The sequence below is a fragment of the Lygodium microphyllum genome, chromosome 24, assembly GCF_053477565.2.
Source record: "Lygodium microphyllum isolate KBCC chromosome 24, Lygodium_microphyllum_v1.1.10, whole genome shotgun sequence".
Classification (NCBI taxonomy): Eukaryota; Viridiplantae; Streptophyta; class Polypodiopsida; order Schizaeales; family Lygodiaceae; genus Lygodium; species Lygodium microphyllum.
Window position 1 is genome coordinate 27,153,272 of NC_141158.1, and position 72,089 is coordinate 27,225,360.

Genomic DNA, 72,089 nt, shown 5'->3' on the forward strand with positions numbered 1-72,089 from the left:
TGACATAAATGCACAACGGTCACCCTGGCGTATCACGAGTGGAGCTCGATATCTCAACATGAGCATCCTTCAGCCTCTGAAACCCTAACAGGTGCAGGCCATGGATAGCCATGGATTCTTCTTTAGCATTCACTTTGATTCTTGAGGGGTTTTTCCTTCCTTGGTCCCAGGAACTTGTACCTTCAGGAATCATTGAAGAAGCAAGCATTTAGAGGTCTATATTTGAAGATGGAAGCAAGATTGCAAGCTGGACATTTGGGGCAACCATAGCCATGGACCATGACCTTCATCTTCTTTAAGTTCCCTTCAAGATTGAGTCATGTGGCTTCAAGATTGGATTCTTTACCGTCAATGTAGCTTGCTTATTCAATGGGAAGAGCTATGGAGTACGGGAAGGCATTATCGGGTGAGATTTTGGGCATTCTTCTTCTATGATCTTCAAGGCATGCTGAGAACTATTGGAGTTCAACCTTTCATTGAAGAATCAAGCTTGAAGAACTTAATTCTTGGCTGAAGTTGCATCATGGAGCTAATGGGAGTATTGGAGACTGACCATGAGGACATTGGCTTCTTAGCCGGCTTCACCAATTTAAGAGGTAATTGACTCTTGAGCTCTCTTCTAATTCCATCCTCTTGCTGAGCCTAATAAGCCTATTGTTGGAAGAGATTCAAGTAGTCAATCATGCATTTCCTTTCAGAATTCAATGCCTACATGCTGTCAATTTAATTTTAGTCATTCTCTTAGGCTTCCTTGCATTTAAGATGATCCATTTCATGCTGGAAATTCTTATTACTGTTCACTGATTGCCTCATCCTAACCTTTTGACTTGTGATGATTGCTTGAGAAAATATTAATCCCTGAAAATCCATTGTAAATGAGGCAAGTTAGCAGTGAGTCACTACTGGGTAAGCCCTCTCCTTATTCCCAATTCAATTCCATGCACCTCATGAAAAGAATTATTTCCAAGCCACCCTGCATAGCATGCTGATTGCTTAAATAATAAATGTCTGCCATGTATACTCCAGGTGAGGAAAGAGCCCGATGCCAGGTGGGGTGGCAAGACAAAAGAGGGGTGACCCCCCCCTTGCCACTAAAGACCTTGAAGGGGTGCACAACCCGGCCGGGGGGAACTTTGCCCACCTCCCGGTGATCAGGAGCCAAAGTTGCTTGCAGGTGTGCAGGTACTAACTTGAAGAACTAAGATATTGACTTGGCACTGATGTATGGAAGTATTACTGGCTACAAATGTATGGAAATTCTATTGAGGATGTAATTGCAGACATGGGATTATATATGCAGTCAATGGCAGTGAGTGCAATGCTTTGGATGTATGAGAGATGCCTATGCTTGGGAAAATGGTGCTAAGAGATACTTATGACATGCTCAGTTCTGGAATAAGGCTACAAACAGTGAAACTGGATGATTGAGTAGTGCATTATGCCACGTGGGATGACCCTTCAGTCATGCATTGACAAGATAATCCATTGTAACCCGTTTCTTAACCCTTAGAGGGTGCTGTAAGCAATTTGCTTGCATCTACAAAGGTATGCCTACTCTCAAGAACTAAGGTGCAGGTCTTGCAGAGTGCCCACAGGTCCTACCAAGGGCTTGGATTAGTTTTGGAACTCTATTTGGACTCCACAAAATACTTACAGGTCAAAACAGGTCTCCTACAGGTGTAGACAGGCTACTGGACTGCATAGTACAGCACTACTTTTCCTATTACATAATTTTTTGTACAAAATCTAGGAGCTCATACTTATGCTCAGTTTGAATAGGGCATCCTTGGCTCCGGTTTGAACAAAAAATTAGGTCAATCGGAGTTTCCTAGCTCTAATTACAGCCAAAACAATGACAGGTGGTCTAGTGGACGGTAGCTAACAATGGCAGGGAATAAGGGAAAACCTAAGGCAAATGATGACCTGCAGCAACAAATAAGGGATGCATGCACCCCGAGGGCTGAAACTAACCCTGAGGTGGAAGAGGAAGATTATTCTCATGGCATGGATAGCCTCAGTGCACTCACTAATACCCTCATTTCGCATGAGACAAGGCACGCTAAGAGACATAGAGAATTAATGGAAGGCATTGGTTAGATGAAGACCACTATGGACATCCTTGCTGCCCAGATTACTAAGTGGATGGAATTCCAAATGAAAGGGAAGGAACATGAAGATAGATCAGGTATGCATGCTGAACGAGTGACGGTTCCACTAGTGAATGCAGCAAATATGAGCTCTCAAGGCATTTTGGGGAGAATGGGCATTCCTAACAGCACTTTTGAACAAGGAGAGCCTTCACATAGACAAGAGGAGCCCATGAACAATGCAATGAGGGGAAATTTTCAGTTATCACAAGGTGCCATGCCATCTATACGAGCTCAGCCATCTTTTGGTAGAAACTTCTCTAACAATGGTTCATTTTTGGGCAACCACATGGATCAGCCTCAGTTTGGATATGTGGGACAGCCACCTAATCATGAAAGAGAGCTAAGAGACAAGATTGCCTTCTCAAAATTCAATGGTCAATTGTCATCCCCAACTGAACTTGAAGAGTGGCTCTCCAAGTTTGAGGACTATTTTGACATCCTACCCCGTAATGATGACTAGAAGATCCATTTTGCAACGATCCATTTGGAAGGATTCGCACATACATGGTGGAGGTACATTAAAAGAGAAAATCAGCAATAAACTCATGGGAACCATTCAAGGCACTCATGGTGCAAGTATTTCTCTCACTGCTGGAGAAAGAAAAGCTTGCTCGCCAATGGTATGGCCTTGAACAGCGTGGTCTTACTGTTAGAGAATATACAAATCAGCTCCTCAACCTTACCATGTATGTTGAGTCGATTAGTGATGATGCCAAACTACACAAGTATGTGTATGGGCTGGATCCCCAACTCTCTGCCAATGTTTCAGCTCAAGACCCAGCGGATTTGTTCAAGGCTATTGAATTGGTTGAAAGGTACTCTCGCAAGTATCGTCGAGATGCTTCATTTCAGTATGGACAGCAAAGAGGGGCATCTCAGGCAGTGTTTGGGCAGCAAAGAGGACACATGCAGTCATATTCTGGACAGCAAAGAGGTGCTGTAAGGCCAGGGCAGTTTGGGACCAGTTATGGTGATGGTAACATGTCATTCAACACTCCAAAAATCCTCACGTACCCTACTTTTAATGCTTCAAGTCCATAAGGCAATTTAAGGACAGCAAACAATTCAAGAATGGATAATAGGCAAGGGGACAATAGATTTAAAAATGTTTTAGCCTTTGGTAGTCCAAGATCCATTCCCATGGATTTGTATAAAGAAAGAAAAGAAAAGGGGCTTTGTTTTAAGTGTGGCGAGAAGTATACAGCTAATCATGCTTCAAAATGTGCTTTTAGAAATACTAAGGCACGGGTTCACAACATGTTAGTATTTGAGGACTCAGAAGAGGACCCTGAAGATACACATGCTTTCATGATGACTGCTGAAAGAGATAATGTTGATGAAGAGTTTGCTCAAGAAGAGTTCTTTGATCCTGCTGATTCATTCCCTTTTGACCCCAGTGGCCATTTATCATGGAGTGTGGGTAGAAAGATTGAACCACATGTTGAAAAACATGCTGCCACTACTTATACCATATCAATGGATGCTTGGACCAGATCCAGAAGCCCTAATACATTGCGTATTAAGGGCCAAATTCATGGGAAAGATGTGTTTATACTTGTGGACAGTGGTACTCATAGTTTCATTAACAGAGCAGTCATGGACAAACTGAAGTATTTTCCCACTTATTTATAGCAAGCATTAAAGGTGCAAGTTGCCAATGGGGATGAAGAAATTAGCACACAAGTATGCCCTGCTATTCATATTCAGTTTGCTGAAAATTTTGGACAGCAATTGGATTTAATTGCATTAGAAATGGGGCCTATAGACATTGTCTTGGGTTGTGATTGGTTGAAAACTTAAGGGACTATAACCATGGAATTATCCTTGCTGTATATGGAGTTTGTCAGTGCGGGACAGCTCATTCACTTTCAGGGAATTCAAAATGATAGTGAATTTCAGCTCATTACTAGCAAACAACTCAAGAAGGAGTTCAAGAAATGGTTCCAAATCTTTGTATTGCAGTTAAATAAAGAAAATCCAGATCAGTCCACTAAAATAGTAAAGAATTCATCATTGAAAACTCTTTTAGAAGAGTACAAGGACCTCTTCCAAGTGCCCACAGCATTACCTCCTAATAGGGCGGTTGATCATCCCATAGATCTGGAGCCTCATTCAAAGCCTGTGAACAAGCCACCTTACAGATTGTCTAGGTGCAAAAGAGAATAAGTTGCTAGAAAAGTCAAAGAATTACTGGACATGGGATTCATTGAGCCTAGTTCTTCACCGTATGCTTCCCCTGTGTTATTTGTCAAAAAGAAAGATGGATCTTTTAGGATGTGCATAGATTACAGGGATCTTAATAAGATCACCGTGAAGAACATGTACCCTATTCTGCGCATAGATGACTTGCTGGATGAGCTCAAAGGGGCTAAGTACTTTACGAAGATAGATTTGAGGTCAGGCTACCACTAGATCCGCATGAGGATGGGGGATGAAGTCAAAACAACATTTTGGACTAATAGAGGGCTTTACCATTTCTTGGTCGTGCCTTTTGGGTTAACTAATGCACCGGTCACCTTTCAGAGCTTAATGAACAAAATACTTCAGCCCTTTCTTTTCAGATTTGTGTTGGTCTTCTTTGATGACATCCTCATCTATAGTAGATCACTGGAGGATCACCTTTGGCATATGAGGCAGGTCTTTGATGTATTGAGGCAGCATAGGCTCTTTGCCAAAGAAACAAAATGTTCTTTCATGTAGACGGAGGTGGAATACTTGGGGCACATCGTTAGTGAAGATGGAATTAGGGCTGATCCTAAGAAAGTGCAATGTATTAAAGACTGGCCCACACCTGCAAATACCACTTCACTCAGAGGATTTCTTGGTCTCTCATCATTCTATCACAGATTCATTAGGCATTATGCCACTATTGCATCTCCCCTAATGGATAGACTTAAGAAAGAGGCCTTCTCCTGGGATGCCATAGTTGATAAGAGCTTTAATCAGCTCAAAGAATTGCTTACTTCAGCACCCATCTTGGTTTGCCTAGATTTTTCGAAAGAATTCACTATTGAGTGTGATGCCAGTGGTGGCAGAGGCATAGGAGCTGTATTGTTACAAGAGCATGGGGTTATAGCATTTGAGAGCCGCAAACTTGCTGAAAATGAGATGACCATGAATGTATATGACCAAGAAATGCTGGCCATTCTTCATGCCGTTAAGAAATGGCACCACTACTTGTATGGCAGCAGATTTAGGATCAAGAGTGACCATAGGGTCCTCAAATACTTCCTCTCCCAATCTAATCTTACCCCCAAACAATGCAGATGGGTAGCTACATTACAGAGCTATGACTTTGACATTACACATACACAGGGAAAAGACAATGTAGTTGCTGATTCATTATTAAGAATGTGGGCTTGTAAAGTTTTAGCCATTACGGAACTTCATAATGACTGGATAGAAGAGCTTCAGGAGGCCTATTTGTTAGATGCTAATTTTAGCCACATCTTTCAAAATTTACAGCAAGGGCATGTAGAAGAAAATTCTCCATATCAGCTCAAGAATGGTCTCTTATGGTTTTAGGGCAGGATTGCCATCCCATACACTTCCCCATTCAAGCAAAAGATCATGCAAGAGATGCATTCTTCACCTACAGTTGGTCACTTGGGCATTTTTAAAACCTATGACAAAATTGCAAAAATCTTCCATTGGAAGGGCCTATGGAAGGATGTAAAAGATTCTGTTTTGAGCTGCATGTCATGTCAAAAAAACAAAGACAACACCTTAAAACCAGCTAGTTTACTACAGCCATTGCCTATGCTCGAAGGCAAATGGACTCATATCATTATGGACTTCATAACTGACTTACTAGTGACCAAGAAAGGGTGGAACAACATTTATGTAGTTGTGGATAGACTCACCAAGGCAACCCATTTCATTCCTACAAAGATCCAATATAGTGCTTGTCAAGTAGCTAGCCAATTCATGGAACATGTTTTCAAATTACATGGCTTACCATAGGTCATTGTGCATTACTAGGATGCTAAATTCATGAGCAATTTTTGGCAGGCATTTTTCAGCTCTATGGGCACTCAGTTAGCTCCTTCCACTGCTTACCATCCACAAACTGATGGCCAAACAGAGAGGGTTAACAAGCGGCTGGAAACTTACTTGAGGCATTTCAGTTATGATGTGCAAAGCACTTGGGACTCGTGGTTGCATCTGGCTGAGTTTGCTTATAACAACTCTATACACTCTAGCATTGGAGTTTCACCATTTGAGGCATTGTATGGATATAAGGTACCTCTCCCTACGGAGGAATTGGATAAAATGCAGGCCTTACTTCAGCAGTGCAAAGTCAATTTGAAGAAAGCTCAGGATTAAATGAAGCTATATGTTGATGATAAAAGAAGGGATGTTGAATTCCAGGAAGGGGATTTAGTACTCTTGAAGGTGCCCAAGTCCAGATATGCCACCCTTAAGGATGGATCCAGCAATAAATTGGCACACAGGTTTTATGGGCCATATCGGATTATCAAAAGAGTGGGAGACTTGGCATATCAGTTGGAACTACCACCATCCACGAAAATTCATAATGTCTTCCATGTGAGCCAGTTGAAGCCCTTCATTGGATCATCAGTGGATTATGTTGAGGAGCTACCACCGATAAATGAAGAAGGCATTATTCAATACATACCCGAGCAAATCATTGGACAAAGGGAAAAGAAGCTTTGCTCTCGTTCCATCCTAGAATATTTGATTAAGTGGCAAGGTTTACCACTTGAGGAAGCTTCTTGGAGGCCAGATTCAATTTTGGAGGAGTTTCCATATCTACTAGAAGCAGATTTGGTTGAATCTAGCTAACTATGGCCCTGTTTTTCTCCCAGAATGATTGCAGACAGCTCTCTGTTTCAAAGCAGATTTTGCCTTACACTATGGACAGCAATGGACATCATACATGGGCTGAAATTACTCTTTGAGATCTCCGTTTTGATATATGGCCCACCCCGATCAGAGTCTCCTACAGAAAGTTATGACAGATTTACTACAGCATGGTCTTGTAGTAAACAGCTTGCTGTCCACTGTCTGCAACTCATATTCATTCAAGATACTTGGGTCAAATTTCATTTTTATAATCTCCCACAATAAGACCCATGTAACATATATACCCCAATGACCTGACATACATAATAATACCTCTTCATTCATTTGTAAACCCCTGTAATAATGCAGCAGAGTAGTACTCTGATCTGCTCCTACCCAGTTAGCATAAGTGCCCAAATTGTTTTTGAGGACAAAAACCTTTGGGTGGGGATGGAATGTAAGAGAGGGGGATCTAATAATGGGGAAATACTAGCTACACTGGTTAGTATATAAGGTGTTAGGGACTTGATTTTTCATTATCAGATTTTAATACAAGTCTCCTTTCATCTTCATCTCCTTCTCCAAGATCTCATGGCTTCTTTCTCTCTCTTTTTGTCTTTCTCTCTCTTTTTCTAGTATTTCTCTCTCCTTGTCACTCTCTTTCTCTCTCTTCCTGCAGTCTTTCTCTCTCTTCTGCACACACACTCTCTCCTTCTTCTTCTCTCTCCTGTCTCCTTCATTACATGAATGATTTTACATTGAAGTGTAGCATTTAGGTTCCTTTGAATATTTAAAGGAGTGGAAGCATGTGTGAGCTTGATTTCATCTTCTCAACACCATACTGCATTAGGGCAAAGCATGAAAAGAATGTCTTTACACAACATGTGACTGATTGTTAGTTAAAACTATTTGAGCATGCTGTCAAGATTGTGGGAGAGAAGGAAGGAGTCTCACTTGAAGCTTTCTTGCTTGCACAATGGGGGAATACACACAAGGGTGGAGGCTGAAAACAGTTTTCCTCTTCTTAGTTGTGTAAGCCAAAAGAACTCACTTACAAAGAAATAGAAGAACCCTATATATGGGTCTCAAACCAAACTCAACTAGCTAAGGTGGCATACTAACTGAGCCACAAACTAGAGTAGATAAGGATAGCTATCATGTAGCTATTATTCATGGGCGGTGTACCAACCGCGTCTGCAACTGACAAGTCGGTGACATAAATACACAACGGTCACCCTGGTGTATCACGAGTGGAGCTCGATATCTCAACACATGCTAGGATATGATACACCACATTTTCATGAAGCATGGTATCAAATAGAAACTCTTGGATGCATAGCACCTGTTTGTCAAATTATTGACCTACATTAAGCAAAATAGGTTTATTTGCCGTAGGTCAAAGTAGCTATCTTTGGGAAAAGTTGTGTCAAGAAATAATAAATCTCCTAGATTGGAAAAAATAAAAAGAGCAGACTATGTTTCATTGTTCTTTATGTGTAACACGATGTATCGTGGGGCCAATCCCTAGGGTGTAGGAGAGCTATAGGGCCCATAGCATTCACCTGGGGGTGCCCTCTATGTGTAAATCAAGGTGAAGTGGCCACCCATGTATGGGAAGATCCCTGTTCTTGGAGTCAATATGGGCAAATTTTTGGACTATAATTTGAGATTTATATCTACAAACAAATTAGTCACATAAACCATTTTATATCATTCTTGGCCACAAGGCCATGAGGGTTGTTTGGTATGTACAGGAGCCATAGAGCCAGTGTCAGCGGCCCATGACAATACATGCTAAATCCTTTATTTTGGGGAGGAGCTTTGCAAGATAAATTCATAGTTTTTCTTGTCTCTTTAGATGTATTTGAGAAAGATCTTGAGAGTGTGATCAAGCCTATAGGAGATGTAATATCCCCCCTCGCATACGAACCCCCCTAAAAATAATTAAAGTTAGTTGATTTTTTTTAATTACAGTCCTCCCTATTGTCGCCGAATAGGTGGCACGGGGAGGAAGAAGTTGATGATGTCGACAAAGAAGGGGGAGAAGGAGTGGATGATGAAGGGGAAGAAGAGGAATATGACGTCAATGAAGGAGAAGATGGTGATAATGATGATGACAAGGGGATGCCACGTGGCCTACAACCCGCCCCCCCCCCCCCCCCCCCCCCCGCCCCCCCCAAGGCATAATGACTAGTTCCCACCCTCCCCCTTGGCCACTTGGGCAACTAAAGACTCCCCTCCACCATGCACCACCACCACTCCACTTCCTCCCCATCTTCCTCCCCTTCCCCCAATACGTATAGCCCCCCTTGCCCGTAGGGCTACAATTCAGTACTTCTTCCTCTTCCCCCTGGCAAAGAAAAGAGGAACAACATGCTGATAGTGGGAGAGAGAGAGAGAGAGAGAGAGAGAGAGAGAGAGAGAGAGAGAGAGAGAGAGAGAGAGAGAGAGAGAACCTTCTAGAAGGTTCTTTTGCTCTTCCCCTCCTTAGAGGGTGACCACATGCACTTTTTCTTTTTCTCTTCCCCGTGAGCTTATCTCCCCCCATTGCAGTAGAAGAGAGTCACCCCGGCACTCTACCTCTCTGACAAGAGAGATAGAGAGAGGAATTTCTATAAGGTTCTAGAAAGTCCCTCCCATAAGAGGGTTTCACACACACAAGGCCTCAATTGCATACAATCTGACCCTCCATCGCTTTGATGGGACCTAAAATTGGCCGGCACTAGCTATAGCACTAGCCGAACCTCTAACATGCACAAGACAACCCCACAGCCTCGTGGTCAAGAGCATCTATAATAACTGAATACACACTAGATACTTCTAATATTGCATTTTTAGTTGATATGTAGTCCAACATCACCTTCCCTAAAACCCCTTAGAGGAGGTATCCCACACATATTGAGAATAAGTACCATGTATTACACACAAAGGAAGCACCCTCGACTGATTGTCGTGGCTCCAATGCGACTCTCCTACACCTCAGGGATTGGCCCCAAGATTCATCGCTAACACATATAACACATACAAAAAAGACTCCACTCTTGGTACCAATATTATATCGTTCCACAAATGTACTAGTCCTCACGTACTTGTCCCCTGGGACCCACCGTCTAGACCTACAACTTGGGTGCCTTACTCTCTCTAGCGTGGGTCATTTATATTCAACCAATTGCTATGCATGCCAACAATAGATACCATGAGTATGATTTATGAAATGGTGGATGATTGTGCACAAATAATTATGGTTTGAAATTAGCTTATGTTGTGCGAAAACAACCCTTTTAATGAATTTCCACTAATACGCAATGCTTCGTTGTATTAACCTAGAACCAAGGCAAACCTCCTGCTGCTAGATTCATTGATTTTTCAAATAAACTACCTCCTAAATATTATGCATAAAGAAAAAAATCAAACTTTTTATCATTTCAGCGTTTAAATGATTGTATAATCATCCTCCCCCTCACCGTTTAGATTTTGCTACATTGCATAGGTATAGAGGGTTTTTTATGTCATTTTTTATATGTAAAAGCAATTAATACGCACTCTAACACACAGGAAAAGGGCCAAACTGAAGTTTAACCTCATGCTTCAGCCGCGTCAAACATTCACATACGTAGATCTTATTTTTCCGTATTTTTTCGAACGTAAGAAACCCAATTTTTCATATTTTTCTCTATTTTTTCTATTTATTTTTAATAAAAAATAGGTATTTTTTGGTTTTCCTCTGACGACTAATCGTTTGAACTGAAATTTAGCATTTTTTCTTATTCTATCCCATGCCCACTCATTTTTCCCCACTTAAAATCAAAATAACTATAATTTTCCATCAAAATTAGTGTTTTTTCGGATTTTGAAAATTTATAATTACTGCAAATCAATATGGGTTCTGCACAATAGTGATTGCAGCCCTCAAACATAATGCAAGGAATATTCAAATAAAATTTCAGTCCATGCGCACACCATTTACACCATGGACGATAAAAAACAAGCAAAATTATTTCATAAAATAGAGCATACCGGGTTTTTTGAATAATTAATTGGGATTGTGTATCGACCCACCAGCCATGGATTTCAGCATAGATCTTCAGCTTTCAGCCTCCTCAGCCTCTTGGAACAATCCGGTGCCTCCTAGACAAGCATCCATCACCCAATTCTCTTCTTGATTCTTGCCACATGAATTGCCTCTATGCAGGAGAGAGAGGGAGGAGAGAGAAAGACTGATTTTTATCTCTTTGCTCAGTGCATCATTCCTTGATCTGTTTATGGCAATGGAGGGTGAAGGATAGAAGCATCTCAGGGCCAAGAGGATTCCTCATGCCTCAAACTGATTAGAAAATGATAAAAAATAAGGCAAAAGTGGGACGCCGAAAAACTGACGCCTCCCCTCCCCCAATGGCATTTCATTTCGTGAGCTTTTTTAAGCTCTTAATTAGAGCTTAAGCTTAAAACCTAAAATATCTAGTTCATGACTTTTGCTTTCACACTTCCGACAAGTGGTTTTTTCTCTTTTGGAGGGGCAAACGACATCAAATTCGAGATCTGTCTGGACGGGTGGTTCCGTGGCATCGAAATCTAAAAGCTGGGTCCTGTCATGCTCTTCTCGGCTTCCAGATCTAGTAGCCACTTCACAACCCCGAACCTTGTGGGGATTAAATGGGGGATCAAACGACCTCGGAATTGAGATGCGAGGCTTGCTTTGGATTCCTGACGTCGTTTTACATCTAGGAAACCTCCAGCTTGGCCATCTGCCACCGTTTGATTTTGCATGAAAATTAGCACTAGTGCTTTAGGGACTTGCCGCTTAAAATCATACTCATCTCCACCGCGCACCTTCGACGACGTTTATTTTTCCCTTGAAATTTGTAGTTTTTGGCTATTTTTAAACACTTCTCGGCATCAAAAATCATCTATCATTGGCGACCACGGGATAGGGCGACTCAGCCCATCGAATCCCACGAACTAATCTGCACATAAACACAACCATAAAGAGCATCAAGCTAATATAAAAAATACACAACAAAACACATCACAGCTCTCACCCTACCCCCTTGTCAAAACCAGGGCATGAAATCGACGAGGAGTAGGCCTAGCATAATCTGACAGAAAGTGTAAAGCTAGTTGCTAACCAACTACTCCAACATAGCCTAACTAAAAAGAACTATCAAAGAGGTCATCCTAAGTGGTGGTCTAAACTACTTACCTAGCTAAGGACAACTCAACTAGGAGCTTCTACTAGGCGAGAACTTCTATAGCATGATCAAGAAATAGTTTCTTGTAGCACATTACTCTTTTAACCTCTCATTTTCCATACTCGAGCGTGTAAAAAGGAGGGAGCTGAGTGTAGTGACCCAAGGAGAATAGGGCATTGGCCTCAGGTCCTATCTCGGTACCCAAGAATCTACCAAGCCCTTGCAAGGTGACACTTAATCCTTTTCTAACGCTCACTTTTATTTTCACTCCAACCTTCTTTTATTCTTTGTTTTCCAGCTAGATGCTACCCCTAGGAAGACAAGGCATCGGCCTCGGATCTTGTCTCGGCCCCAGGAACCTACCAGGCCTTCGCAATGCGATAAACAACAGCTCAAGGATTTTTCTTTTTTTCCTTTTCTATTTTTATAGGGGTTAGAACCCCTTTTTACACACCTCTGTATATTCAGAAATTGGCTTTTAGATATTTAGGGTTTTGCCTATTTCCATAATTATTTTAGTAGGCTTCTCTAACTACCTCACAACTAACAAAAACTCCTAGAACAGCCGCCTAGCAGGTGAGCAGAATAGGGTCACTAGGATTGCCTTCTAAAATAGGTCTTTCAATGCCTGAAAATGCCTTTGCAGGAGGCAACAACTACTCAGACCTCCCCTAGACATACAGAGTCTAATCGTGGGACTTCATGCCTCAAGTGTGCTGATCCCCAACAAACAAAAGAAAGTAACACTTACCTGCACATATATTATTAATTGCTTAAGGAAAAAAACTTGGAAAGGGGACCAAATCACCTGGAATGGCCACAAGAAGCTCCTTCGCAGTAAAGCCTCCCTCCAGCGACTTCGTCAACCTATATGGTGCAATCACTAAAACAACAAAGCATTAAACATGCGTGCACCAAACAGAGATAGGGCCCTCTTGGCCTAAATAAATAGCACATTTCACTGCAAACTAACTGGCCCTCTTGGCCTAACGAGATAGATCATTAAAACCTGAAAACAACTGGCCCTCTTGGCCTAAAGAAATCAGACATTAACTAATTAAAGCAACTGGTCCTCTTAGCCTAATGAGATAAACAAACCAGCTAATAGAGATCCCTCCTTGGAAAAAGGCAGATATACACAAATACGCTCCATTCCAAGGAAAAAAATAGGCTCTCAACCCTAAACTAAATGCATCAAGTTATGGCCCATACCTCCTGCATATATAACAAGAGGTGTACGCATAACATGTCATCAGATCAACCTATGGGTCCAAGATAATAGTGGTAGATGGGTCTCCGCCACTCTTCTCATTACCCATATCAACCATCACTTGCCATATATCGGGTGGTCTAATAACATTCCCCACAAGCGACCAAGTCCTGTCTCATTATCAATAGCAACATCCGGACTAGGACCACAGTTAAAGAAGAGGTCCTCTTCATAAGCAAATTAGCTAAGGAATCTGCAAAATTGATTCCAATAACATGGAATAAGCTGAAGAGATATGCTCTCAAATTCATCAAGTAGGGTTATAGCAGTTCGATGATACATATGAAAGAGAGGATTCTGGACTGTATATGTCCCATTTAGTTGATTTAAGATTAGCTGGGAATCCCCTTTTACTAACAATCGCCTAATACAACCTTTCTTAGCAATATTCAATCCCATAATCAGGGCTTTATACTTTGCCATGTTGTTAGTAAATCCTACCCCGAGATAAGCAGCTAATTTCATTGTAACTCTATGTCGAGGATCTCAGATAACTACTCCAACAATTCCTTTTCTATTAGGGCCCCTAGACACTCCATCAACGTATAATGTATATATCCATAATGGGTTTACACATCCATCCATCAAGAAATCCCCTATTTGTAATTATGATAATAAAATTTCAACATATTTAGAGGATGAATTGATGGCTCCATTGCAACTTCTTCATTAAACTCAACAGGGATGCTTGTCAAGATTTGTAAACAATGATAGCAGAAAACTTTAATCTCCCACACAAAGGTGCCATCTTCTTGCTCGATCACTTTATATCCCTTGCTCCACTAGATAGGCCTCCCCTGATGATATCTTTGCTCGAGATATGGGTGCTCCAAATAAGGGATTAACTGCCCCATCGACCAGTTTAAGCTCTCTTGTAGGTCTCAAATCAACCCCAGCATAGACCTGCAATGCATTTAGCACGTTAGCATATTTAGAAATAATAAGGTTTAATCTTATTAAGATTAACCTTATTCTTAAATTCCACTCCTTGTAGATCATCTAATAAAATCGTGGACTTATTTTTACTTATCTGAACTATCTTGTAAGGGCCATCCCATTGAGGTTCCAACTTTCCTGGAAATAGCTCCCTATGCGCATCGTAATATAGAACTAACTACCCTTTCTTAAAGGTATACCTCTTCGCTTTTAGATCATGAAACTGCTTCATCCGACATTTAGCCACCTCTTGGTGCAACAGACTCTACAGTTTAAGTTCATCCAAGTGGGCTATAGTCGTAAACCGCTCAAATAGGGTATCTTCATCACCCAAAGAATGACTGATTGCAAATCTTATGGTCAGCAACTCAATTTCTAAGGGTAAGACACACTCCTCCCCATAAACTAATTTGAATGGGGTGTGGCCAGTAGCTCGTTTGAACATTGTGTTATATGCCCAAACCACCACAAATAAATTTGTATCCTAGTCCCGCTTCTTTTCGGAGACTATCTTTGATAGGATACCCACAAGCTGCCTATTGGTACTTTTGACTTGTCCATTAGCTTGAGGATTATAGGGGGTTTTCTTGTTATGCTTAATTTCTGTGCTTCAGTCAGGCTTCTAATTACCTTATTTAAAAAATGGGTTCCATGGTCCGATACTATTTCCCAAAATGACAGATGATTTGCTCAAGTAGGAAACTGGCAGTCTCTTTTGCATTGTCCTACCTCGTCACCCATGCTTCTGACCACTTTGTAAAGTAGTCAATTGCTACTATAATGTATCTTTTCTGAGTAGTAGATGACGGGGTAATCAGTCCCACAAAATCGATGCCCCATTTCTCAAAGGAAGGGTAGCTATAATCGACGTAAGTGGACGCTTCCTATTCTCTCGACTATCATGTCTTTGACATGTATCACATCTCTTGACATAATCAAATAAATCCTGGAAGATGGACGGCCACCAATAAGCAGCTCATAAAGCCTTCAGTGCTGTTAACCGCCTAGCAAAGTACCCTCCACAAGTGGAGTCATGGCACTCTTCCAGTATAATGGAACCTCATCATGCATCACACATCGAAAATAAATATCATCAACACCCTGCCGATATAATGTTCCTCTGATCAAGGAAAATTTCAATGCTTGCTGTTTAGTCTTCCTCTTCTTCGATTTTGATAAAGTAGCTCCAGTCTCTCCCATAGAAAGATAGTGCGTTACAGTAGCATACCAGGAGGGAATAGATGCGGTATCAACCTTAAACAGAATTTCCATGTCACTTCCTTAAGACAAGACCTCTTTTAGTTCTCCAAAATCCACAAGACACTCTACAATGCCCTAAAGCCTCGGCGGCTTGCTCTTAATCTCGTAATCAAACTCTTGCAAAGTGATTAACCACTTTCTTAAATGATCAGGTGGCTGTAGCTTATTCAACAACAATCGAAGCCCTTGTGCCTTCGTATAAAAAACCACCCTCTCAAAAAGAATGTAGTGCCTGAACTTTTTGGTTGCAAATACCATTGCAAGGCACATTTTCTCCATATAGGTGTAGTTAATTTTTGATGCGCCCAACTTTCGACTAGTAAAAGCTATCGGATGGTACCACTTTTCCTCCCAAATTTGGGATAAGCAGTAGCTAATACTATACATGGTTGCTGCTTAAAATATATAGAAAATTTTTTCCCTTTTAGGTGCTTTGGCAAGCTCTTGCTTCACATTGTCAAAAGATACTTTGTAAGCATCACTCCATGTAAACTGACAGTTAAAGGATAATAGGTTTGTCAGTGGCAACATTCTTTCTGCCAAGGCATTGATAAACCTCCGATAATACCCTACTGATGACAGAAAGCTATGCACTTCCTTTAGAGTACATGGCGGACTCATGGCGACTATGAACTTGATCTTTTTAGGATCAGTCGCAATCCATACGGAACTAACCACATGGCCTAACAAGAGCCCATAAGGGACTCCAAAAACGCACTTCCATGGATTAAGAGCTATGCAAAATTTTCTGCAACGCTGAAAACACTTTCACAAAATGATCAACTATCTATCCCTTACGGTGGCTGCCCCCAGATCGTCAATGAATACTTTCAGCTCCTCTGGGGAGATGTCACCAAAGGTCTTGTCGGCTATTCTTTGCCATGAACCAGGTGCATTAAAAAAATCAAATGCCATCACATGGTATGCAAAGGTACCAAAGACTATAATAAACATCGACTTTAGCTTGTCTTGCTCAACGATCGCCATCCGGTTATACCCTACAAAGCAGTCCATAAACGAATAAATTTCCCTACTAGCTAGTTGATCCAAAATTTGGTCAATAAACGGCAATGGGTAGTAATCTTTAACAGTCTGCTTTTTCAACTCTCTAAAATCTACACAAAGATGAATTTGATTATTCTTCTTCCTCCTGATCACAACTGGTGAGCACCATTCAATATGCTGAACAGGGAAGATCAAACCCGCTTTCCACAACTTCTGTAGTTCCTCATACAACCTGTCCCTTAATTCAAAAGGCATACACCTTACTTTCTGATGTACAGGGCGGGTACCTTCCTTTAGAGTAATAGTATGCACATCTAGACTGGGAGGAATACCCGGAAGTTCATCATAGCTCCAAGCAAAGATATTGCGAAACTCTCGAACTAAGAACACGTAATCCTCTCTTTCTTCCGAACTAAGCATAGACCCTAATTTAATTGGCCGCGAATCATTTAGTGTACCAAGATCCAGCTCAATAATGTCCGTGTCTCTTATTCAGTCATGAGGCTCTATCGGCTCATTCAAGGTTATTTGATAAATATCCTCTGTAGTGGACCCTTCCTTAGATCCATCGCTCGATGATGTCTCACTACCAGATGGATCATCTACTGTTTCTGGTTCAGTGGAGGATAGTGGAGCTCTCTCACCTTGAGGAGACTCAGGGTAAGCATCCACTATTACATGATGGGCACCTTGACCTAGAATCACTCGACCAGCGGGTATACTGACTTGACAGTCTGTCCGTAGAATCCATGGTCTACCTAGCAAAACTCGATAGCTAGGACGTCCTGCAAACCTTATCACCCTAAAGTCCAGATAGCATTCCACGCTCACAACTGTAACATGGACCTTAGTAATGCAACCTTTTGGTTGTCTTAGACTATCATCATCCATCCTAAGAAGTGTGGAGTCGTCTTTTTGGATCTATATACTGGAACCCTAGGGCGATGCTTTTCAGCATGATCAAACCAATCTTCCCCCACTCTAGCTATGCCCAAAGGTTCTACAATATACCCTATATGCAGGATTTTCTTTAATTCCTTGCATACTCCTAGAAATAGTTTAATCAATTGCAAGAGATTCACATCTGGTTTGACTTCGCAAAGGGAACTTGCTAGATCAAAGTCATGGTAATTAGACAAAGTTCTCTTTTTGCGCCAAACCATTCTCTCCTTTGGTCTTTCAATCGGATTTGGTGCCTCTTTTTTAGCCTTTACCTTATTTCTTGGCAATCCTTTAACCTCCTTGGGATCGACTTTACTACCAACAGGTCTTAACGGTCCACCTTCCATATCAGGATTCAGGACTCACTTTTCCCTAGCATCTTGCTTAGGGCTTCCCTCAATAGGTTTTACAATTCCTTTGTCCCCCCTCTTTAATCTTTTGACCTCTTGTTACGGCTCGTAGATTAGAGGTTTCAGCATCATTGACATGTACAACCTCAATAAGGCTCACTCCACTACCATGAGGTAACTCCTCTACAATAGCCTTTCCTCTTTGTAGTATTTGCCTTGGTCCATCGTCTTGCTGTAGATTATTCCCTTGTGCGTGATGGTTAACTGAACCTGGTTGTTTACTCCCTTGTTGGAGAGAACTGATCTTACTCCAATAGGTAGCAGCTAAGTGGCTAGATTTTTTGCAAATATCACGTTTGACATTCAGGTAATTCCTAGGGAAATGTTGGCCACCACACCACTTACAGTTGAATCTTGAGGGGCCATCCTCTTCAGGGTGTCAGCTCTCTATTAAATTCTATTACTTCTTAAGGAAATTGACATCCACAGCTATTTGTCAATACAGTCCAGAGATCATATCGGTGTAGTGCTTCATCATGTCATTAACTTCACCAAGGACATTAGAAGTACTCGACACATAGCCACGATTGTCAGTCTGTCGTCCCGTGGGCCTAACCACTTGATTAGAAGCACTCGACTCATAGCCACGATCGTCAGTCTGTCGTCCCATGGGCCTAACCACTTGATTAGGAATTGGCCACTGACCAACTGGGACAACATTAGGATTCATTGTTTGGTTTCCACCACTATTTAGTGAGGCCGCCTGACTAGCCATGGGCATAGTCGTACTAGGAGGAGCTGGTAACATAGGAAAATTTGACATAATACTCTCTCTGCCACTCGTATTTGACATGGGGTCCCCTTGACTCTCATTGGTCAAGGCCAAATTATTACCATTCCAATTTATCATTGCTGCATAAGCTGCTTGCAAGCGTGACTCTTCTCCTTTTGCTTGGGTAATGGGAGTGTCAATATCGGCCAAAGCAACACTACTTAGCTGCACCTGGATATTAAAATCCAATCCATGTAGGAAATATTGTAACTATGCAGCCGCTGGAATGGGAATATAAGCGTTAAGTTTGCGATGAACTTGCTTTAGTTTCTTGGGACATTCTCATTTGTCTCTTGGCGTGTTACATTTAGAACACGCAACCAATATTGTCCAGCCTTCTTAGGGGTAAACTCTCTACAGAAAGCCGTAAAGAATTGGGCACTACTAGTTATGGTTCTGGCTTCTAGATCATGATACCATACTACCACTCTTTCTTTTAACGTCATGTTGAAGAACATCATTAGGTGTCCTTTGTCTTGGATTCGATAGTTGAACATGAGCGTTTGAAACTCCTTAATGTGGAGTTCTCCATCTTCTTTTGCTAACCCATGGAAAATGGGCAATGATGCTTCTAATGCCGAAAAATCTGATGTCCCTGCTAGAATTGTGATAGGTTGTGCCATGGCTACAACCAGATTGACAACATGAGTTTGTGTAGGCAACACTACACCCCCACTTGTTGTGGGTTGATTAACTAGAAGTAGGGAAGTACCAAGACTTCCACTTGCACTCGAAGAGCTACTCGTAACACCTAGGTTACTAGAACCACTGCCACTTATGTGTAACGGGCTGCTCCTTTGAGGAGAATAGTGTCTTACAATCTCCAATTGCCGTCTAGCCCTCTCAGCACATTCTGTTTTTTGTATTTTGACTTGACGATCCTTGTTAGAGGACATAAACCAACTATTTGGTCCCTAAAAACCCTAGATTCAAGAACCACCACTTGTTGGTAGCTCTCGTGAGACACACCACTAATGGGACCTAAAATGGGTCGGCACTGGCTATAGCACTAGTTGGACCTCTAACATGCACAAGACAACCCCATGGCCTCACGGTCACGAGTGTCTGTAATAACTGAATACACACTAGATACTTCTAATATTGCATTTGTAGTTGATATGTAGTCCAACATATCCTTCCCCAAAACCCCTCAGAGGAGATATCCCACACATATTGACAATAAGTACCTCGTTGTCAAAGGGGTTTTTGTCGAAAGGTCGAATCCACCAGGAATCAGAAGTAGAAGGAAGTAGAGATAGGAGATGGAAGAGAAGATAGAGAATACCCAAGTGGTAAACACAACAAAGACAAAGCACAATGAATTGAATCAATATGTATTGAAAGAACCTAGAAACTTTGCACTATCACAAGCAATCTCCAGGTATTAATTCTCCTAGAGCTCCTTCGTAGAACAAAACGTGCATCAAAATTACAACTTCTTCTCTGCTACTCGGAATCCAAATCTGATGGCTCCGTTGGCTCCAAAAGGGGGGTAAAACTTTAGGACACCTGGTCACGGACTCCTAGATCACTCCTTCTTCTTTTAGTTCAATCTGTAGTTTTTAGCCTGTTTACAGCGATCGCGACGCGCACAATTTCGTCAATCTATCCTTCTTATGAAAATCCCCTAATTGGTTGAAAAAGCAACTAGCTTTTTGCATGCCATCCTAATCTAGAAGCTTTTTCTAACTTTTTCAGATTTTTACAATAAATAATATAAAAAATAGGCTAAAATTATCCAAAAATCTAGTATTTTTGGATAATCCATGCAACTCACACTAGTACTAATGGCTCAGATCACATCGACTCTCTGGATCAATAAAGAAGTCTGATGATGAGGCATTCTATACTTTTTCACGCTGTGTCCTCATAACATCACGATATCCACCTTCTCTGAACCTGCATATCCTCTGGTATGGCTCAGATCACATCGACTCTCTGGATCAATAAAGAAGTCAGATGATGATGCATTCCATACTTTTTCACACTGTGTCCTCATAACATCACGACATCCACATCCTCTGAACCTGCACATCCTCCAGTATGTGCCAAAATCCTAGTTGTCACTGGATTTTGAGTCCTCCTCATCCTCTGCAATCATATCCTTTACTTCTTCATCTTCCATATCTTCCTCGCTAGCCCCTGTATCAGGACCACTATTTTCTTCCAATTCTGGCAACTCATAGGCAGTAGATTCCTGCCTTTTTAATAATTTGATTATTTTCCCTACTATCAAAAGTTTTATGGCTGTCCCATCGAGCTCATTTAATGCATAAGTAGCATTATCAAACACCTGTCTTACCACATAGGGCAACCAATCCCCATCTTGTATGGTTCTTGGTCTTAGTCTATGTCTTTTGTCAAACTGTTTCTTGTTATGTATCCTTGATGCCCTTAACTTTGCAGTTGCTGCCTCTATGTCTTCTGACTTTCTTTCCAACTATATAATGCGCAAGGCCAACAACTCCTCTCGATTCAACTCCTCCTCCCATGGTAACACACTCCATGTGACTGTCATCTCTTCTATCGGCATGATAGGTTTTTGACCATACATCAATTTTGCAGGCATATATCTTGTAACAACACTATGAGTTGTTCTATCAGTCCACAAAGCATAAGGGAGCAATTGTGGCCACTCTTTTACCTTCTCTCCACATGCTTTTGCCAATGCCTTCACAATAGGTAGATGACCTCGTTCACTTTTGGCATTTCCTTCAGGGTTATAGGCTGATGTTAAAGCAAGCTTTATTCCCAAGCGTGCAAAGAAATCATGAGCCTCATCTGCATTTAGCTCACCCCTATCTACTGTAAATTTTCCCACAAAGCCATATCGACAAAAGATATATTCTAAGAGAAAACTACATATGGCATTTGCCATCTTAGAACGTAGAGCTCTCCCTTTCACTTGATTAGTCAAGCCTTCATGCGAGCAAGCACAAGATACCTCATTTTCCAAAGACCTGTAGGCATTATGACCAAATCCACCATCCACTTAAAATGAAGAAACAATGGATATGTGGGTTGCAATCCATCCTAATGTCTCACAGTTGAATCCATTTGACATGTCATACATGTTTCCACAAAGTGAGCAACATCCTTATACATAGCCTGCCACCAATATATTTTTTTGATCTTTGTAAAAGTACCCCAAACACCTCTATGACCAGCCCATAAGCTTTCATGAAATTCTTGCATAGCAGTTACTTGTGAAGCTCTATCACCCAAAACTCGCAATGGCATACCCTATTTCTTTTTAGCATGTTTCCATAAGTATCCATCTTTTAAGAAAAATCCATAGGCTTTCCTCTTGATCTTCTTAAACTCCTCATTGGACCATTCATCTCTCTTTGTTAATGTACTAAGATATTGACCAATTCTCAGCCACTCTCCTGCATATTTGTCTTCCACACTTCTACACAAGATGCAAAACATCTCAAGTGTCTTCTCTTTGTTGTCCAAGCTTCTGTTAATGCTGGAGAAACACCTTGCATTACTAAATTCACTCTTGCAACATCATTTTCAGCCATAAGAAATTCATCTTCTTCCTCCTCATCTATCATCCCATCTTCATTCTCATAGCATGCTCGAGATAATATGTCTACCACACTGGGTTATCTCTTCCTGCAATATGCTGAAATTCCGGGTTCAAAGATTTGATGTATGCAATCCATCGGAGCATAGCAATGTCCGGGGTAGCACAACTAGTAATCATACCCAATCCTGGCAAACAATCAGTCTCAATGACTACATGAGCACCCATAAAATACTCCTTATCACATTTAAGGGCTATCACAATTCCTCATAATTCTCTTTTTACCTGTGGATATCTTCTCTGTCGTTCAGTCAATACTTTTGCACCAAAGCATATTGCATATCTTTGCCCTTCCTCATCATCTTGCCCAATTGCCCATCCAATCCCAATTGGGATTGTATCAACAGTAATAATGATAGGCTTTCCATGTGAATATTCAGCCTTTCTCAACGTAGGAGCAGATTTGAAGAGTTGCTTCAATTTCTTCATTGCTTTCTTATGCTTCCTTTCCCAATGAAATTTTTGACCTTTCCTTAGAAGCTGATAAAGCGCATCGGGTACATGTGCAAAGTGACGAATCCATATCAAATAGAACACACATGCATCCAAGAATCTACGCACCTCTGATACATTCGTGCATACATCTCGCATTCTATCAATCCCATCTATTTTTGCTAGTGATGGCCTTCTCCCATAAGTCCCACACATATGCCCAACAATCAAAACCTCTTCAACTCCAAAGATAGAATTTTGTCCAGAAAGAGTTGAATGCACCTCTTCTAGACTTTTCAAAATCCTCTCACAATCCACAATATGGTCTGCAACAAACTGTCTACATCCATGAGCATCCATCTCTTCATTATTTTCATCCACTACACACCCTTTGATTGGAACATCATCCAAGAAGGGCATATTCAATTGTGGTATAAAATCCCTGAGTACCCTATGCATAGCATTTATCATGTGTGCCACTGAGTTTGTTGCACCCTGTGGGAACCACCTATGGATATTGTGTAGCAAGTATCCAAGTTTTTCCATGGCCTTAACACTCCTTTGAGCCACCGTCTTAAAGTAACGCGTCCAACAAACTTACAACATGCATTACTTCAAGCAAAGCCAATCATCCAGGAACTTAAATCAGGCAATCGTGACAAAGATAATTCCCGAGATTAGGAGAAGAGATACCACATGTGTGGAGAGATAGGGCACATCTGTAAGAGATGTCCCAACCAATGTTGCTTCCACTGAAACGAGCTAGGGTACTTCCAAGAAGATTACCCTAACTTAAGTCCTGAAGATATTGAGCCTCCAAGAAAATGAAGCTACACAAGTGCAATATTTGGATATATAGAGAAATCAGATGAAGACGAAGACTTAGAGCCCACTATACCTCTTTAGGATGATTAGAAATCCTGGAAAACTCTATCGACCATGTAATACAACCTATATTGGAATAAACCTTACTCTTGTAACTATAGTTAACCCGAGTAATATGAGTTGCATAAATTTTGAGCCTAGAACTTATGAGTAATTAGAGATACTTTAGCAAGGAATGATAGTTATAACCTGCAATGAATTTCTCTTAAATTGTTTCTTCCCAACCAATATAGATTGGGTATTACCGGAATGTCGAAGCTTGGGAGTATTCTTTAGTATTACAAGCAAAGCCGATTGTCCATGGATCTCTGTCCAGTTCTAAGAAGAGGAAAATTTGGAAATAGAATCTCCAAGATAAAGGACCACTTTGGGCCGCTAAAAGGATCCTAGGACAATTTGATCTAAAGAAGAAAATCCTACCAAAGACAACTAAGAATCTTGTGACCCCAAGTGATAAAGCTTCGCGTTGTTTCTACTGCAAGGAGCTAGGTCATTTTAAAGGGGAATGTCCAAAGTACCCTAAACATCAATGCTCCTAGTGCCACAAAATTGGACATATCCACATTAATTGTCCCAACAAGACTCAAAGACAACTTGAACTTACAAGAAATGAAGTTATACAAGTTTTAGTGATCGAGAACCTAGCATGAAGTTGTCATATACTTAGGAAAAACCTAGAAGATATTCATGAGATGTAACTACAATAAATTTTTCTCTTGTAATTCTCACTCGAATATATCTAGTACCATAAGTTATTGTTTTAAAAGACCATATTCTTATGAGTGAGCAATGAATGTGTGATGCATCCATCCCCATAGGTTCTAGAATGAAATCCCCAATTCCTTTCGAGATGAGGACATCTCGAGCTCTCTAAGGGGGAGAGGATGTAATATTCCCCCCTCACATAGGACCCCCCCTAAAAATAATTAAAGTTAATTGAAATTATTTTACTACAGTCCCTCCATGTCGTTGTCGAATACGTGATGGGGAGAGGAAGAAGGAGATGACACCGATGAAGAAGGGGGAGAAGGAGTGGATGACAACAGGGAAGAAGAGGAGGATGAAGTTGATGAATGAGAAGATGGTGAGGATGATGATGATGAGAGGAGGTCACGTGGCCTACAACCCCCCCTTTGGGCATAACGACTAGTCTCCCCTCCCCCCCGACCACCTGGGCGTGGCTAAAGACTCCTCGCCACCATGCACCACCACCACTCCACTTCCTCCCCACCTCCCTCCCCCCCCAGGGGTTGCAATTCAGTACTTCTTCCTCTTCCCCATGGCAAAGAAAAGAAAATGACATGCTGAGAGAGAGAGAGAGAGAGAGAGAGAGAGAGAGAGAGAGAGAGAGAGAGAGAGAGAATCTTCTAGAAGGCTCTTCTGCTCTTCCCCTCCTTAGAGGGTGACCACATGCACTTTTTATTTTTCTCTTCCCCCTGAGCTTTTTTCCCCCCATTGCAGTAGAAGAGAGTCACCATGACACACTACCTCTATGATAAGAGAGAGAGAGATATAGAACTTCTAGAGGTTCTAGAAAGTCCCTTCCATAAGAGGGTTTCATATGCACAAGGTTGTAATTGCATACAGTCCCACCCTCCATCACTTGCTCTTATTCAAGAGGCCTCAAATTGCAGAATCCCTACTCCCACTTTGCAAAATGTCTCCACAAGGTTAGGTATTCCAGCAAGGTCCTCTACCAAGGACGCGCATAGCTAGGCCATTTCTTGAGACGCCTCAATTTATCAATCGAGTCCTTGGCGGGGGATAGTACGAATCTTCACCTTAGTCAAGAGATTCTTAAGCTGAAAATATGGCTCCAAAAGGAAGAGTGACATGCACCAATGGTAATCCTACATCCAACAATAGAGCCACCGGCTAGGGCATTGCTATTAATACAAATACAACATTGGGTATGGATAATTCATCTCTAGATACCCACGTACTAATTGCCATCTCCTCTATTCATTGAGTCATAGATTGTATCACCTTTGCATGCGCTTGAATTCAATTAAATGAGTAGATTGAATTTATTTTTCAATGGTTAATGAACTCGTAGGGTAATTCTTCCCGCATTAATCATAAATGACCTTGCATAGATTTATGCATATGGGACATTGACATTCGCACAAATCCTTGTACCCAAATAAAAACATTGAAAATGATAAAATTTGTCTCAAATATTTGCAAGATTGAGTCCTTCACGTAACATAGGCATTGACATAGAAAAACAATGTCAAACAAGTTCCTCAACAATTGATCTTATTTATCAGTCTTTGGAATAAATCATATAATCAAGCCCGAAGGCTAATCCATAAATCCATCCAGTAATCCTCACGGATAACTAATCCAAGTTTCCGCCCGTAGACTAATATGCGGGCCTCGAGATCCAATCCCAAGTCACGTCGGCCTCTTGTGCAGGAGCTGAAAGGCAAGGGATTTACGGCCAGAGCCCCCTTGGCACCCAAGCATCCTCTTGCTCCAAGTAGCGACCAACGGAGAGACCTCTCGCGATAGGTTCGGTCCACATTCCCGGCGTGGCTGATAACCCCCTTGGTTAGGATTAGGCAGCTAGTCGGGGGTAACTGATGCTGCCTCTCCCTCTTGTTGAGAAATAAGCCAAAGTCTAAGGCATAGTCTAAGCCTTATCATATTGTTGTATGTAAAGTGTCCTTAAGTTTGGGGTATCTATCTTTGAGGATACCATTTTTTAGTGTGGGTAGACTGTTGGAGATATGGTTGGAGAATAATGGAGGAGAAGTTGACATTGAGCTTCTAATCTGTACTTGTTCCATCTTTGTCTTCCTCTATTTGAAGTTTTATTACCTCTAGGCCTTCAACCTGAAGCATTAATTATTTTTCTATCTTTAGTTCTTTGAGCAAAGGAATACAAACAGTGCTCCTAAACTGTACAAACACAATCAATCTAGTGGTCGTTTATTTGGCCAACTGCTAAGGTGTGAATCCTTCTCTCCGAATGCATCCAACATTCAATCTCGGATCAATTGCAACTTGGCAAGATTCCCAAGGGTTTGTTTGTTTACCCTTTTATCCTTGGGTTAGGGTTTATACCCTTGCTAACCCAAATTAACAAACACCTTAGGTTCCTTAAATTAAGACAATAAATCTTGGGCAAACTCGTCGCTCTAATTTGATTGGTCGATTGTTCGTTACCCTAACTTGGCAACTCAGTAGAGCAGGATGACTACTCATCCTCTTCCAAATTAAGCTTGTACTTGGAACCTGCCAACCTTGTTCCAAGGAGTGGCAAATCTATTTTGTGACTTAAGCACAAAGCCATGCGACATTGCGACGACTTGTTGCACAACAAAAGTGTCGTACCTAACTTGTGGGATCATTTCTCCCATCAAACGACATCCCTTGGTCAAGAAATATGTTTAGTGAAGATGTGGGGTTTGGGATGTCTTCTTACCCAACCCAACCCTAACCTTACTAGGCCGATAACGATTGGCCCTAGGGTTTCTAATCTTAATCAAAAGTCTAGTATTAGACCAATTTACCCTAGGGTAAAAACCCTAGATCATTATTGTATGGTTGTCTAATTAACCCTGACATACCGTGAATGTGGTAGGATCTTGGGATCGAAAGTCTTGACTTAACGTTGCAAGTGCGATACTAGGCAGAGTTTTTAACCCTACCTAGCACTTTGAAGTGTTCGTCGTACCAACTAGTTATGATTTTACGAATCCCTTGAGGGTTATTCCCTTACAAGTGATCTACCTAAAACGATCTAATTGTCTTGCGACAAGAGTGATCTTTGCTTAGAAGAGATGCAAATACTTTTCCTAAGAGATGCGAATAAATAAATTCAAGATATGACATTCCATGCAAGTATGTGAATCATAGACTTTTACTTCTATGCAACTATAAGGGTTGCAATGACCATTTCTTTTCCTTGTTAAAATCATGATGATTGACAATTTGGGGAATAACTTGCATAAAACCTACATAGATTTACATCAAGAGCTTTGCCTACAAACCTTTCGTTTAATGCAATTGAATTTCAGGCTTTAATATGACGTGCAACCTTTTCTAGATACAACTTTGATAAATGAAGTTCATGCATGAAGAATGTCATAAGACCAATGTTGATTTAATCCGTTCTACGGCACTTAATCTGTCCTAAATTGCAAGCATCTTCACATGCAACAGGCAAGTTCATGGTTTCCTTTTCATGCAATGCAATTCTTTGGACAATATTTTAACGAATGTTAACGATTATTTCTTACGAATCATATCTAGGAAATCATTGCCTAGATGCATTATGCACTTGTTCTTTCATGCGAGGAAGACAAGGATGCATTTAAACAAATTTTCATCCTTTTAACCTATTCAACATGCAATTGGGATTGTCACTTTGGGAATGCAAGCAAAGAGCAACATGCAACTAAAACTCGTATGAAGAATGAGTAATTTGTATTCATAGCTTTCTCATGAAATTTAAGCGTGCCCAATGCATTCCGTTTATGCAGAATTAAACTTCTAAGAACATGGGTATGAAGACTCGCAGTGATGTCCATGTGTAAATGTGGGTTGGAGGCTCCCGCGTGAGCACCTTGAGTCTGTTGTTTGGGGGCCATCGATGACGTAGACTCTTGACTCCGCAAACTCGTCCTTGCCCTTTTGTGATCTTTGAACTTCCTCTAGCCTTTGGCAAATCAATCTCAAAATCTGCCTACTCCCTCTCGCGCAGGAATTTCCTTTACAAGACGCGGTTTTAAGAATCCCAGGGATAAGCCATGTGCACAAGGCTTATGGAATCTTTATCTTTAGAGGCTTCTAAAGAAGCTTCTATGCTTCTCTATCAGAACATGGGGAAAAAAAAATGTGACGTTGGGTTGGATGGAGAGGACGACAAAGAAAGAGATGAGGATGATGATTGATGACAATGGTGGTGTAGGTGGAGGTGAGGCGGCAGCCTGGGCGGCAGCAATGGGCAGCGGCGGTGAATATGGCGGCTCCTCCACGGCAGGTGAGAGAACAACAACCTTCGTCTTCCTCCTCTCCTTCACATGCTCCAAGGGGGGGTCATATAGGCTAAGGGGGGGAGAGGTAGCCACACACGTGGCTTGTGTGCATGCCTCCCCCTACGCCACTTAGCTTCTCTCCTTCTCATACTCCTCTCCCCTGCCATGCATTGGCTGAGGGGAGAGGGTAAATAATAAAAATATTTGCACCAAAATTACCCATTATCCATTTACATTTCCCGTAGAGAGTGTTCTCGTGTGGCCTTGTCGAATTTAGCCTTGGCCTTATTTGCACAACATGGTTGGGGTTTATTAATGCGTGCGCGGGGTAGGGACTTTGTCACTAACATTATTCCATTGCGGGAGATGACTTAGCACAGCTTTTGCGTGGGGCGTTTAGTGATCAAAGTTCTTTTATATTTCGTGTGGAAATATTACATAGTGGCAACCACATACTCTGCCTATGTAGACAGTACAACATACTTCTGCAGCCTCGATATCCAAGAGATAGATCCCGTTGTGAAGTTAAACACATACCCTATAGTGGACTTCTTGTAGTCCGCATGTCCAGCATAGTCTACATCCATAAATCCAACGAGAGCCATCTTCTGCTTAACAAAGTTGATACACAAATCCTTGGTGCCCTTGAGGTATCTCATAATACCTTTCACTGCTTCCCAATGCTTCTTGCCAGGGTTTGTCATGTACCTACTAACCACTCCCACTACAAAGGCAATGTCTGGTGTAGCAACCATAGCATACATCAAATTGCCAATAGCTGAAGCATACAAAATCTTGACCATTTCAGCCTTTTCATCATCAGATGTAGGGGTGTCCTTTGGCTGCAAGTTTCACATATGGAGGTAATGGAATTCTGATTGCTTTTCCCCCTCCATATTGAAATGCTCCAAAATCTTGGATACATATTCTTGCTAAGATAGATATAGTAATCCCTTTGATCTATCTCTTAATATCTGCATCCCAAGAATGTGAATAGTATCACCAAGGTCCTTCATATTAAAGCTACCATGAAGACTTTGCTTCAATGAATCCAAGGTATAAGTATCCCTCCTAGCAATTAGCATGTCATCAACAGACAGAACCAAGATAATTAGGCTGCCATCTGTTGCCTTCTTGGTGTACAAGCAATGATCAATTTGAATTCTCCAAAAGCCCTAAGATTTCATGAAAGTATCAAACTTATGATACCATTCCCTCGATGCTTGTTTCAGCCCATACAAACTTCGTTTCAGTTTACAAACAATCGTCTCTTTGCCTTTAGCAACAAAACCTTCAGGGTCCTGCATATATATGTCCTCATGCAGATCACCATATAAGAATGTAGTCTCTACATTCATCTGTATGAGCTTCACATCTTTAGCTACAACCAAGCCCAAAATGGTTCTTAGAGTAGTCATCTTGACTACAGGAGAGAAGATCTCGTCAAAGTCAATTCCATGTTCCAGCTTGTACCCCTTTGCAACTAACCATGCTTTGTACTTTGGTGAAGAATTAGTACTGACCTTCATCTTGTAAAACCACTTGCATGGAAGAGTTTTCTGCCCTTTAGGTAGTTGTACCAAGTCCCAAGTACCATTCTTATCAAGTGATTTCATTTCCAATAGCATGGCCTTGAACCACTTCTTGTTGTTTAGTCTAGTCATTGCTTCCTTGAAGCATGACGATAACCACAATCCATCAACATGACATAATATTCAGTATACTGCACACCAAGAATAAACCTATTTGGCTATATTGAAGGTCCATGTTGACTTACGCAGTGAAGGTTCTACATTCGTTGGCTATTGGGGGTGCAAAATCTGCATTTATAGGTTGCTGTCATGAAATATAGGCATGTAATTCTACATGTATAAGTTGATGTCCTGAAATTCCAGGATGCTATTCTGACAAATCAGGCTATCCTAACTACATGTTTGCAAGCTAAAATTGTGGTGTATCATAGGCAATACCTTGTGGTCATTTCCAGCACCATTTTTTGCATTTTGAGGGTCATTTACAACAGGTATATGCTCTTGTCCACTAGGCTCAAATGATTGTCTAAAAGGTACATCCTCCTTGAAAACAACCCTCCTAAGTTCCTCAATCTTCTCGGGCTGCTTATGCATGTGATCTTCATGGTAGATGACATCATTGTTGAATACTATCTTTCTTTTCTTGGGATCCCAAAGTCTATACCCCATCTCACCCTCATCATCGTATCTTAGGAATATGCATTTACAGGACTTTGGTTCCAAATTGTTGTGTCCTTCTTTCCGTGTGTGTACAAATCCTTACATCCAAACACTTGCAAATGAGCATAAGAAGGTGGCTTGCCGAACCACTATTCGTGAGGGACTCTCCCCCCCAAAGACCTGTTTGGTGACCTGTTAAACAGATGAATGACTATCATAACAGCCTCTGCCCAAAAGCCATGGGGTAATACAGTATGAGACATCATCATATGGACCTTATCCTATATGGTCCGATTCATGCACTCTACAACTCCATTTTGCGGTGGATTATGAGGGGCAGTAAGCTCCCTCTTTATCCCCTTGCTATCACAAAATGCCTAAAAGGCTTTGGACATATACTCCCCACTGTTAGAGTGAAGACATTTAAGTGTCATATCAGTTTGATTCTCTCCCAATGCTATGAATGTTTAAAACCTATCAAGCACTTCGTCCTTGCTATGAATAAGGTAAACCCATACCTTCTGTGTAGCATCATCGACAAATGTGACAAAGTATTTTTTTCCTCCTAGAGATAACCCTAGCATCTGACATACATCTGAATGTACTAACTCTAGAGGAAAAGATTTTAGTGAAAGAGAATTTTTATGAGATATGTTTATCATAAAAACAATGATCATAGTGCTCAAAATTAGCATAACAAAGACAAGGCAAGTGGCCTAAACGAGAAAGTACTTTCATTCCTGTTTGACTCATGTGTCCCAATCACGCATGCCACAAGGAATCACTTGGCTGCTTGGTCATGGTGACAACATGGTCACACACACTAGATACATGAACTAGATAGAAAGTATCACTCTTCTAACCTTTGGCAATAACCCTATATTCCTTACAAATCTTCCATTTTCCATCACCAAAGGTAGTATGAAAACCATCATCATCTAGTTGACCAAGCTTATCAGTACTAGTCAAGCAATTCTTGAACTGTGGTACATGCCTTACATTTTGAAGAAGAATGAACACAGATCCATGTTGAAATTACAATTGCACACTACCAATGTTTTCAATGTCACATGCATAATTGTCCCCAAATAGATAACACCATGACAACCTCCTATATAGTTTGTAAACCACTCACGGTGAGGGGTGACATGAAAAGAGACACCTGAATCCAAAATCCAAGTTTGCATGCCATCATCCGTATTGGCTATCAAAGCATGTGCACTAAAACATGAAGAGACAAAAAGTACATCATTCCCACTGTTGCTCTCATGGCTAACTAAATTCACCTCTTCGATCTTTACACTACTCTTCTTAGTAGGCTGACTCTCTTTCTTCTCTTCCTTGCTGCCATCCGTTGTCTTGTCCTTCCCTTTCTCTTTCTTCCATTTATAGTAGCCACGTTTGAAGTGACCCTTCTTGCCACAGTGATGGCATTCAACATCCTTATTACGTGATTTCCAATGTCCCTTGCTACTATCAAATTTTCCTTTCTAGTGTGATTTTCCTCTAGTATGCAAAGCACTGGAAGACTTACTGGATGCATTGTTTGGCCAATTCATTTCTTCCATGAGTAGAGCAATCTCAACATCAACATACAAAAGCGTAGCATTAGATATGCTCATAGCAATCCTAAATGTATCCCAGCTCTCCGGTGGCAAAGTGCAAAGCAAGAACATAGCTTTGAACTCATCATCAATATTGATTGAACTTCAAAGCAGCAAGCTAATTGAAATTGGAGTTAAACTCACTAAGGTGAGTAGACATTGCAAAACTCTCTTTCATATGCAAATCCATGAGTTTCTTCAGCTAATAGACTTTGCTTGCAGCACTCTTCTAGGCATACAATTCTTCTAGTCTCTTCCAAATTTCATAATCAGAATCCAACCCTTCAATGTTAAACAGCAAGGTATTAGAAATTGATAGCTCAATGGTCGAGCGTGCAAGCTCATTCAGCTCATCCCAGTCATCCTACTCTACATTAGCTGGTTTTTTTCCCTTTACTTTAATTGGCTTTGCCTTTTGCAACAAGATATTATAGCACTACTTTTTCCAAACTGCAAAGTTATGTGCTCCTTCAAGCTTCTTGATACGCATAAGATGATTGTCACTGTTGCTAGCCATGATTCCCAGCCAAATAACTATATGACAGTAAATGACAGCTAATCCCAAGCAATGGAAGCTCCAAAATCCACTCAATAGTATGTTAGGAATATCCCCAAGTATGTGGCAGCAAGAACATACATTAGTTCATTGCCCAAAATGCCTCAAAAGCATTCAATGACATTAAATATACCAATTTTTCAACAAAAACAGAGCAGAGTCCTGTGAAATTCCTGGCAATATAGGTGGCTATCTTGCAATTCAAGAGTGCAGTCCTGACATTCAGGAAAAATCTGTTCTAAAAATTCAAAACTAAAATAACCTCTTAGACTGACTGAGACTGAGCTCTAAAGATCATGCAAAGTTTCTCAAAACATCAACATAATGTTCTTGTATAGAAACATATCAAATTTCCTGATAGTGAGGTATGTTGTCCTGGATAAGCATGAAAATGTCCTAAATGTACATCACTAGACCTATAGGTAAAGTTGATCCAAAAATGAGCTTTAATCACTGCTCAAATTCATTCCGGAATCAAATCCAAGCATGTAACATCAACCATAAGCATGAATACATGGTTTAGAATGCCCGAGACCAAGTTTAGAAGCAAGACATAATGCATACACAGTCAAAATGTCATTCAATCCTATTATTCCAACACCCAAATCTCTGTCAAAACCAAGAAAAATGATGACTCTAGACACCCCAAAATGATCTCTAATCATGGATATAGCATATCCAAGTCATATAGCACCAAATGGGCATCAGATAGTCATCACATAAGTGAATCACAAGCATTATTCACTCAAGAAATAGTTGTTACCCTATTTCCAGCCACAGATTAGTCCGCAAAATGAACCAAATCCTAGCCAAGATTAGCTCAAAATGGCCTAAAGACAATGCCACATGGATCCCAAAGCATCCAGCATCAAGATACATCCAAATAACTATCATATGAGCATCAATCTCAAGAGAGTAGGTGGTGCCCTGTTTATTACAGATCTGAATATTGTGTATTTCAGACCTGAAGCTGAATGTATTATCGGTCCCAAGTGTAATTCTACACTTCAATGCTCAATGCCAAGCTTTACATGCAAAGTGTGGAGCTCCACCATGATTCCAAATGAAGAGGAGCAGTTGATGTAGGTCCTAAGCATGATGAAAACTAGATGTGCATACACACATTGATGATGCCTTCAACCCTAAAGAGATTGGAATGCTGGTCCAAGTGTTGGAGATGATGGGGAGGGTCCCCAAGTGGCCAATGATGGCCACCAACAAGCTCAAATAAATAGGAAAGCTTTGAGCTTCAAGACGAAGCTTCAAACCTTGCTACCCTACATGTTGCAGACTCTTCACAGTGAACTCTTCTTCAACTTCAAGCTCCTGCACCACCTAAAGAAATGCCAAGCTCGTGATTGCATGAACGAAGCTTTGATACCACTTTGTTGAGTTAACTGCAATGGAGCTTCTATGTAGAGATGCAAGTTGAGAGAGATAAGGGATAGAGACACACGATTTGTGGTACTAAAGAGTGTACCTCAATAATGATTTTAGATAGATATGTATACTATGTACAACTTGGCCCTTACGGGTGGCCCTTTATCCCAATAAATAATAGGGATTGAGTGAAGCACATGGTCTCTCAAATGGAGGAATCTGTGTCAAAGAATGTGGCTCACTTTAAAGCTAAAACCATTATTGAAAAAAGCCATAAAGATGTAGCTGAAATAGAGGCTCTTTATTTTGAGAGAGGATTATTGTTTGTAGAGTCTTCTATGGATGCTAATAGCATAGTTGATGTTGAAAATGAGTTGATTGTAGGCTTACTTAAATTAGATACCCAAACATCAGATGACAAGTTTATTGATGCACTCAATATATTTTCTCTATGTTTGAGCAAAGCAAAAGAGCCAGAGAAAGAGTTATTGACTATAATGATGAGGAATTTGGCCAGCTTTAGGAGAGACTTGTAATTTTCAATTTTGGGAGAGAAGAATCCAAGTATATTAAGGAAAATTATACTAATGAGATATCAATCAACTTATGGAATTCAAGTAAACTTGAGGATGGTGAAAATCAAAAGGAAATATTTTATTTAATTTTTATAAAAACATGTTGACAATTTGCATTAGACTTTTATGTTCATATGGTACTTCATTTTCCTTAAATATTTTATTTTTCTAGTTGGAGGTTGCAGAGGAGGATAACTTCTTGGAAAAAGGTGGAGGATCAAGGATTCATAGTATTTCTCTCAAGGATGTGGCACATATGTATTAATTGGCCAAGATTGATCCTCATATTTTGTTAGTATTCCATAGAACTTTCTCAAAGGAGGCATTACAGACTATGCCTTCTTGTATTAAAGCTCTGATAAGGCTTCTTGGCTACCCACAGTTTTGATATAATGCCCTCAAAGTAATTTCTCTAGAAAAGACAATTGCATTAGAGTTTTGGGGTATGGTCATGGCTACTCTAACTCTAGAGCTCAATACTTCTTGGCATTCTCATCTTATGCTTTAGGAGCAGACCAAATAGATGTAAAACCCATAGCTAACAAAGAGGAAAATATTTTTACAATACTACAGAGGGAGGATGCCTAAGGATGTGGAGGATATAAAGGCTCTCAAAGTGTAGCTTTGTACAACACTATGTTGTAAATACAATGGAGTTTTAGGTTTCATAGTCATCTGTATTGTTTTTTCATTCTTTGAAGCTGATTGAATAACTCCACAAGAATGTTGCTTTTTATCACTTTTCCATCATGTCTTATGCTTTGAAAAAAACATGTATATGCTTAGAAATGAGGATTTTCCATGCCTTAGCTTCTACAAGATGCTCTCTTAAGGCCCATGAATATGAAGGATGTGCTACATAACCAAAACAAACAACAATATGTTTACATAATTTGAGCTTGTGTTTCAAAAATTCAAAGATTGAACTTTATCTCGATCTTACAAAATAAAAAGTCATATACTTTTCCCATGCTTCCTTGATTGCCTAAACAAGATTTGGAATTAAATGTTTGTACTCTTTTGATACATATATGACGTTTTATGTTGCTTGAGCACCTTTGATGTCAAGGTGTCTTCAAATATCCATTCATAGAAATTCAACTAGCGGTGTACGAACCATATTTACTGTGATCTCATGCAACTCTCTCTAGCATTCCCATACCACGTTTTGTGATGTTTTTTAAAACAAAACACTAAAAATCCCTAAGGTTGCAATACATTGCCAGGCTTAACAACCATCATATTTGTTTCAAGTGTTCTAATTTACCTCATAGAGATATTAGAACTTTCGTGGAATCAATCCCGAACCTCACAAAATTAAAAATAATAACAATGACCTCTCATTTGCAAGGAATAGATTACAATTGCATAAAATGGATGGATAATGTTAAAAATAATATGTTCAAGACCAAATAATAAATTTGAATGCTTTGAATTGCATACATTTTGAACTTTAACTTTGACTTTGCATCCCTTTTGGCTCCTTAAGGTTAACAATAGTTTCCTACTAGACTAGTACTAGCCCTTTTGATAGTCACCATCAAAGGTAGTAGGCTATAACTTGCATTATAGAAGTGGCATTGTTGGGATGCCACTAATGTAGTTATGGGAGGAATGACATTACTCATTTATGATGAATTTGAAGAATACCTTGAGTGTTTTGGTAAATGGTGGTCAAGACTGTGGTTTGTAACGATGTTCATGGAGAGTGATATTAATATCAGTACACTCGACTACTTATCCTTTCTTGTTGGATGGAACTTGAATGGGCATTGGGAATGATTTGTAGGTCACAAGGGAGATTCATTATCAAAGTAAAAATGGTGGCTTAAGATTATCTATGAACGTTTATACGTATAAAGTAATAGCAGCTCAAGTGCATTCACTTCCTAGGGGAACTCTGAACATGAATGTTATGGGCTGCAAAACAGGGCTAAAGCAAGGGTGGATACAAAGTACAAAACAGTTGCAAAGAAGGTTAAGATTGTGGCTTTGCCTTTACCACCTAAAAGTGATGAGTTGGTTGAGAACGTGACTAAATAGTCTAGTTTGCAGGATCCACATGGAGCATAATATAAATTTATAGCTCAAACTTGACAAAAGCTGAAAATTGGTGATACAAGCTTTCTTTTGCCTATAGAAAGAGCTTGTTTCTTGCAGATATTAGCAAGGCATGGGAAATCCTTTGTGTTTTAATCAGATGAAATTGGATGTGTTGATCCCCCGACCATAGTTACACCTATGGTGATCTTTATAGTACCTCATGTGCCATGGAATTTAAAGCCTATTCCAATACCTCGGTCATATTTTCCTAAGCTACTAGAGCTTTTGAACAAGAAGATCACGATGCATATTTTGGAGACCTCTTCAGCTCCATATTCAAATCGGTGGTTTAATGTTCCAAAGAAAAATGGTGCTTTGAGGTTTATAAAGGACTTTCAACCAGTTAATAAGGTCACTATAATGAATGTTGGATTAGGCCTAATAGTGGATGAATTTACAAAAGCATTTGCAGGTAAGGAAATTTACTCTATGGGAGATTTATGTTCAAGATATGATCAATTCCAACTTGCATTAGAAAGCCGGGATATCACTACCATGAAGACACCACCTGGATTGGTTAGGATGTGTATGCTTCCATAGGGAGCAACAATTTAGTGGTGCATATGATGAATGCTATGCATAAATTTTTTAGGGAGTATATTCCTTAGTTGACCTTACCCTTTCTTTATGATGTGCCAATCAAAGGATGCGATATCTATGAGAAGAATGAAAAGTTGAATGAGAATGGATGTAGAAGATTTCTGGCTAATAATAATGTTGATTGTGACAGGATTTTGAGTTGTCTTCTTGAAGAAATACATTTGACTCTATCAAGAGAAAAGTCAGTTTTGGAGTGGAGGAAGTATTAGTTGTTGGGCATATGTGTGGACCATATGGGAGAAATCCCTCACTAGTAAAGATTGATGCCATAAGTAGGATGCAAGGGACATGTTCGAATGTATCCGAGGTGAGAAGATTTTTGGGTGCACGTGTCTTTTACTTGATATGGATTCTACAGTTTGCTCATGTGGTTGAAAGTTTATATTAGCTCTTGAGAAAAGAGCAAAAGTTTTGGTGGGGTAAACAACATACGAAGGCAATTCAGAAGTTAAAGGGCTTATTAATTTTAGCCCCAACACTAAAGAGAGCAAATTATGAGAATGGGCAGTCTATTATTCTCACCATGGATACAAGCCCAATTGGCATTGGTTGGGCAGTGGGTGAGGATGATGTTAATGGGAATAGGTATGCCATTCAGTTTGGAGCAAAGGTCCTCAATGAATGACAATGGCGGTATTCTCAAGTCAAAAGAGAGCTTTGGGGTGTAGTGACAACCCTTAAGTGTAATAAAGAGTATTTTATGGGAGCTCATGTAGTGATAGAGATTGATTGCCTACCTCTATTGGGCATGATAGTGCGGTGGATTATATATATAAAGTCACTTAACCTTGATTTTCTACATATTGTAGGTAGAGCTCAGGTAAGTTACTCATGAATATATGTGTGCATCATGTGGGTTCAAAATAAGGTATTTTTAAAATATTATTTTTATATATTTTTTACATACAAATGGATATATATTTTATTCAAGAAAAATTCATAGATAACAATGTTTATAAATAGGCCTTGAATGTATGTGATGTAGACAATATACGTATAGTAGCTTCCTTGAGAGGTAGAGAAAACCCTGTGGTGGCTGACATGCTTTCATGAGCAATGTTTGAAGATGAAGAGGAGTTAATGAAAGATGAAGAGTATGATGTGATAGGTGTTGAAAACAACTTTATGATAGCAGGGAATGAGTATGTAGCTACTATTACTACATGTACAATTGTTGTAACAAGGATTTCCGCACTTAGAAAAGAACTTACAGCCATGAAGAAGAGCTATGCAGTAAAGAGATTTCAATATTCAATTCTCCACTCGTATCTGTGTGAGGGATAAAATGGTAGGACAGACTCTCTACACAGGTTCTGAATCACCGAGAGGTGGGCAAAGTTCCCCTCGGGGTTGGTTGGTTGCACCCCTTTGATATCTTTAATAGTAAGGGAAGGGTCACCTCTCTATTATCTCACTATCTCCCCTGACATCCACCTTTTTCCTTGATAGAAATATCAACATGGTACTGGAACACTACTTTAATCAATCAACATTATATGCATTACTTAAATTTTTCATTCAGCTCTTTACATGAAATGTAAGAGAATTGAAATTTGGTAAAATGAATGGAAAGAGGGTCTTACCATGTAGTGACTTACTACTGACTTGCCCTTTTACAATGGATTATGACATATTTTTTCCATGAATGAACAATCATAAGCAAATAAATGGATTATAGTAAGCAATCCCATCAATCACGGGGATTTAATCAATTGGATTGAATGTAATGCTAAAAATTCAGTCAAAAGTTTTTAATTCACAGATTGGATCCAATATGCATCAAGTAAAAAATGCATTCCATGATTGGGATGATTTAAACAATGAGTGATTGAATTTTGATGGAAATTTTACAATTCTTTAATCACTCAATCAATTGGATGAAGCTCAACAATTGGATGAATGAGAGAGATAAAGAATTGAAGAGAAATACGTTTTGTTTGTTTAATGAAGACTTGAATGATCCCTAAATGCTTGATGAAGCCTCTGGTTGCCCAAAGTTGCTGAAATAATCTTCAATCCTTGTGTATTTAATGCTTGAAAGAAATCTTGAAGCTTCAAAAGCTTAAGATTGAAGCATTAAATTTGTTTCCCCCAAATTTTGACTCCATAGAAGCTCTTGAACTTCAATCCTTGGCCAATCTTGCTCAAGCCTTGCAATGTCTTAAGGAATCTTTACTGAAATAAGTCAAGAGGACTGGAATGATGAAGAATCTTCAAGAAATTAATGAAAATTTGAAGCTTTAGCTGAAGCTTTCATGGTTGTTCATAACCTACACCATTAGGGTTTGTGGAAAGCAAATAATGAAAAAATGAGCTTTAGTGAGTGGCATTATAGTCAAGAAGTTACTGAAATTCCTTGTTGAAGAAGGTGCAACCATCTGGAGCAAGGCATGTGGCATGAAATGGTGAGCTCAAGTGCTGGAAAATCAGTACAAATTGTGCAGAATGGCTACTACCCATGTGGCCTAGATCCTCAACAACAATGGTTATCTATGAGATCCCTAGGGTGAGAAGAATCAAGAGAGAGAGAATGGTTGATGGTTGTTGTGCGCCTAAGAAGAGAAATCTTGAATAAAAGCCACCATAGGAGCTAAAGAAAGCTTTTAGGAAGAAGAAGGTGACTCTTTCTCCTTAAAGTAACTGAGATTTTAGTCTTCTCCAAGTCCAATTACCCTATTTTATTGAATACCTCCAAAATTTGCATGAAAATTTGATGATGACTTGCTATTTTTTCCATCCATTGCCATATCTATCCCTTCCATCTTCAAAGATCTCTAGATTTAGTCTTCTTCCTTCAAAGATCCCTTCCATGTCTTGTACTTGTAGTTGTACGAAAGGGTTTTTATGATGAAAAATTGGACTGATTATGAAGAAAAGGAGGAGAAAAATGGATCAAAGACCAATGCTCTCATACCAAGGAACCTTCTAGTCTTCACTCCACCAATAGTGGCTTTTTAGGGACACAATTACCATCCTTAGACTTTTGAAGATTTGGTTCAATAACAACATTACCACCAAGCACACCAATTGCATATAATACTTTTTAAATATTTGTTATAACATTTGTTTTAGCTAACAATGGCTTCAACTTCCATGCACATCCTATGTAAAGATGAACAAGCTTTTCAATTATCTTGCAAAGCACATGAAGTGTATTGATATGGGCATTCACTAAAGGAATATCTAGGACTAGCTTTAAATGTGGATCCTTGTTCTGCTTAGAGAGAGCTCTAGTCAAATTGCTTGAGTTTTTGGGGACATGCAATACACGTAAGGAGATTTGGATTTGTCTCCCTTTGATGCATTGTACATACATTTGAGTGTCTTTAAGTCACTAGCTATGTGCCACTCAATCTTATCGTTCCTAAATCATTCAAGAAATAGCTCTTCTCTTGCTTGTTGTCTCTTAATAACATCAAATATTGGCGTTCGATGAGAAACCCAATACAATATATCGAAATCCTTTGTATCTACTTCGAATGCTCCTAGCCACTAGATGTTGTGTTCCAATTAAACACTAAAGGACATTGAGTGATTGCAATGATTTGAAAGTTCTCACTTTCATCAAGTTTAACCACAAATATAGCCACTCCTTATGCCTCTTCTAGTGACAAGTCATAGAATCTTATTATTAAACATTGTAGGGTGGGTAATTTAAGAAAAATAATGTTAAATTCATTGATTATAGCTTCCTTTTTCTTGCCCTTGAAGCTAGCCTTGATATGGAAAGGCTCACCTAAAACTTCCTTCACTTTGTTATTCACTCTTTGTCTAATAGTTCTAACCATAGATGGCCCTAGAATTATGCAATTGTGTACTTGTCCTTGCCCATATTTGATTGTAAAAGCTGAAAATGTTGTATATAAGTATTTTGAGTATTATCAATACTATCTAGTGTCTTTTGCACTAACTCAGTATCCAAAGAATGATCCTTTATAAATGATTCCAAGCATTGTTTCTTTTCCTTTTTAAAATTCTTATTCTTCAAACTATCTTTTGAAACTACTGAAGGAAGAAGATGATAATAAAAGTGAGATGCTTTTAAAGAATCTATTTCACTTGTATTCACTTGAAGAAGAGACCTAAACAAAATCAACATAAAAAATCAATATAATTCATTATAAACAAAGTCGCATTTAATATTTTTAAAGTGAAAAAATATGTATCTTGTTGCTTGGATTCTTTTACTACAACCACCTTCTTGTTTGAGACTCTCAATATTTTTAAGAGCCTTTTGTTGATTTCAAAGGCCTATAATAGTTTGCTTTCATTAATCAAATTTGATGCATTTCTCTAACAAATGAATCCTCTATTGACATCCCTCTAGCTTCTGCAACAACTCATTGTTATTTTTTGATAAAAGATGGTTCTCCAATCTAAGGACATCCTTTTTTGCAACCAAGTCAAGTATATAACCTAGAAACCCATTATAACCATCACCAAAAAATGAACCTCATCAATAAAGAGCTATTATAGAAAGGCAAAGTGCTATTTTTGCTAGGATCTTTGGGATATAGCCTGCTATCTAACCAAAGATTAAGATTCTTCTTTCCTTTAAACTTGAGTATATGGTTCATAGACTCTATAATAGTAATGGGTTTTGTTCTCTTCCTTATTGGTTCATACTCACTATCCAACTCAATATGAAGAATATTAGTTTTCAATTTAATGAGGATGAGTAAGATCTTCATTATGACAATGTTTGTTACCTTTATGGCGGCCTAGATTTCTAAGTTTGATATGACCATGAGAATATCACGTCAATGAGTTATTAACAATTTTTTATATATTTACCTACCAAAATATAAGAGGTTTTAAAAAGATAAAAATTTATTTTATTTCCTTAAATATTTTCTCTCTCTAGGATCACTTATGGGGCATTTTCAAGACCTCAAAACTCCCCTAATGTTGTTCATCTCAAAATCTTGCTTGAACCACTTGGCAACCAAGGGAATCTTAGATTGCTCTTTTGTTCCTAGTGTGACACCCAACCTTGTGAGGATGATATTAGCTAGATGAAAACCTAATAGAAGCATGCTATAATTGTCCAATATCCTTCTATAGACAAAGTTAGCAAACAAATCATCAAAATATTTGACTAGATCAATATCCAAGGAAAGTTTCCAAATGTTTCAATCTCTCTTTGCATCTCTACATTTTCTCTTTGAATGGCAATGGTCAATTTTAATAACAAGTTGAAAACCCAAAGTTTCCTTAGGTCTTGAGAGCAATTATGGATACTTCCATTCTCATTGTCAAACTTCATGCCATTTTTAAAATTTTAGAGGGAATTCCAAAGGTCTTGTGGGATGTCTTTTTGGAATCTTTAGTCACCATCCTTTGCTAGTATTTAGTATTTTCTAGGTCTCCTAGCTTTAGTATCCTACAATTCAGTTGTGAGATGGGGATGTTATCAATTTCACATTGATTCATTAGGCATTTCTGACCAAGGAACTTTGGAGTTTGAATATCTAGTGTGTTTTGTAAGTGTACCAAATAAAGGGCTAGGCTCTAGATAATTGTTATGAATCTCTTTTTTCTCTTCCTACAACACAAGTCTCTTGTATGTCCTAGGGTTTTCTTCATTTTTAGTCCTTGCAAGTAAGTTTCACTCTTGATGAGCTCCATGGTTTGTGTGAGTCTTATGTTCCTTAAAGCTCTAGGATTTGTTAATGTCTCTTTGGTCTCTCGTTTTCTTGAAGTTTTTGTCTCTTAAGTCTCTTGAGTTGATCACCATGAGTTGTTGGTTTGCTCTCATTTCTCTTCTATGAAATCCCTAATAAATGTGATCTATTGAACACAAAATAGTCCATGACCTTCCTATGTTGGTGCAAGTAGTGTGTAGTTGTGTATTTCAATGAATCCTTTTAGCTCTTATACTTGATAGATTGTAGCTCACTTTGACTTTTTCTTGATGGAGTGAAGTGCTTGTGGATTTGTCTCGATGGAACTATAACAGTATATTGTAGCTCCCTTTAACTTGTCATTGATGGAGTGAGGTACTTGTGGATCTTTTGATGGCATTGCAAGAGTAGTGGTTTCATATAGCTACATGATTTCCTTTTGGCAAGCTCTAGATTCGATTTGTTCTACATCATTTTTGTGACACTTAGTTGAAGTGTCAATCAATTAGTCTTGGACAATTGGTTTCAATCAAACATATTATGATGTCAAGAAGTGATGCTAAGGTGAACTTAGTGCAAGACACCTACCAAGTCTTCATCAAATTGAGTGAGTAAACCCACTGGATTTTGGTTCAAAGAGACAAATCTATTTGATTGGACCTCATATAAGTCATCTTTGGCATTTTCAATCAAGTCAAGTAGCATCTCATGTTGAAACTTGTAAGCATGTTAAGACTAAGCTCTTGAGTCTTAGTCACACGAATTCTTGGGTCTTAAGAAATTCAAGGTTTGAGTTGTGACCTATATGGGATGTGTTAGGAAGATAGATGGGTGGGGTGGTGATGGATTTTAGTTGGATATCATAAGTAATTTTATCCTTGCACAAGAGTGATGTAAGAAGGTGATGAGGACTATGGGGTGTGATGGGGTTGAGTCTGCATGGACATGTTAATCCCTTAATGAATTAGGATAGAGCTTTAAAAGAGTGCACTCAATGAGATCACATCTTGGATCGTTTAGATTTAGGCTATATTCTTTGATGGTGTTGGATTCCCTCTCTCTCTTACAACACTTCAAGTGCTTCTTCTCTTTTGTCTCTTTCCTTCAACCCTTTGACAAGCCTTAGGTTTGCGCATTCCTCTCCATTGTTTCCTTATCGTCAATTGGTAATGATCTTGACCATGAGAGTACTGTGTGGGTGTGAGCTAGGGCTATGTTACTATATTTCATAGCTAATGATGATGGGTGTAGCCACTTTCCCAATCACAACACAAGGAAGGCTAGCTAAGTGTTTTGATGCTTATGACTAGAGGACCTATGAAAGGTTTTCTGGTGTAGTCGAGCTAGCACTACTTGTGAGACTAATAATGTTGAGTATGATGCTATAAATTTGGGCTTTAGATACAACCAACAATTGTGAGTAATGAGCTGGCATGGTGGCTATGCCATGTTAAGAGCTAGATTTCTCATAGTGGTGTGGCATGATGAGGGACCACTCATGGTGGTACAGATTCGAGGGTCTAGCTTAGTCATGCCTAGGTTCTTAGCATAGTAGAGCCCACAAGGCTTGTGTGCTAGGTGATGAGAGCTTTTTTTTAAAGTCATGATGATTGCTACTTGTGGAGACTGGCTACTTTGAGTAAGCTTCATGGTGTAGATGTGAAAATGGGGAGGGGGAGTTGAAGCAAGGGATAAGCCTTAGCAACTACTTTTTTACCATGAGAAAATTTGCATTTTCAAAATCAACAAATTACAATTTTGTCATCATATTTATCATCATCATCATGGAATGCTTGAATAACTTGCAATCCTGGCTCTTCTTTTCTACCATTTTCTCTTAATGTTATCAATGATCTCTTCATGAAATTATTTCTTAACAATTCCAAGATTCTCCCCCAAGGTGAATTCCACTTTACTATTCAATATCTATTCTTCCAAAACCTTTTCAAGTTAGTGCCAATCTCTATATCCGATTGCAACTTATAGCCTAGATGTTTTCAACATGTTCTTTCTTGTTTTGGTTTCAATATATCATCCATAGTATGCTCAAGTGAAGGCTTGATAGGAGTGGAGGTGGATTAGAGTAAGATCTACCACTCTCCCAAGTTGTCTCTCTAATATACCTAGATTTCCATAATCTCTCTTTCTCTTTTCTTATATAATAGCCCTTGTGCTTTGAGACTTAGGAAGATATGCATAAATAGAAAATGAATCCATTAGATCATCGCAACCTCTTTTTGCTTGTGTACATTTACATGTCTCATTCAATTACTTGCTAAGAATTTTTCATTTGTAGTATGTATAGCATGTGTCTACATTTCACCATCTTCTTGCCAAGTATAGATACAAAGCTAATTTTTTTTTCAATATATAAAATAAAGGTTCCACTTCAATTGCATCATATACATTTTTCATAGCCATTTCATCAAGCAGTTTTTGCATTACACCCTTTGCAAAATTTGGATTGAGTGATAGTCTTGCCATGTGGAGATGAATCTTCCCATCCTTAAACAGAATTAGATTATTTTCCAATGCATGTTTTACATCTTGAAATCTTTGTGCTCATGCTCCATGTTATCACATCATATATATATTCGCATAACACCTTCTTAAATCAGAGCCTTTGGTCTTGAGGATTGTCCTTTTTCTTCTAGGTTTGCAAGATTCAATTGCAAGTCACACATGCCTCTCACCAATTCATCCATCACATTGTCTTTTATTGGAACTACTGCAGAAAGCTACTTACTTGCATGCTCATTTAACTTTCTTGAAGCTGAAGGGATAGGCCCAACATGAAATTGGGATCTTCATCTTTTTCTCTTGACAAGCATAGATATATCCGAGTAATTCACTGTATATATACCCTCTACATCACATCCATTCAAGGTCTATTTCGAAATATCCTTATTTGTAAAATTTTCCTTAATAAAACATAACCCTTTTGTATGTAAAAAATGTGCAAAAATGGTATTTTAAAAATAAGTTATGTTGAAGCCACATGATACATACACATATTTATGATTGACCCCCTTGGATAGATATAGCATCTTTGACATCTTTCCAAATTTGTTTTTACTAGAAGAAAAGAGAGGGGGTTTAGCAATGGGGCCAAAAAAATATCAGCATCTCAATGCGATCCATGCTTATCCATTTGACATTTTAAAGTGTCCATTAAGCAAAGTTTTTCAAAGCATCACTTAGCTAAAAACAAACATGAGATCTTCTCATATGATACTAGGTGTTTAGAAATTAGACTTTGATTTCCTCCAATGTGTCATGCTTTTTCCCCCTATAAGCAACTAGAAAGTGTGCTTATTTTTTTCAACGTTCAAAATGCAATATAAGTACACGTTGTGAGAAAATTTTGTATGACTCAACTTTCACATGGGAGTTTTGTTTAGAAAATATTGAAGTCATGGTAGCTATCATAATGGTGAAAACTTAAATACTAATTAACTTCATTAATCACAATATTTAAGATAAGCAAGTGATGTGCCACATGGCAAGGATCTCCCATGTAGTATTCTATATGGGAGCTCACCAATGAACTCCTAGACCAAGATGAGTAGAGAAGATCTAGAGATGAGGAAATGCATGAAGCAAGTTACAAGAGTATCACCTAGAAGATTAGCCTATCTACAATAGAAGAAAAAAATAGTTGCTTACACAAATGCAAAAGGGACAAGGGGATAGATGAATAGACATAGAGATAGCACCTTCATGAGCATTAACAAAATACCGATTGACAATCTTGATCAAGAATATTTGGGGATCATGTTGAGGTGCAAATGGTCATATGAGGATTTTTTTGCCCACAGAAGAGGATAATTGGGTTGGTTCATGGCTCATGCAAGTGCAAAGAAGTTCCATCAAAATAAGCACAATGGAAGAAGATGGATCACTTAATCAAGAGATACTAGAAAGAAGTGACAAATGATTTCAAGAAAATAATCATAACAAAGCTAACAACAATGGAGGAGCTATGCAACATTATGCTAGCAATATTAAACATTAAGGGAATCAATGGCAATCCCAAGTGAAGCATAAATTGGAGAGTTTGGATTTTATCCATAACCTTGATATTGTTTGTTTTCAAGAACACAAGCTTCACCCCAAAAGTGCAAAGGACTTCCACCACAGGGATTATATTTCCTTCATTGCTAGATAGATGGATCCCCAAGAGGAACACCAAGAAAACACGGAATCTCATGCAAGAAAATCCATTTCGTATCTTCAACAAACACCTTTTTCATATTTTATGTGACCACAACAAGGAAAGAACACCAGCAATAAGAAATCTTCACGCAGCTTCATAGAAACAATTCTCCCATAACTTTGTCTTGAACAAAATTGATTATACTCTTCATATTCTTCATAAACTTCATCAAGTAACCACAAAAACACAAGAGAATAAACCACTTTGAATGGAAATCATCACATCTAAGTATTCTTCTTCAAAGATTCCATAGCTTTCTCTCACAATTCCTCACTCATAGATACATTATTTTGCATATAATTGGCTATCCACACACACACACACACACACACACACACTCTCTCTCTCTCTCTCTCTCTCTCTCTCTCTCTCTCTCTCTCTCTCTCTCTCTCTCTCTCTCTCTCTCTCTCTCTCTCTCTCTCTCTCTCTCTCTCTCTCACATACATGATCTCTCTCAAATGTACAATGAGATAATAGTGAATAATAATTCATAACCCCTCTTTGGTCGTGGACACCCCTCCCAAGAGGTATGCTGCTATGAAAGGTCATTATGACAACTACACTGTCCCTTGAGAGCTCTCTACTCTCATTGTCACTTTAGTCTTTATTTCAAGTCTTTAGTAGGCTGCTTCTTCCACTTCTTTGACCTATTTTGAACTTATATTCATCTCTTCCCAAGGTTGGAAAACTTCCCCAAGATACATGTTCATCCATCATCACACTTACAGAGACATACAAAACAGAACAGAACACAAATAGAGGCTCTATAGATAGTCAACAAAGGGTTTATAAAAGGCATTAGAAAGCCTTCAGCTCAACTTAAATCATTCAAAACCATCAAGAATCAATAAATAAGCTTCCAAAAACTCTCAAACTTCATCAATCATCATTCTAACCCCTCATACATAGAAGGAAAAGAGAGCAAAATAGAAGCTTAACAGACCCAAACAAAACCAATCAGACACTAACAAGACATCAACAAAACATCATATCTCCACTATAAACCATCATGAGCTTACAAAGCCTAATCAACCTCATCCAGAAAACTCCTAAACACTTCCAAAACAACTAATCATCATACAAAATCCATAAAAAACCAACAATTTAGTCCTCAAAAACAACAAAAATCAGTCGAAAACATAGATCCAGAAAGTATTGTTTGTAAGGAAGGAGGAATCTATGGATCTAGTTGTCCTTCCCATTTTGATGCAAAAATATTGGTATAAGATAAGAATGAGGGAAGGGAGCTACCAGACACATCAAGGATTGGAATCTGTATGACAGGGGTTAAAACATGTAGAGGATTAGAAGGACCATTTGCTAGATCTAAATTGACTTTCATAGGAGGAGAAGGAACAAGTGGAGGAGACTTCTGTGGAAGGGGAACATGATCAAACACTAGAATGCCACTTGGGGGAGGTGTCAACTGAATAATTTTCTGTAGAAAAAATCCATATGACACATTATTGAGTTAACATTTCATGACTTGCTGAATATGTTGATCCATCTTAGCCAATGAAAAGGCTGTCCAATTAAGCTTAACCCATTTCATGATCCCGATAGAGGTTGTGAAGAGTTCTCGGGACAAACACTTTGAAGCAGGCTTGCCTCAGTCTTGGAGGAATTGGCATAATTGTCTCCATAAAGGATACAAAATATGTGCCACCGATACTCCTAAACTAGTGATAACTTTGTGTGCTACCAAAGGATAGAGGTTTCCTTCTACGACAAGGCAAGGATCTTTGTAGTGGATAATAAATGATTACCACTAGGCACAGGGGAAGCTACAAAAGGTAAGAACAAGGCCTCATTAATAGTAACAAGGGATTAAAAAAACTGATGGCCAGAAACTCACAAGAAGCATGAAAGCTTCTTGTAAGTCTCCAGGAAAGAGGAACATAGCTTTGCATCCCCACTAGAGGGAACTTCAAGGCCACAAAGAGATGAAGGCCAGCCTTTCAAATAAATTTATCATCAAAGAGAAGAGAATAATCATGAACTAGTAACGCTACATGTTGGATCACAAGTGGGGGAGTGGAAGAAGATGCCATTTAGACCACACTAGAGTATCCACACATACACAAAACCAACCCACATATACCACCACTGAGACAAATAGTAGGGGAACAAAAAATAATAATAACAACACATTGACTGGACTAGACCAAACCTCCTCAAGCATTCCACATCCTACGAAAAATTTGATATGACTTACGTACATGTGCGACTGAAAGCTACATGCGATGCATACATACATGCACCCACAAAACCCATAATCAAACACTCAAAAGAAAATAAAATTCCATGCATACTGTATCCCAAACATAATACAAAAATCAAGACTAAACCATAGACTTCAACACATCACAATAAATATAGTTAGATAAGATCTTTAACTCTAACCAAGAAAAATCCCAATCCCCATAAGCGTAAGGCATATACCTATGGTGCGGCGAAGTGGGTGAGTGAAAAATACACGACTCATTTTTATTAGATGATTAATTAGATAGAGTTTATTATTAAATTATTATGTCAATGCATCGTGAGTGATTTGTGTAGCCCAACCCCTACTTAGACTGACTTGACCGGACTGGGGATCTTTACAAATGCAATTCATTTTGAAAAAGTTATATGATTTGTGGCACAAAGAGAATGCATGAGTGACTTTGGGGGGTTCATTATTAATTACAAATTAGTTATATGTATAGCGCGTGTGTGCGTGTGAATGGATTTTAAGTTACCAAATTAGGTGAGTTATGGTGCTATGTGCTCGTGCAACGATGGGGTTCCTTTTATAAATTAACAAATGGTTCTTTTTAATTAAAAACTTAGGATATGCATTTTATTAATTTTGTGGATGCAATGGCGGGTTGATTGTTAATTATAATTACATGTGCCTAACAATGTATGTGAAGGAGGGAATAAGAAAAACCTTGCGGCGTGTGGACACTTGCAAGGTTTGATGTGCAAAACCCCACTTCTTAACAATCCAAAATATAGAAAAATCCTCGTACACAAACAACAGGCTAACCAAGTGGCAGTTGGCCACTTGGAAGTTACAACAAAGAAAATACTAATATAAAAAAGAATGGGAACAAAAAAGGGTTTTGGCACTTGGGTAATTATGTGTTGGTTTTTTTTTTCCCTTCTTCTTCTTTCTTTTTGGGGAGGGACTAGTGGTGGAAGGACTGGGGTGATGGGCGGGGCAAGGGGGTTAGGGAATGGGCAGATTGGGGGAATTTTGCCAGGGAATAGGAAATGGGCAGGTTGGGGTGATGGGCGGGGGAGGGGGGTAGGCAATGGGTAGGACGGAGGGCCACAGTGGGTGGAGAGGGCAAATAGGCGACGGGTGTGCTCTACGGCGGAGGACTGCAGCGGTGGGAGGTATTAATGGGGCAAATGAGCATCAGCCATTGGAAAAGGCGGGCAGTGATGATGCAACAGGTGGCCTAGATCATTGGAAAAACATACCGGAGGGGAGCAAGGACTACATAGTAGCATCCTTGTATGAGGAGTTTCCGGTTCCAGCCACAACAGATAGGTTTTCTACGGGCTGGATGATGGAGTGCATGCATGCATATATGTCACACAGATGATCGAATACACGCAAGGCACTCAAGAGTGGGGTTGCAAAGCCCGAGTGGCTAGACGACGCAGATGACTGGCGCCAACTGAGGGAGGAGGCTACAAATTCTCCAAGATATTGGAGTCAGCAGCACGAGGCAGCGAGGGCATGACTAGAGGCCGGAGTGGTCCATCATCTTGGGAGTGGCGGCCACAGGACATATTTGGAGGACTTTGTAATTTTTTCTTTTGTTTTGCGTGCTTTTTTTTTTGCAATATCCTTTGTACTGACAATCATGTTTCTAACAATTAGTATTTTGTTTTCTTTGCAGCACTCCATTACAAATCGCGATCCGACCGGCCTTGAGACTCGATATGTAGAGAGACACGATCTCACTGTATTGATCGACCGATTGTATAGACGTTGCGGCCCTGTAAGTCACTCATCTTTCTTGTCCGTAGTTACCATGTTTAATTAGAATGCATTATTGTATGGTGGACTGATGTGTAGTTGTTTCTTTTTTTGCAGAGTCCGTTCGATGCTCCTTTGCGGCGGGACGAGCTTTCGTATGGCGAGGATATATAGCTCGCCCTTGGATCCCTAGAGCTCACACACCCTTCTTTTTTGGTCACCTAATATGTGTAGACATTTTCTATGTAGTAGTAATATCTTGCTATGATTGTACCAGTCGCTTTCATTATGCGATCATATATTTATTTCATGTATCAATGTTATGATTTAAGTACACTTTTTCTTTATTTACACGAGCATTGTACACAGTGCAGAAACTATTTTGTATGGCCCAAATAAAGCACATAGTACTATACGTGGCAGGGCAGCTACCACAAAATTTATTTTCCCTGTTAGCATTGCAAATTAGCATCGCAAGCATCGTTATCAACGTCGTTAAAGCGACACTGATAACAATGCTAATACCGACTATTCTACGGCATCGCCAATAACGACGCTTTTTGCGACGACGAGGGCAAATTTCTTTATTTACATTTTTGTCGCTTTTAACGTCGGTATAAGGCCTATATCTTGTAGTGATGTCTAAACACACTTGGAAAAGCATTTGAAATCCCGCATATAAGTGTGGGTTAGGGCAGGGCAGGGCAGCGCATAAATTGCCTACCATAGGTATAAATGCCCATATTATCTTTTAGGGCAAAAATACCAAGTTTTCATAAGGATAAAATAGACTTCAGATTCGTGAAATAACTTGTGGATCCAGAAAAAAGAGCTGCAAGTAGGAAGGGAAACCCTAAGAATAAGGTGGGACCTTAAAAGAGAAACCCTAGAATTGGGTGGGACTGCTTCCTATGCTAAAAACACTTGCTATCGTTTCTTTTTTTTATTTGTGCATGTATTGATGGTTGCATAAGAATGATTAATTGTGCTTGTAGTAGTTAGATCTGATTGTAAATATATAATCAGGATAATAAGAGGAAAGATCGCGCTGTGCCTCCCCCATGGCTAGACGCAGAACCCTACTCCAAGGGGGGATTGTTTTGTACCACCACGAGGAGCTTTGGATCGGCCCCGATAGCAAGAGGTTGCTCAGTGAGGAATCCATTAGGCGTGCAGGAGGAGGCGGGAGTGCCAGGGCTCTTCGGTCGTAAATCTCTCAATCACTCCTAGGAACTTCCGGACCCTCACATGAATCAAAATGGTCCTGGAGTCCCCACTACTAGTGAAGGGATGGAAATCTTGGAGGATTTGCTTTTTGGTGCACAGACAGAAGGGATTTTCCAATGAACGAAGGTTTTATCTTCTGCATAGGCAGAACGGGAAAAGCATTGTAAAAAACTTTTTGCAAAATAATAAATAAATATGTTTTTCCAAAAGATTGTTTTTCCCTGTCTTTGTGTTGTGTCGTAGAATTACGCAAAGAAACATATGATAACAGGTTAATTAACAAAGCTGCTTTTATATGTCATAACTTAATGTGATAGGTAAATAGAAAACTAAAGACAACCATTTGTGAGAAGCGGGTGGGCGAGATCCCTGATGGATTCATCCTATGAATGGGTGGTCCTGGTAAGATGGGAGATTCTTTCAAGAGATTGAATAAAACATTAATTACGAGAAATTAGGTAGAGCCGAGCATTGACTTACCTAGGGTCGGGTCTTAAAACCTTGATCAATAATTATCTTAGGGGAAAGATGCAATGGCTGTGCCAGAACTCCATTAAGGTTCCCTAAATCCTAACTAGTTACTAGAAAAAAGCGTTACACTCCATGAACCAAGGGTAACTACAATCGCTCCAATCGGACACCTTTGATGGAGCTAGCTAATGCATCAAGACCGCAGTTGTCAAATTAAGACCCCGAGCTTGCAAGTTAATCCTCGTGGGGATGGCCGATACCTTCGACTCTAGGAAACCTAGACGATAGACCCCGTGCATTCTCGCGAGTGTCAGGCGAAGCCATCTAGGATAGTTCCCCGATGGACCACTAAAACATGCTAATAGGGAACTGTTAGGTAGGCATATGACACGTGGTATCATAGCCTAATCGAAATTAAAAATATCTATGGTTTTTAAGACTAATTGTTCTAAGTAATAATCAGTGTGTTCATTGTTACGGGATAAACTTTGGCACAATAATGAACCCTGGAACCAGTTCCTTGTTTTTCGAGCAATGTACACATCTGTGTTGAACTCCACGGATGATGAGTGGAGAAGAGAAATGATGAGAATACTTGATCGTCTATATGATCCATCCCCTGTGAATCATGAAAGAAGATGGTTCTGGGATGAGCATTATTGTTACATCGAGGCCGATCAATTCTTTGACATGCAGACTAATCTAAAACGCCTTGAATGGATGGAAAATTTAAAAGTAGTTGAGGCATTTATCTTTTGTCTGTCCAGAAGGAATCCACTTATGATTACTAGTGGTCGACAGATACGTCTAGACCGTTATGTCTATGACAAGGTACTGAAGGTAATCCCAGTCGATAGGATTATAACCCAAGGACGTCGCAAGTATTGAGATTACCATATCCATGGTTTTCCAGATCTTCCATTTCCACAGTATATGTTTCTGGACATAGACAGCAATTGGCCTACTTTCTTCTACATGAATGGAACTGATATCCATCCCTGAAAAAGAAAGACATAATGATATCCTATTTTGGAAATTGTACATAACATCTAGCCTATCCTATCGATGCTTATGTATATCTGCTTGTGAACATCTACCATTGGTAAATATTCCTTACTTGTAAAAATCATAACATTTGGCTACTAATTATAAAAGATAACAACGACTAGATTTTGTAAAAATATTGTGCTCTTTGGCCCATCATTGTTTTACAAAACTAGTAAGATATGTTATGTGGAAACAAAGCTGAAATTTTTAAAGCACCAAACTAATTTGTGAAACTTATGATAACCCAGGGTAATACAACTATCGCTAGTCTGACTGAAATTCAGGAGAAGAAGTATCTCCTTAAGTAGGTTAAGCCACCGAAATTCGATGGCAAGGGCAAAGACATTGAAGCCAAGGCAAAGATTTGGATTGAGACCATGGAGGACTACTTTACTGCCGTGGGAACTAGCCCTGCTAATCAGGCTATGATTGCCAAGTTGAAATTGACCGGTGAGGCATGCCTGTGGTGGAAATAGTGTTGTAAAGACCAGGAACTTGCTAAGATAGCTATCACCTAGGAAATGTTGAAAGAAGCTGTGTGTGGTCGATATTTTCCACTAGCTTATCGCATGCTAAAAATGAATGAGTTCTTTAACTTAAGACAGCTGGGGATGAGCCTGGAGGCATATTACTCAAAGTTTATCTCACTGGTTAAATATGCACCTTCCATGATCATTGCTCAACAGGTGTCTAAGTTTTGTCATGAATTAAATGCTCTTCTGAACACACGCCTTGAATCTATGCGCCCAACTGATCTACAAGATGCTTTGATTTGCGTAGCACCTCTTATTCAAGAGATTCAATCAAAGTTAAGAAATAAGAAGCTCTAGAATCAAAACAAAGGGACTTCACGGGGCTATGTTAAGGGATCCCAAGGTCAACGTCCACTTGGTCAAGGAAAGAGGGCCAAAACAAATACAGTCGAGAACTTCATACCTACAAGAAGTAATTCAAGGGTACCTAAATGTTTCCACTATAATGAGCTAGGTCACTTTAAAAGATAGTGCCCAAAGCTTGGCCAAATTCATCGCCAAGGACAGTACAGAAGTCAGAACCAAAATTTAATTGCAAAAGGAAAAGCATCTGCTATAATTTTTAAAGATCTTGAAGAAGAGGGAAACCCAACTATGGAAGCCGATATGGAGAGGGCATCAGTTCATGCCACCCTCCATAAGAAAGGCCCAAATCACCAATTTTCAGTGATTCAAACACCAGCAGAATATGAGGGTAAGTCCTTTAAAATTCTGATTGACTGTGGAAGCACACACTCTTTCATGTCACCAAAGTGTGCCAAGAAATTAGGTATAGACACAATACCTACATCTAGGTTACTTGTGGAACTTGCTAATGGAAAAGAAATCATGTCTACTCAGCAAACTTGCAAAGTGATACATTTAGTCTAGGAAGCAATCTCTCTGAAATGGAGTTTAGGATCATGAATTTAGGGTCCTACGAATGTCTATTGGGTATGGATTAGTTAGTCCCCAATGATGCACATATTTAGTGCAGAAAAGGCCAAGTAACTTTTCAAAACCTAAAGGAGGAAACAGTGATGACCTAGGGTGAGGCAGGAAAACCCAAGGTTCAACTAGCCAAATCATCTCGCATAACAGAAGGGTTAAGAAAAGGATTACCAGTGTATCTCATAAAATTAAATAAGGCTGAGCAAAATAAACAAGACGAGGGAGAGCCATATTGGTTGAAGGAATATGATGACATCTTCCCAGAAGAGCTAACTGAATTACCACCTCGAAGAGAAGTCGATCACGAGATCAGACTTGAACCAGGAGCAGCTCCGATTGCTAAGAGTCCATATAAAATGTCTATCCCTGAAGCAATTGAGCTGAAAGAGCAACTCAAGTAGTTACTGGATCAAGGATACATCAGACCCAGTAATTCGCCATGGGGAGCCCCAGTACTGTTTCAAAAGAAAAAGGACGGAACTCTCCGCCTTTGCATTGATTAAAGAGATATAAACTAGGTAACAATCGAGAATAAATATCCAATCCCAAGAATAAACAAGCTACTTGATAGGCTGCAAGGGGCGAGAATCTTTTCCAAGTTCGATCTCTGATCTGGTTACTACCAAATAAGGATCAAGGAAGAAGATATCCCCAAAACTGCCTTAAATACCAGATATGGTCATTTTGAATTTCTTGTAATGTCTTTTAGTCTAACTAATGCCCCTGCTACATTTAGTAGATTAATGCAAGACATTTTTCGACCTTATCTTGATGAGTTTGTCCTAGTCTTCTTTGATGACATCCTAACTTACTCCAAGAGAGACAAAGACCATGAGCTGCAATTACGCATTGTGTTGGACACCATGAGGATGCACAAGCTCTATGCGAAGAAAAATAAGTGTGCCTTTTTCAAAAGATAGATGGAATATCTCGGATTCATAGTATCTGCTGAAGAATCTCTATAGATCTAGTCAAAGTTAGAGATGTTCAAGAGTGGCAACCTCCAACGATAGTTAAGGAAGTGAGAAGCTTCTTAGGACTGACTGGATGGTATAGAATTCTCATAAAAAATTACGCCCTAATAATTGCACCTCTCACTGATTTGCTAAAAAAGCAAACTGCTATTGTGTGGACGCCCATTGAGCAAACCAGTTTTGAGCAGCTCAAGAAAAGTTTGGTAACAGCACTTATCTTAAAGCTACCTAACCTAAGTCAAGAGTTTGAATTCATAACAGATGCAAGTTCTCTTGCACTAGGTTGTGTGCTTATGCAGCAAGGTCATCCAATAGCCTATTCCTCAAGGAAATTGAAAATCCACGAGAGGAATTATGCCACCCATGATCTTGAGCTATTAGTTGTGATCCATGCTCTCCAATTGTGGCGACACTATCGGCTTGGAAGCAAGTTTACTTTGGTTACTGACCACAAAAGTCTCAAATGGATCTTTACTCAACCAGACCTCAACATGAGGCAGTGTCAGTGGATTGAAGTCTTGCAAGAATTTGATTTTGAAATTAAGTTCGGACCTGGGAAAGAGAATGTGATTGATGATGCATTAAGTCATAAATCTTTTTTAAATGTACTTATCATGGAAAATCCATCTAAAGGAGAGACTTTAGCTACCATGATATTGATGCCTAGCAATCCAGTCATTGAGCTAGCCAAAGAAGAGGCAAACAAGGATCCTAAGTATCAGCTAATGCTTAGAGAAATCCTAGTTAAGGACACTAATCCTAAGCTCAGAGTCAAATACCAAAATTTCACTGTGGATGATGGACTTGTCTATTCCAGGACAAGGTTCTGCATTCCCCTCAGTCAAGTGCTGAAAAAGAAGATATTATGGGAAGCCCATGACTCTCCATTCTCAGGACACCCTAGTTATGCAAAAACTCTTAATGCAGTTAGGAAAAGTTAGAAAAACTCTTAATGTAGTTAGGAAAAGTTACTACTAGAAAGACTAAAGCATGATGTACTTAGATATGTTACTAAATGCCTAAGTTGCCAGTGGGTTGCTAGCGGGTGAAAGCTAAGCGTGTCAAAATTCTAGGTAAGCTCCAGACACTTGACATTCCATAGATGAAATGGGAGTTCATTAGTATGGATTTTATAGTTGGCTTATCTTCTATTCAAGGAGGATATAAGTCAATCATGGATTTCATAGTTGGCTTATCTTCTATTCAAGGAGGATATAATTCAATCATGGTGATTGTGGATATGCTGACAAAGCTCACTCATCTTATCCCAGTCAAGATCAACTACAAAGCTTTAGATATTGCACGATTGTTTGTGAAAGAAATCTTTAGGCTTCATGGATTGCCTAAACGGATCGTTAGTGACCGCGACTCTCTGTTTACGTCACATTTCTGGAAAAGCCTGTTTGAAGCAATTGGAATCCAACTTTGCTTTAGCACAGCTTACCATCCCCAAATTGATGGTCAAATAGAGTGAGTTAATCAGGTCATTGAAAATATATTGAGAGCTTACTGTTCCAGAGAACCGACAAAGTGGATACAGTATTTGCCCTTAGTAGAATTTTCTTACAATGCATCATATGACCAGAGTATTCAAATGACTCCATTTCAAGCATTGTATGGACAAGATTGTTTGACGCCATTGAATTTATCTGATCCAACCCTAAAGGTTGAGGCTTCTAAGAAAATACTAGAAGACATGGATGATCAAGTAAAAACTATCAAACAAGACATCCAAGCTGCCAAAGATCGCCAGAAAGCTTATGCTAATCTAGGACGGAAAGAGTGCATCTTCCAACGCCCAAAGAAGAGTTCTCTATCATTGCGAAAGTTCAAAAAGTTGAGTCCAAGGTATTATGGACCATACAAGGTTCTCAAATGCCTAGGAGCTAATGCCTACAAACTGCAACTTCCTGATCATGTGAAAGTCCACAATGTATTTCACGTTAGTCTTCTGAAAGCTTATGTGGCAAATCAAGATCATAATCTTGATGACTAACAAATTCTAATGCCTAGTCAAGGAGCCCTTGAACTTCAGCCTAATAAGATCCTAGATGTAAAAGAGAAACCTATTAGAAATAGAACCATTAGAGAGTATCTTATCCACTGGAAAGACTATCCTGAGGAGGATGCTACTTGTATAGAAGAGACAGCTCTAGAAAAACAGTTTTCCCAGTTCTTTTCAAGATGAGGACATCTCGATTCCTCTAAGGAGGAGAGGATGTAATAATCCCGCCATAACACTTCATAAAACAAATTCGAGCTTGAAATGTTTTAAAATTTACTTGTTGAGTTATCACATAAGTGACCGCATGTAATGTCAAATCTTGCATTAAATCAATTCTACAATTCGACACGGGAAGATGCCTCAATGAACCCAGCCAACAAAAAAATAAATACGCCTTGTAAATAATATTACAATGGCTTGATCATAATATTTTCCACATTATATTTGATCTAGCATTCCCGATTCCATTTAATGCATCAAAGATCACATTGATTTTGCAACGGCAAGACAAATCACAAATCCTTAATCGATAGACAAAGAACACACAAGAACAAGCATGATATTGAGTAAGTTAAGTATCAAAGGGTATGGCATGACTTCATAAACTAGATAAGGCATGAGGTAACTTGGCCAAAAACTATCAGATGAAGTCATTTTGATGAAAAAAATACGTTTTTGAAAAAATAGACCAAAAATCATGACGTTTTTGAAGCCTGGAGGGAGAGAAAGCATTTTAAAATCATCCCCATGTCACCATCCAATAGCTAGGCAATCAAAAAGCATTCTTTATCAAGCTTGCTTAGCTCTTGTCAAGTAGCCAAAAGAATGAGTGACTGCATGCGTCCCCCTCATGATTATAAATAAAACCCCTCTCCTTCACAATAAAAGCAAGAAGGAAGACCTCCTAATGATGGAAAATTTTCTCTACATCTCTTTTCCATTCTAGCTTGAGCCTTGAAGAAGGAAAATACCCCTCTTCTACCTCATTTCCATTTTCTCTACCCCCTATTACGCCTTTCTTCCATACAGCCATATGGCTAAGCAAAATGATGGCAAAATTTTTCTAGACGACCATCAACTCTCCTTGAGCTACCACGTTAATTTCGCCTGACATCCATGGCTCCATGAGGTCGCAAAAATTCAAGAAGCCCATTTGAAGCAAAAGATGCAAGAAACGCGGTTGATGAAGAAAATGATGCGGTAAAAATTGGCGAATCCCCCATTACTACAAACCTGATAGAGGTAACATCTCGTCGGTTTGAAAAAAAATAATGTTTTATAAGCTTATTGCTATATTTAGCATTAAATGATTATAAATGCATTCTAAAGAAGATGCATATGAACTGTCGCTTAGGAAAATGGCCTAAGTAATATAATAATAAACTATTCAATGAAAAGACTATTTCACTTGAAAAAGGATTATATGCCTATCATGAAGAAAATATCGTAATTATGGTTTATTTCGTGATATTTATTGTTATTACATTAATGACGCATGTGATTATAATAACTAAAAAAAGGTAGACGCTGTTAGGTAAGGGAATATTTTATAAATTTTCCTTGAAAGTGACTATCTCTATTTCATTTTGCTAATGATAAACAGACGCATATGAGTCTTATAATAATTTATAGAAAATCATTTAGATAATATCATGAAATAATCAATGCATTAAATCAATAGAAAACTGTATAGGAAAATACATACTAGATATGCATAAATTAGGTGCGTAGTAATATAATTGGATGTCTGAAAGATGAAAGAAAAATTACACTTATGATTTTTGCATTGGTTAGAATAAAGTTTTCAGAAAAACAATTAGCATCGCATTTGTGACATAGCTAAATGACAATTGATCTTCCTAGATAATGTTGAAAGTCTGACAAATGGTCTGACATCATCGATTAAACCATAGAATACAAGCAGAATAAAATAAAAATTATTTTCTTATTGAAAACACACACAATGTTAATATTAATGGTTATAATTATGAGAGCGTCAATATCATGAGTCAACCCACATATGAATCAACGAGAAAACCTTACCTAAAATATCGAGAATGTTGAAGCAAAAACAACTATGAAATACTCGACAACCTTGAAACTATCAGTATCAAGAAATAAAATAAATATCAAAAGTCTGTAAGACTTATTGGACATTGATAAGAATTTGTCGATACAAATTCTAATTTCGAAACAGACTTGGAAAAGCATTTGAAATCCTGCTAAGTGTGGGTCAAGACAGGGCAGTGCATGAATTGCCTGCCATAGATATAAATGCCCATATTATCTTTTAGGGCGAAAATACCAAGTTTTCATAAGGATAAAATAGACTTCAGATTCGCGAAATAACTTGCGGATCTAAAAAAGAGTTGCAAGTAGGAAGCAAAACCCTAAGAATAAGGTGGGACCTTAAAAGAGAAACCCTAGAATTGGGTGGGGCTACCTCCTATGCTAAAAACACTTGCTACCGTTTCTTTTTTTAATTTGTGCATGTATTGATGGTTGCACAAGAATGATTCATTGTGCTTGTAGGAGTTAGATCTGATTGTAAATATATAATCAGGATAATAAGAGGAAAGATCACGCTATGCCTCCCCCACGACTAGACGCGGAACCCTACTCCAAGGGGGGTTGTTTTGTACCACCATGAGGAGCTTTGGACCGGCCCCGATGGTGAGAGGTCGCTTGGTGAGGAATCCATTAGGCAGGAGGAGGCGGGAGTGCCAGGAGGCTCAGGCCGTAAATCTCTTGATCGCTCCTAGGAACTGCCTGACCCTCACACGAATCAGAATGGGATCCTGGAGTCCCCGGTACTAGTGAAGGGACGGAAATCTTGGAGGGTTTGCTTTCTTCTACACAGACAGAAGGGATTTTCCAATGAACAGAGGTTTTATCTTCTGCATAGGCAAAAAGGAGAAAAGCATTGTAAATAACTTTTGCAAAATAATAAATAAATATGTTTTGCCAAAAGATTGTTTCTTTGTCTTTGTGTTGTGTCAGAAAATTACGCAAAGAAACCTATGATAACGGGTTAATTAACAAAGTTGCTTTTATATGTCATAACTTAATGTGATAGATAATTAGAAAACTAAAGAAAACCATTTGTGAGAAGTGGGTGAGTGAGATCCCTGACGGATTCATCCTACGAATGGGTGGTCCCGATAAGCTGGGAGCTTCTTTCAAGATATTGAATGAAACATTAATTATGAGAAATCACGTAGAGCTGAGCATTGACTTACCTAGGGTCGCGGGTCTTAAAACCTTGATCAATAATTATCTTAGGGGAAAGGTGCAACGGCTATGCCAGAACTCCGTTAAGGTTCCCTAAATCGTAACTAGTTGTGCTGGAAAAAAGTGTTGCACTCCATGAACCAAGGGTAACTACAATCGCTCCAATCGAACAAGAAGCCATTGTGGGACACCTCCGATGGAGCTAGCTGATGCATCAAGACCTCAGTTGTCAAATTAGGACCCCGAGCTTGCAGGTTGATCCTCGTGGGGACGGCCAGTACCTTCCATTATGGGGTGGACTCTGGGAAACCTAGACAATAGACCCTATGTATTCTCGCGAGTGCGGGGAGAAGCCATCTAGGATAGTTCCCCGATGGACCACTAAAACCTGCTACTAGGGAATTGTTAGGTAGGCACGTGACATCATATCACATCCCAATGCCTTGAAAAGGAGTAAACAAATAGAGAAAAGGCTGGCTTGAGGTGTCCCAAATGTAGAGCCACACACCTATTTGCCAATTTCCCTAGGCAAAAACCCTCCACTAGTTAGGCAATCATACCATCTATGCCACTCACACTCTTTTGATCAAGTCACTTGACAACTATGTCACATCCATCCCCATAAATGTCATGACACAAGCTTAAATGAAGCAAGCTAGTATTTCATTACTTGGACCTAGTAACCTGGATGCAACCTCTATAGGGAAGAAGAGCCAACGAAGGAGAAGGAGGACTAATGCAAAAATAATTCTTAAATCAAAGAGTGTGACCACTTTAACAAAGGGAAAGTAGGTTACTCATACAAAATCAAAAACATCCACTCATAAGACTAGGGAGAAGGGAAGTGCTAAGGTTGGAGAGTACCCTCACCCCAACCAGCAACTAAAGGCTGTGGATGAATAAGGTCAAAGAATGGATCAAATAAGCACAAGCTCACTTGCAAGATGCTAAGCCTATCATTGAGGATGAGATCAATAAACTCTTAACCATGAGCCCACTAATCTCTCCCACGTACTTGAGAGGAGGAGAGGCAACGTCACCACATACAAAACTGCATAGGCAGAACATGGATGACCTGAATAGATGACCTACCCAAGAGCATTGGCAAGAAGCCCATGAAGTAGAGGAGGAAAAGACGATTGGAAATTTACTCACTGTGCTTATATCAACTCCTATAGCATTTCCATTGGGAGAATTGCTTAGACAAAGTCCTGCATTGTGGCAAGTGTTGAACCAATAGATAAAACAAACCAATAGACATGAACCACAAGACTTGCTTGACCATGACACTATGACATACATACCAAGCCTAATGCTAAATCCAATATCTAAGTTCCCACAAGTGAGTGCCTTTTGGGAAGGCACTAAAATGCATGCAATCTTATGTATTGTTGCCCTAGGAGATACAATGCAGAAGGGGATAGTAGACACAGGAGGAGGAGTTAGTGTACTTAGCCATGCAATCCTGTAAGATTTGGAAAACCCACCAGTGGAAACTACACAATTCAATGTCCATTTGGCAAATGAGATGAAGGTTAGAGCCTTCAAAGTCCTAAAGGATTGGCCTTTAAAGATAGTGGGAATTCAATTCTCCCTGAACTTCATAGTCATGAAGGGAAAGGATTATGATATCCTACTAGGTATACCTCGAATGATGAAAACCTCACCAGTGGACCTAGATGCTATCTTTGCCATGTTAAAGGGTGACTCAAAGGCCAGAAGCAATTATGGACCCTAATTAAGTACATTAATTGTCCTAAGGATGAGCGCAACTAGATGCATGTATTGGAACCATGAATATCCTATTCTCAGATGATAAGGATGAATATAAGCCAATTGTAGACTTAGCTATTAGCAAACCCAAAAAAGCCACAACTTCTAACCTACCCATAGTGCCCCTATGCATGATGGTAAGGAGTTTCATCAACCAACCTACACCAATCACCTATCATGTCCCAACTAACGAATTGGAGCTCCATAGAATCCTCAAGTACATGTCAATTGAGCTAGCTAGCAACCTAGTTGCAAACCTAAGCCCCTCAAGGATCTCATGGAGAGTAAAGAGTGGTGATGGACTAAGGTACATGACTTAAACCAATTATACAACTGGACTCTCATTACAAGTGAGAAAAAACTTGAGGACGGGAACTCTGAAAACAACGTATAGTCTGAGTATGAGGATTTTGATGATGAGTACAAATACTATTGTTCCAACAATGAGAAAAGTGAAGAGGAAGTGGAGACCATAGAATATGACATAGATGGGAGAGTATTTGAGCAAACCAAAGCAGACTCCAAAACCCAAGAGGTCAATGCTTTTGAAGTGAATGAAGGATTTGCCAAGGTAGATTGCAATCAAACTTGGCTAGAATACCTAGAGGTAGTAGATTATGAGCAAGCACGATTAGTCGAGCCTGGCACCACATCATTATTTGGAGTGGAGTCACCCTCTGAGCTACAACCACCAAGGGAGACAACCTCTTCAAATGAGGATTGTGAGTACAACTTCGAGTCAACGAGTAAGCTTTGGTAGTGACCATGAATTGGCTCGACCACCTAGGATCAAATGCACCAAGGGGGACCTCCCAGTCCACCTAAGGCACAAGAGGCTAAAGGAAGAGAGAAGGAAACAATCAAAGTCCACAAAAGCTAACTGATAGAAGAAACCCCAGGATTTTCCCAAGCGCTTCATGAAGTTTAAGAAGGGTGATGAAATAGTAGTGTTAGTAGGAGCCAAGCAGAAAGGGTAGGCAAATGAACCCATCGAAGGACCAGCTAGAGTTAAGGAAGTCAACTTGCCAAGGGAATGGAACAAGCCTCAACTTGTATACATAGCGGAAAATCTAACTAAGGAAGAAGAGACTAAGCTCATAAATCTCTTAAGGGAATTCTCAGATATGTTTGCATGGTCCTTAGATGAGAGCTGAGAGGAATACATCCAAGTATCATGACTCGTAATATTCCCATGAACCTTGATGCAATACTAGTTAAGCAACGACCATACGCAATGAATCCTAAGCATGCACATGCAATGAAGGAAGAGATTAATAAGTTACTAAATGTAGGATTCATTTAGGAGATAGAGCACATGGCTTGGGTATCACCGATAGTGATAGTTACAAAAGAGAATGGAAATATTCGAGTGTGTACGAACTATAAAAAGTTCAACATCGCTAGAAAGAGAGACAACTACCCATTACCATACACCGAGCACATGCTAGAAAGAGTGGTAGGAAAGGAAGCCTATAGTTTCCTTGATGGCTTCTCAGGCTATAACCAAGTGAAAGTCCATCCATACAATAGGTACAAGATGGCATTCACCACCAAATGGGGGGTGTTTTCCTACAAAGTCATGTCATTCGGGCAGCTAACCAATGCCCCTACTACCTTCCAATGCCTCATGTGTACCATCTTTAAGGACATGCTTAAAAAATGATTGAAGGTATTCATCAATTACTTGTGCATCCATACCAAAACTAGAAAAGGCACTTAGAAAATCTATGAATAGTCTTTGAACGATGTGTGCAATATGGTCTCTCACTGAACCCCTTAAAGTGCCAATTTTGGATGAAGCACAGTTGTATTTTAGGGCACGTTATGTCGAGGAATGGGATAGCCTTAGACTCCTCAAAAGTCAGGGTGATTGTAGACCTTTCCCCTCCAACCAACTTCAAGGGAGTTCAATGCTTCTTAGGCCACACAGGGTACTACCGACAATTTATGATGAACTATGCATTGATTGCTAAACCTTTGTATAAGCTATTGATAGTATTCGAGTGGACCAAAGAATGTGAGCAAGGTTATAAAAGGCTTAAACTAGCTCTAACTTTAATTCCTATCTTAAGAGCCCTAGATTGGTCCATTACCTTCCATGTGTACATTGATGCATCATAGTTTGCCATGGGGTTAGTGTTGTGCCAACCTAGTGGGCATAACCTTGATTTCCAGTGAGCTTTACTAGTAGAAAACTCATTGATATGGAAATAAACTATTCCACAATAGAGAGGAAAGGGTTAGTCATGGTGTTTTCCATAAAGAAGTTTAGACACTATCTTCTAGTGATATCCTTTACCTTATTTGTGAATCATCAAGCAATCATCAAGCATTTCTCTATCTTGTGAACAAACCCTATGCAACAAGATGCATTACTCGATGGTTTCTTCTGCTTTTGGAATTTGACTTCTCTAGGTAGTACGCAAAGGCAAATAGCACTACATGGCAAATCATATGTCCTTCATACCCATAGGTAAAGCGGTTGGATAGGGCATCGTTGATGACTTACCGAATGCACATCTTTTTCGAATATCCAACAACAAATGAGACTTGTTTAAAAGAGAAGATCTCATACCATATTGGGTTGCTGATATAGTCCACATCCTAGAGAATGGATTGCATGAACGACCCATAGAAAAATCCAAGTTAAAGAGACAGATTGTGAAGATCCAACCCTATCAATTGATTGCCAATCAATTATATCGGTAATAAGGATAGGATGGACTTTTAAGGAGACATGTCTGTGAACATGAAATGCATGATGTGCTCATGAAAGCACATGGTGGGATTTCCAAAGGATATTTCAGTGAAAACACCATAGCATGTAAGGTGCTCCAGTCTCAAGTGTGGTGGCCTACTCTATTCTGCGATGGAGCTAAGTTTGTGAATCACTATGATGAGTGCCAATGGACCAAAGTCCCTAGTTGTAAGGATAAAATGGACTTGACCCCAGTGATTTCAAACCAACCATTTGAGAAATGGGGAATTGACTTCATTGGTCCAATCAACCCTGCGCCATAGTACTCACAAGCCAAGTACATCATTGTTGCCACAGGCTATCTCACCAAGTGGACAAAATCTCAAGCAACTTGTAAAAATGATTCTAGGACCGTGGAAAAGTTCCTTTGGGAGTAAGTAAGTTTGGTTTTCCCATAAAGTTCATTAGTGGCCAAGGTGCAGACTTCATCAATGAAGTGACTACTCACTTATTTACACCTTCTTAATGATCCATAGAAAATCCTCACTCTATTATCCTCAAGCTAATAGTCAAGCCAAATCCACAAACAAGATCTTAGTAAATGTCTTAATGAAGATAATCTTCTCTGCTTCATACAGTGACTAGTACAACAAACTCATGGCAGCTTTATGGGCATATAGGACAACCTACAAAGTGGCCATATGACAAACCCCATTCAAATTAACCTACATAACTAAAGCAATTCTACCAATGGAATTCTTTGTTCCAAGCTTGAGAATAGCAATCCAAGAGAGATGGGAGGGAAAAGAAGCATGGACAAATCATTTGGTAGAGCTAGAATGATTATAAGACTTATCTCATTGCGACCCATGCCCTAATCTTTGAGAAGGCGCGATGCAAGAGTTGGTTGGACAAGCACATCAAACAATGAGACTTTGAGCAAGGAGACCTAGTGTTGCTATACTCTATTAAGGGACATAAGCAGAAGATGAAATTCAGGGAATTGGGACCTTTCAAGATTCGCAATATCAGTAGAATACACAATATCAAACTCAAAATCTTAGAGGGGGAGGGCATGGGCTTTTGCAATAGAAGTCACATCAAAAAGTATTACCTTCTGTCACATCCACTCTATGAACCTCCAATGATAGAATCACTAATGAATGTGAGAGTTGCAACCATCACTAAAAAAGAGGATGAGGATGAGGAAGTAGTAGCACCAGCCTACCTACATATAACAGTGACCGCTCAAAAGGCATACATCTTTGAGGCACTAATTGATCAAAGGGTTGACTATAATATCTTAACATATGATCACTAGACCACTATGGGTCAACCCCAATTGCAACCAACCAATACAAAACTCAGTCCATTTGGGGGGTAGTACTCCTATCCACTCTTGGGGAAGTGCGAACTAATGGTTTCTATTGAGACTAAGAGCGTACCATCATCTTTTATGTGCTACCTAACAAACAAAGTGTTGGCAAGGAATTATTGTTGGGTCATGTGTTCAAAAAATAAGTTCACTATAATGTTGACTACAATCAAGTGCATCCACCTTCCCATAGGTAATTTTAGAATAGTAATGGCTTTTAGAAAAGGCACCACATCTATCCAAAAGAGTGGAGTACCACTGGTAGTTAACACTAGTATCAACCCTAAGGAGGAGAGTAGTTCACCACAACATACATCCATTGTGAAGTTCCACTAGTATCTAGAAATAGCAACCAAAGCTATGGACCTAACAATCAAGTGGGTCCCCAAGCATACACCATGGCCTCACAAAAGTCAATCATTTGAAACTCATTGTTTTCATACCTCATGCTCTAGACATAAATGGAGGAGTTGGTGCTCCTATGGTGCGCAAGTAACTAGGCCACACTAGGTTCCAAAAGCCCTATTGCATGCCCAAGGCTACTATGAAGGTAGCACCTTGGTATGGCTTCCTAAACTCACAAGTGGCATGTATGATCCTCTATCTCATGCTCTAAAAAATAAGGCTTAGAAACGTAAATCGAAATAGGGTAGGAGAAAAACCAAGAGAAAGGTGCTCAATCCATGAGCGTTCCAATGGTCTATCGACCAAAATCTCAACCAAGAGCGTCAATGAGAAACCAATCATCAATGAGCTCTCGCCTAATAACTTTGATGTGATCACCATTGCAAAATCTAACAACAAAGTATCAATCAAACTCCAAACCCGATCAACTTCTCAAACCATGCTCACTAAACCCAATGAGAATCCCAAAGTAGAAATATCACATACCAACTTGTCTAGTCCATTTAAACCACAACCACTAATAGGTCTTAAGTCATTACACATACCAACTTGTCTAGTCCAATTAAACCACAACCACTAATATGTCTTAAGTCATTACAACAACAATGGTCCATTCTTGAAGTGGCTTCCAACATGGCCCTCGACACGAGAGATGGCTTAGTAACATGCATCTAACGATTGGACTCAACTTTCATATTGTTTGCTAGAAGTTACAAATGCTTGGACCTAGGTCTACTTGACAAAAACATAGCAAATGAGGTACGTTCAATGCTATGTTATTGGAAAGAATAAGAATTCATCTTCACTAAGGCTTCCACCATTGCAGAAGAGTTGATTGACTATGAAATTTCAAGAGAATAGGCCTTCAACCAATGCTTAATCACATCCTTCAAGAAAAGTAAAATTCCCATGCCACTATAGAAACTTGCTGAGCTCCAATGATTAGTTGAATCTAAGTCCAATTTTTTACGCAAGTGATATACTCTGCACATTCAATGGGTACAAGATGGTTATCAAATCATGACCAACACTACGGAGCAATGATGTGCCATCAAGGCTTTCAACTGTGACCAAACATATGTGTTCCCAACTTCATTTAGGATATAGCAATAACAAGAAATCAACCATTAGAAGACAATATCATGATATATCCATACTTGAATAGAGTCCTAATGGAGGAGAGGAACTCACATTGCAAGCCAAATCAAACTCAGGTGACCTCTTGATCGATATATTGACTTATATCACACAAGTGGGCATTTGTCCACAAGATATGGACTACCATGCAACACTAGAGTAGAATCCAAAGTTTTACAACTGGCTCTTGAAATAGTAAGGCACACCAAGGACACAATAAAGGCCCTTACACCTTTACTTCAACAATCCTAGAAAGGATTTACATCATTTCCAAGGGGGAGGGGGTAAAGTGGAATATGAATTTAAAATCGAAATAGGAGTTGAATTTCTAAAGAAAATGAAGAATTAAACTTTCTTCTTCTTTTAGAAAAAATATTCTTCGTGAATTTCTCACATGGAATGTATGGATTGATTTGATGTGGAAATTTTCATTTCGTGATTTAAACATTTCATCATCTGATAGTGGTCTTTCTAATCATTTTATCTTTTATGCAAGAAATGTCATTTAAGGAGAACTCATTGTGGAATGTGGTGCAGTGATAGGAACCCAAATGGTAGGGTAGCAAGATAAAATCAACAAGCTCTCATTCTCAAAGGAAGAACACAAAAAATATAGCTTAGCCATGGAGACATGTGCCTTCAACCATCTAAAATACCGTAGCATCCATAACCTAGGGAAGCTAGTGACATCAGAAGAGGCAATTAGGTAGATAATAGAACAATGCAATCTTGCTAAGTACTTGGAGAATGTGAGCAACGATATAGATCATAGCAAATGCATAGAATTTTTGAAGACCTTTGATACCCAGAAGAATAGTGGCACAGTGATAATAAAATAGGGAGATGCCACTAGAAGGGTGGAAGTTGAACTTAGCCCAAAGATCATGGAGAAGGCCTTGGGGTTGGTGGACAAGCTACAAAAGAGGCCGAAGGGAGATATCTATGGGATATTGGGAACGGATGATAAGAAAGTCTACACGAATGATGGAATTAGCTTAGTTGATATTCCCAAGCCTAGCATCAGACTACAAGCAAAGATGGTCCATTACCTCTTCTCGAGTCAAAGATATAACACCCTTATAAATAGGATAGGAGTACCCTTTCTTGAAAGCCTTAGAACAAATGCATTGAATGAGGTAAACTAGAATGCTTATATTTGAAAATCAATCCATGTAGCATCAGCAAAGGTGCTAGCAACAACTCCAAGGACAATAGGAGGAGAGTCTCCAACTACAATAGCAAAGTCAGAGAGGAAAAAACCAACCTCCAAGGCATCGACCATAGGGTTTAGAGGGGTGCTATCGACCATAATCTAGGAAGACTTGGGGGAGATGGAAAGAAAAGAAGTAGTAGAGGAAACTCTTAAACAATCACCAACCTGAGAAGAGCATCGCTCTCCCAATCTAGTGAGCCCTCCTACTTCATTCTCAATAGGGAATTTGGGGGAGGAAGAATTTAGCAGAGTTCAGTAGGAGGAGGCAAAACATGCCACTAAGGACTCTCGGCTAGGCTAAAGAAGAGATGGTTATTGGCAGAGAGAATTAGACACTCCATAAGGTGGCAATAGGAGCATGCATATTATTAGGAGGACAAGGTGGTGAAGATACCCAAGAAAGTGGAGGGGTATGAAGCACAACCTAAGTGGCACAGAAATATCTCGAACTCTAACCTAGATGCCTAGATGGCATTGTGTAGCACACTACCATACAATAAGAATGATCCTATCTACATGCCCTACCCTAGAGAATTAGGGTAAATTTCAACCAAGGGACTCATTGCTAGGTAGGATTTTTCTAAGTTCTACAATGTGAATGCCGCATCTCCGGAGGAATGCTTAACCTTCACAAAGAGATAACTACGCCCATGTATGAGGGATGTGTGCTTCTCAAGCCTTTACCTCACCCGCGGTGCCAAATTGTGTTGGAGAGCAGTTTGATAACTCTCAGGCCCTCAAGAGGGGCCCTTCGTTTTTAGCCTCATATCACTTGTTGTATCCTCGTGCTGTGTTGAGATATGCTTCCGCATGCTTGTGAGCATGCCGATAGGTGGGTGATTCCCCTTGACTTGGGCTTCATGGGGTGGGTCTCCCCTACCCCAAGATGGACCCGAGGTGGGTTTATAACACTCCATCCATAGCAAGCTTCCTCAGGGAATTCTCTTCTTGCCTGGATCCTACCTTCATCACCACTTGTAATTATCTCCACCTCTTGCAAATATTACTAAAACAAAATCCTATTGTAGAGGAAGAGTCGTTACCACCACTCTTTTTTGACATTAATGCAAGGATAGATAGTTATACAATGGCCCATCTCATTATGAGAGCCACCCTCTTGCCAGCATTTTATATGAGCTTATTAGAATAAATGAGCCATAGTAGGTTCAATGCGTGCAACCACCCATTTTTTTCCACCACACCCCTCAATTTAAGAATCAACTTAAAGGGATATGTGCAAAACAGAGCTTTTCTAAGCAACTCCCTCAACCCCCCTGTAGATTGGCCCTTGCCCAGAAACGAGATGCCACTTAATGTGCTCCGTTGTAATATTTTCCTCTTTTTTTAAGAGAATGAAAGAAAGAAAAAAATGAAAAGAAAAGAAGTGAAAAAGAAAAAGAAAGAGAAATGAAATCTCTCCATTTGTACTCTATGAGTGTCACAACCACTCCACCTAGGGACCACCCTAGCCCCTCTCTCGCTTCACAACTTAGGGCACATCAAGGGTAGGAAATTTTAATAGAACTTTCTCCCTAAGTCACACAAGCACCTCCCTTTACACAAACTAGGTCCTCAAGTGTGGGACAATACCTTACTCCCAATTCCACTAT